The following is a 72,089-nucleotide window of genomic DNA, read 5'->3' as shown; positions in this document are numbered from 1 at the left end:
ATAAAAACCAGATGTTCTACAAACGAAATCATCAGCTGGGAAGGTAAGTAACCAAAAATACTGAAATGAGCTAAGAACTCGCCTAGCAATAAATCATAGGCTTAGGGCCCACAGCAGCAAAAGAAACCCGTCGAGATTGGGAAACACCAAACATATTATCAAACGATCGCATCACATGATCGCTTCAGTTGAGATCATGGCTTCCTTCGAGATAGACGTCTGGTGACAGCATTCCGATTTTCAAGACAACGAGTTTGTAAATATTCATTGTATTTTAGGAAAACAAGAGAAGATTAGGATTAAATTTAGCAACTTTCCTGGAGGCCTTGCAATTTGTCGCATGGCACACATTTCTTTCCCAGGCAAATCTTCCGAGAGAAGAGAGTGTTTAATCATCGAAACAAACGAACTGCAAGACGAGAGGGAAACTTTAAGAAATCCAAGATTTGTGTATGTGGAGAGCAGTTGTATGGCAGAGGTAAGCATATTTCATTCGTTTTGTTTTCAATGTCTGGTATATCAATTGAAGTATGATGTAATTTTTACGCTATTTCATTGAAAATCGCATAATATAGATAAATAATGCCATAAATTTCGTTAACTTCAGTGTACGTGTGGACGCCGCGATGGTGCAGAATTCTGCAACCATGTCAGCATCGGCTCATGGACTTGTGGTCGGCTCGATATCAAAAATGTTCCGATAAATTAGAACAAAGAATATAATTAGTTAGAAAAGGCTTGCAAATCCCCATTTAAGAATTTTGTATTGTTGAATTTGTATTTTCACCGTGTATCAATATAATATGATGATAAATAAAATTAAAATAGTAATTAAAAGACTAGCTATTCACTCGCATGTTGTCATGCATTTGTAGTGCATGAGTGGCAAGGTAAATTGGTGACCATGGCGACAAATACATTGCATTCAGTCAACCATAAGCTTAAAACGTTTTTCCAATATACATGTATTGATTGATCGAGGAAGACGACAAAAGTGACAACGATGAACAATGATGAAAAGTGACAATGATGAAGTACGTCTAGTCCCAGAGACGATAAGACTTGTAGGGTCAAATTTTGAGCCACGATATCAGGATGCTTTAGAAAAAATAGGAGACAAAATGTCGCACCATGAGACAATTAACATTCAGGTTAAGAATGAACCAGAAAATCCGATGGACACGAATGCCCTCAAAGTAGAGGCAGAACTTTCTCCAGCCAAAGGCTGAAATTCCTAAGGTGACTAGCGCACTGAAATATGGTGAGCTTAAGCGGCCCAAATTTGAGCGAGTAATAGGAAGTTAAAACGGGCAAACTTTTGTGTACATTTTCAATGGCACTCGCAATTCCACTCTCCACCCTGCAGTGCGTAATGGGATACTATCGTTTGCTGCTGTGAGTAGGGCCTATATGGCTCCCATAAGGCTTCCTTTTTTAAGGTCACTTCAATTTAATTTTTATCTCTTTAAATATAATTATATATTTTTTAAAGGTGTCTAGGAAGATATACTTTCTATAGCCTTCCTAATATAAAGAAAGTTTTGTGATCATTAGAATAGGCCTACTTCCCAAAACAACATTAACAAGACCTATTTTTAAGTCAACATTGTATACAATGTATGTCAATATTTACTATTTTCCCCTACTTCAAAAAACCCAAACAATATTTTTACTTAACCAAATTTTTTTTGGTAATGTTTGAACAGATACAGTTTTCCAATTAAAAAAGTTTCATTTAATCATGCTTAGTACTATCATTACAGAGATAAATCATTTTGAAGTAGTTTTTTTTAATTCAAGAAGGTGTAACATTTTAAAATTAGTTAATCATCATTATTTTTTAATGCTTTCAGCGCCGGTGGCACTTTCTCTTTTCTGTGAGACAGCTGAGGTGTTTAGGTGCCAATGGGTAACCAAGCCAACAGTGAAACTGCCTCCACCACTTACAGAACTATACAGCGAAGACAACACAAGGCTGTCAGATGAAGAACTTTCAACGAAAACTACACAAGTTGCCAATGATTTAAAAATCAGTACAGCACAAGTTGACTTTGTGGAGGAGCAAACCTGCGCCCAATCGTAGCGCATCGTTTGGTATGAGCAACGACCAGGTCACATCACTGCATCGTTTGCTCAAACAGTGTCTAGGACAAACCAGGATAATCCAGTACCATCTGTAATCAAAGAAGTCACCACAATGTCTACATTTCCTGTTAACACACCATCACTCACGTATAGGGACAACCAGGATGCAGTGTTTTGTTACCAACAAGAAGTGCCAAAGGAACATGTCAATGGACAGCTTCATAAAACTGGCATGTGAATCAAGACTGATAAACCATGGTTGTCTGCAACGGCCGATGGCATTGCAACTTGTGAGTGTCATGGAACTTTTGTGGTTGAAATCAAATGCCCCTATTCAGTCAGCGAATAGGGGCATTTGATGGACATTGGGATTAAGTCAATTCCATGGAAGTTACATGTACATGTAGTAAACCAACCCATGTATATATTTTGTGTTTTTTAACAGAAGCTCACTCGAGAGGTAGAAAAAGCTGGGCAGCTGGAAACTAGTATCAGTATGAATCCAGATATGGATACACTAGCCATAGTGCAGTTTCTTACATGGAGAACATGTGTCATTCTGTGATAGAACTTTATTTAAAATGACATACCTCATGTTTGCAGGTACCATATGTCTGCTGAAGGTAGGTATCCATTTGTTATCTAGCAACTTGCATTGTAAGACTGAGCTTGCATTAAACTTTTGCAGTAGACATGGGAGAGTTAATTCACATTGATAACTGCTAAAATTTTCTGTGTTTGATTCTGGTAGTACATGTATGTCCATGTTTACTTTGAGATAAATTACTTGAGAACAAGGACATGAAGCATTGCATACACATGCATTTAATTTTAAGACAGCCGGCTGCGTATGCAAAATCTTGAAACATTGGATTATAACATGGGAAGGTCACACAACCCTGATATACCCAACAAGAATCATGATGCAAAAAAATATATAACAGAATATGAGCACGGCTCAGTAAGTTCACATGTCTCTTCTGTGAAACATGAAATAGTTCTAGCTATTGGGTCTAGTAATTCAAGAATGAATGTCTTCTTGAACATCAACAAGTGCGGTGACGAGTCATTATGTCAATGAAGATATGCCAAGTGTTGATTCCAATGACAGTAGTGAGAAGCTACAGCAACAATGTAGGGAGACACTCCATGAGATCAGAGAGATGACATTCCTGAATGCATGACACTGTGGTACTAGAAGAGTTAAAGGGCACACTAGCAACATGCCTCAGAAAGTTATTGTCAACAAGTACCACAAGAGGATGAATTACCACTAATTCCATCACCCCAGAAGAAAAAACACAGCTAGAAAGCCATACATTGGCCCTGTCAAAGACCCACTTGACAAATTAAGATGGAAGAATTTGACCAATTTATGGCAGATAGGTCAAGAAACATGGCACAAAGATAAAGCCAAGGAGAGTGTATCTGCAAGAGCTACGGTTGTCTAAATTCAGCACCGCTCTGGAAAAGGAAGGTGGCTTCATAGTGAAGTGAAAGTAAAAAACAGCAGCATTCAGGGTCTAATAGATGCAGTAAACAAGAGACATGGGAAAACAGGTGAACTCTATGTGAAGCTGCAAAGAAGATACATACAAGCAGAAGTTACCACTGATTTGACCAACAGAAATAAGTTTGGAATTCTATGTCCAACAAATACAAGGGCTAATCCAAAAGCACCAAACAAAAAAAGAGACAAGCCATGCATCTACATCTCAGATGTCTTCTTCATCGAATAGGCCAGATACAAGAAAAACCACAGATGTAGATACAAATGACAAGGAAAGCGCTGAAACAAACGCACCAAACAATTGCTTATCAGAAATACCCCAAATTGGCAGCGGTGGTAGCATTTCTCAAGCATACACCATTAATGATACCATTATGCAATGCTGTAAATGAAGATGAGATGGACAATATTGTGAACTGTTTAATCCAGCTCATGACCAACCATGAAGGACCAAGTAATGTATGACATGTTTTGACTACAACTGATATAATCAAGATTTAGGCAGTCAAATCACGTTGACCTGTGCGTGATAACCTCCAGCTGCCGGTGATTGTACAGTAAAGAGCAGGAGTACAATGTATGAGCTGTAATTGGGACCATGATTCTTCAGATGAACAAGTTACTGCACATAGTGTTCCTAATAATTAGCCTAAATATTTGTTGTTCTCCTATTTCAGAAATCTGATTGATTTGGGAGGTGGCTTTATGCAGACGGGGGCTTTGAAAAATGCCTGGCTCTCTAGAAAAGAAGCAGAAGCAATACACTTGTACAATAAAAATATGTGTACAGCGATGAAGTTATGAAATTTCATCGTATAGAGCATCGCGGTATTACCACCTACTATAGAGCATTACGGTATTACCACCTACGAAGGGAGCAGTGACAAACCGAGTTATGAAATTTAATCGTATAGAGCAACATCAAATACCTGAGCTGGAAACGTGATGAGTGCCGAAGTGTGAGACACGGTTGTGCGGGAGCTCCTGAAATTTGGATAATTTTGGTGCTTTAAGCTAATTTTCAAGATTGTTCTGCCAATATGAGTCCTCCTAAGAAGACAGATAAGAGACCTGCCTCTCCAACAAAGCCTCAGGGAAATGCTAGACACGTTAAAGCAGCAAAAACTTTAAGCTTTCCTGATGAAGTTAACATGCAGAGCCAGAATACTTCCGGTCACGTAGTCAAGATGGCGGCGCCCATGGCGATGCATCTCTCAACTAAACACTGCAACGCCAACACGATTCTACCATGTCCGCAGGTCCACCACAGTGGTTTCAAGAATTTGAAACCCGTCAGGAGGTGAGATTCGCTAATGTTTTGAAAGAGTGTAGAGAAGTGTTCGAGGGATTCAAGTTAGAAATGGATAATATGCAAGATGAAATCACAATGTTGAAACAAAAACTTGAACTCGCAGATGTGAAATTGGACGACCTAGAAAATAGGAGCAGACGAAACAATATTGTAATCTTTAACCTGCCTGAAGGGACAGAACAAGGTCCCGATTGTTGTAGCCTCATCGGTAATATGTTGAAGGACTGTAACATTGTTGACCAGGTCAGTATCCAACGTGCTCACCGCACTGGTAAGCTTAAACAGCCAGGTTCCAGACCTAATAAGCCACGTCCCATCCATGTTGGGTTTACCTTTTTCCAAGAAAAAGAAAAATGCCGTAAAGCCCTTGCAGATCTCTTCAAAAGTAAGACAATTGGACCATCTGAAGCTAAGCTTTTTGTGGCCAATGACTACTCACAGAAGGTGCAACAGCTCCGTAGGGCCAAACTACAAGAACTTCGTCAGCCTGAGAAATGAAGGAAGAACGCGTTCCTTGTATACCCAGCTACCATCAAGATTCGAGAAGCTAATGGCGTTGTCAGAGATCCATAAACGGATTCATCTTGTGTGGACTGGCACGACTGGTGTATAACTGCATTTTGTGCACTTAATTGCTAACTTTCATTGGACATTCATGTATAAATTTGACTCTCATGCTTTTGCAAATGTTTCATTAAAAATAATACATGTGAATGCTTTGACATGATTTTTTGCTGAGCCGGTGAGGTGAAACTAGTCACATTTTGGTTTTTAGGCTCAGTTTTCACACTCCGGGAGTTGTTCTGAACATCTTTTTTGTGCACTTTATTGGAGAAGGAAAACAACATGGCTGTGAAAATTGACTGTTAATCCTGTATGACTTTTTTGCCTGTGATCAAATATTTCAGGCTGTGTGCACATTATTGAACTGATTTGAACACAAAACTGTATTCCAATGTTTTATCTGCTTGTACAAAAAAAACTTGTACAGTTCTTTGTTTAATTATGGACACTGATATTTGCTTCATATAAATGTATCCCTTTTTTAGTCACTGATTTATCCTTGTTTACAAATGTTTGGAATGGGCGGAGAGATCCACGGGGCTTTGGGGATGTGATTGGCTTCATTTCTTGCTTGGCTGTTTCGTGTGTCAGGGGCTTTGGTGGGTGTTTGTGTTTTGGTGCCTTATTTTTGCTGGTGGCCCCTTGCACCAATTGTGAAGCTAATTACGTTTGAAGCTCTCCGTCGATCTTTTGGTTTGTTCCCATTTGTGTGAGTGGTATTTTTTTTTGGGGGGTTACTCTAAATATTTTTTTAAAACTATTTTTGTGCCTACCAAATAATATTTTTGGTATAATTTATTGATCTATTTATTTATTTTTTGGCATGTTTAATTGTGTTCAGTGTGCTCTCTTGATATTTCAATCTTAAAGATTGTGCTGAGGGAGGGGTCTAAGGTTGGATTGAATTTGCTCTGGAATTTTGTGTGTTTTTTTAATTTTTACGTCTGGTTCCTCAATCTTGATTTGGACTTTTCCGTCACCCCAATCTTTAAAAGCCATTTAAGAGAGCGCATGACCTTCCACGCTTTTGCTTTTTTTTAAATTAAAAAAAAAAAAAAAAGGTTATTTTTAATTTTGTTTCATTTTTAATTAAAAAAATTTTTCTCAAATTTTTGGGGGCTCCCGTTAGGCTTTATCCTTGGGCATACCGACTGGTTAGAACTGTATTTCATCTTGAAGTTCTTACCATTTTTTTTGTGGGATGTCACGGATGGGTGTTAGTTGTTTTTTTTTTGTTGATGTTTGTGTTGTGTATGTGTTGTCCATCTTCTGTGTGTGTGGTGTCCATCTATACTGTTCTTTCCCATCTCTACAAATGTGAATGTGAGTCATGTACATGTAGACTATGGCAATATAATTGTAATTTTTGGGAGTTATGTAATAATTCTTTTATTTGTCTTAAAGAGTCTATCTTAGTGCTGGTGTGGAATAATAAGCTTCTTAATTTCCATTTAATGATTCAGGTCCCTGTTTATAATGAAAATATGCTTGAATGTTTTTGCAATTCAGATTTGTGTAAAATTGTGATTAATGGCTCTTAAATTTTCCACTTTTAATTGCAGAGGGTTACAGGATGGGTTTAAGCGTAAAGCTGTTTTTAGTTATTTTCATAAAAAAGGTGATGATATTATTTTTCTTCAGGCAACACACTCGTCTGCTTCTAATGAAAAATTCTGGAGTTCACAATGGGGCGGTCATTGTTGGTTTTCAAATTTTGCTTCCAGTAGCAGAGGGGTTGGAATTTTGATCAAGTCTAATCACAAAATTTCTGTCAATACTATTGAGAGGGACCCTGGAGGTAGATTTCTTATTCTTGATATTATAATTGATGGTTTTAATATGATTTTAGTGAACATTTATGGGCCTAATAATGATGATCCTGAGTTTTATTTTGAGGTTTTTTCTAAACTAGACAATCTTGACTCGTCTCGGTTGGTGATTGCTGGTGATTTGAATGTTGCTTTAGGCCCGCTTGACTACCGTGGCTCATGCCCAACTCATAGTAATAAAAATGCTTCCAAAGCATTGAGTGCCCTTATGGATGAATTCAATTTGATTGATGTTTCACGGAATGAGCATTCAACATTGCGTGGTTTTACAAGGCATCAAAAAAATCCTCCTGTTCTTTCTAGGCTAGATTACATTTTAGTTTCCTCTAATTTAGCTGATAATGTGAAACACTCTGAAATTGTCTGTGGAATTAAATCTGATCACTCTATTGTGAAATGTAAAATTTCTATTAATGTTCCCCCGAGAGGCAAAAGCTATTGGAAATTGAATTGTCATTATCTCAGGCATGATGCAGATTTTGTGTCTTTTATTAAAAACAAAATTACTGAATTCAAGGATATCCATAGGGATACTTCTTGTAACCCCCATATCGTGTGGGATGCTTTTAAGTGTACAGTTACTGGCCATTGCATTCAGTATTGTAGCAGAAAGAAGAGAGAAAAAACAAAAACAAACAGGAGATTCAAACTAAAATTGACCAAATTAATAATGAAATCTCTAATGTTGGTCCTGATGCTCCACAGCAGCTTTCTGATTTACTTGAACAATTGGATTCATTGAAAGTGGATTTAAACAAAATTGTGGATCAGGAAACGGCTGGTTTGATAATTAGATCAAGGATTAAGTGGGCAGAGCATGGTGAAAAAAGTTCCAGATATTTTTGTAATCTTGAGAAACGTTCTAGCGACAAGAAAAATATTAATATTTTGAAAAGGATACCGCTCCATCATTTCAGATCAGAAAGATATTCTCAATGAATTACACTCTTTTATGAAACCTTGTACACTTCCAAATCTTCTCCTAGCAATAAGGATAATATAATTTCATATTTAGATAAACTTGATATTCCCCAATTTATGGATGAAAGTAAAAATAAGCTGAATAGGCCTATTTCCAAAGCTGAAATTTTAACTTCATTAAAGGCGTTGAATATGAATCGTAGCCCAGGCTATGATGGTCTGCCAGCTGAGTTTTACATTGTTTTTTCAATGACATTTCCGACATGCTTTTAAATTGTTATCACTACTCTTTTGAGCAAGGTTTCATGTCTAGTTCACAATAATGGTGTGATTACCTTACTTCCAAAAAAAGATAAGGATCCTCTCTTTGTGAAAAATCATCGCCCTATTTCGCTTCTTAATACAGATTATAAAATCATTGCTAAACTTATGGCTAACCGTCTTAAGTTTTTTTTGCATGAAATTATCCATGATGATCAAACTGGTTTTATGAAAGGGAGGAATATAGGCAATAATGTTAGAACTATTATTGATTTGATTGATTATTGTGACTCAAATGACATTCCTGGCTCTATAGTGTTGCTAGATATTGAAAAAGCATTCGACTCTGTTGAGCATGATTATTTGTTTCAGGTCTTGGAGGCCTTTAATTCTGGCTCAGATTTCATTCAGTGGGTAAAAACATTTTATTGTAATAGGAGAAGTTATGTCAGTAATAATGGGTTTCTCTCCGAAGGTATTTCTATGGAACGTGGCATTTTTCAAGGCTGTCCGATTTCGCCTCTGTTGTTTCTTTTTGCGCTATCGAAGTGCTGGCAATTTCAATCAGGAACAATGAGAATATCAATGGCATTAAGATTGGTGATGTTGAGAAAAATTGAGTCTTTTGGCTGATGACACAACTTGTTTTTTTTTTTTTGTTTTTGAGTCATTTAGAAATTTGTTTGATTCTCTTAGGACTTTTGCTGGGTTATCTGGATGCAAGATAAATATGTCTAAATCTGAGGCTATTCATATTGGTAGGTTGAAGGGTAGTGAATTTAAGCCCTCAGCAATGAGGGTCTTGTATGGAAAGAGAATACCTTTAAAACACTTGGTGTTAATTTTTCATTACATGTGAATGCTTTGTATGAGTTAAATTTTATTCCTAAATTGACTCAAATTCAGCAAATTTTGAATTGTTGGCGTTCAAGAAGTTTGTCTTTAATTGGTAAAATTACTGTGATAAAGAGCCTTTTGCTGCCACAGCTTTTATACTTATTTTCGGTTCTGTGTATTACAATTCCTAAGACATTTTTAAGAGATTGAACACTTTGTTTTTTAAATTTATTTGGAATGGTGGGAATGACAGGGTTAAAAGAAATTATTTATTCAATGACTACAGTGATGGAGGGTTGCGTATGATTGACGTTGAGGCTTTTTCACAAGCTCAGAAATTAGTCTGGTCAAAACATTTATTAGACCCCAATTATGATAGCTTTTGGAAATTTTTAGAGACACAGGTTCTTAAGGTATTTCATAATGATACTTCAGTTTTATGGAAAGCTGATGCACCAAATTGTGTTCTTGCTTTGCTGAAAAATTCACAGTTAGCTGAATCCCTCAGGGTTTGGTATTTGTTCAGAGATAAGGTGAAAGAGAACCTTGGGTACAGTGACTATCATCTTCAGGATTCCATTTGGTGGAACCGAAAGGAAAATCTTAAAACTAAGAAGTTCTTTTTTTTTATCAGGATTGGTTTGAACATGGTATTTGCACTCTGGATGACCTTAATAGAGGTCATAACTTAGTGAAAACATTTGAAGATCTTGTTATGGAATTTGATATCTCTATTAAGGACAGAAGGAAATACAACTCTCTTATGAATGGTATTTTAATTGATTGGTTCTACAGTCCCAAAACGGTTCAGGTGAATATTTTTGATAACATAGTTGCTACTTTGTTTGAAAATGGCAAAATTACCAAGTATTCTTACAATATTTTGAAAGCAAAGTACAGTCCTGTAAACACCGAACTATTTTGGATTGATGCCTTGAATCTTGAAGACGATATTGAATGGAATAAAATTCATGATAACAACTTTACTTGCAGTATTGAAACTCAGATGAGAGCATTTTACTTTAAAGTTTTTCATAGAGCTGTTTGTACCAATAAATTTCTTCATAAGATTGGTAGAACTGATTCTCCATTTTGTTGTTTTTGTAAAAAAAAATGATGAGACCCTGGTACATTTGTTTTGTGAATGTGAAAAAATTACTTGTTTGTGGGATAGCTTGAGTGCCTTGATTGAAAGTAAAACCGGTGAGTGTTTTGGATTCTCAAATTTTCAGAAAATGTTTTGTTTGGATGTTGAAGAATCTGAGCACAAAAATGCCATCAACTTTCTTGTTTTATGTTTGAAATATTATATTCATAGATGCAAATTTCAAGATGTCAAACCTAGTTTTCAAGCTTACAAGAACATGGTGAAAGTTAAATTTGGCACAGAATATAAAATTGCAGAAAGCAAGGAAAACTGGGTAACCATTTTAAGAAATTTTCCTTTGATCTTGGTTTTTAATGGGTTGCAATTTTCTTTTATCGTGGTGTGTTTATATATATTTTTACCCTTTTTTTTTTTTCTTTTTTTTTTCTTGCCATGGTGGACCATGTTATTTGCACTGTGAGATGGGAAAGTTTTCAGTGTTTTGTTTTGTCACTTGTCCTGCATGTTTGTGTGTTTGGGGATGGGTGGGTGCGTTGATTGTTGAGGGGGTGTTTGGGTGGGATTTGTGTTTTGTCTAGAAAATCCCTGGTCTAGTTTATTAATGCACTCGTAACCAACATTATTTGTTTGATCTTATTATGCATGTTGTATGGTGCTGATTCTGCCCACCCATGGCAGGGGGACCCAACAGTTGCCTTTGTGTTTTCATGCTTTTTTGCTGGGCTACCACTTCTTTTTCTGCTTGCCTTTTCCATCATTCTTGGTAGCGTAGCATTTGCTCTTTTTTATTATTTTTTTAACAGAGGTATTGGTTGGGTCCTGTTGTCGTGGTGGGGCAGTAGTATTTAAATCTCATTGTCATAATCTGATTGTATCTTTGCATATATCTTGGTTACCGTAATTAAGATGGGGTCTGGTGGACCATGTCTGTATGTTCTTTTTTCCCTTCCACCAGGCCCAAGTACAGGTGAATAAAAATGGAAAAACAAAAAAAAAAAAATACCTGAGCTGCAGGAGGGATCTCTATGGCTGTATTGAAACGTTTTGTATGGTTCGAGATGAAGCTGGAGACTCCCATCCATTGGCTCCAGTCAAGTGTCTGAGGAGTTTCCCAGAAGCAGACCTAATGGAGGGCATACCAACTCAATGTCTTCAAGACCTGGATCTTGATCATAAATCAGATTTACTTGAGCACATAGTTCCAGTCCAAATCAGGTATGGGTCTTCCTCTCAAAGTGATCTACCAAACATGCCAAATTCATCACCGCTCTGGAAAAGGAAGGTGGCTTCATAGTAAAGGCAAAAGTAAAACAGCAGCATTCAGGGTGTAATAGATGCAGTAAACAAGAAGCAGGGGAATACAGGAGGTGAACTCTATGTATGTGAAGCTGCAAAGAAGATACATACAACTTACAAGCAGAAGTTACCACTGATTTGACCAAGAGAAATAAGTTTGGAATTCTATATCCACCAAATACAAAGGCTAATCCAAATGCACAAAACAACTGGTATCAGAAATACTCAAAATTGGCAGCGGTGGTAGCATTTCTCAAGCATACACCATTAATGATACCATTATGCAATGCTGTAATGGAATGGAAGATGAGATGGACAACATTGTGAACTGTTTAATCCAGCTCATGACCAACCATGAAGGACCAAGTAATATATGCATCAATTCTCTGCATCGTATGGGTCTGGCAGACAGCCCTGAGTGTACCTTTTGTTCTAATAATACTGAATCTATTTTTCATATTTTTGTTAAATGTAATGCAATCCAAGAGTTGCTCCTCCTTACGAGGGACATTTGCCAAACCATAAACTGCGGGTTGTTCCCCTCAGACCAATTTATTAAACTTGTTCTTTTCGGCTTTTCGTCAGCCAAATCCAAAACCAGGCAAACTAAGCTCATCAAGTTTGTTCTTTCTAATTATAGGACCACGATTTGGACAGCCAGGAAATGGTGCCAAACCAATCAGTCGGTTAAAATTAGACAAATGTTTAGAGCATTAATTAATAGGTGCTTGGAGCTTGAATTTATGACTCACGTCTGGAATAGTCCTTCAAGAATGACCCGCGGCTATGTGGGGGGGGGTCGAAGCCGAACACGAGGCCGAAGGCCGTAGTCACAATACTATATAGTATAGTTTTAAATTTCTCAAGCCGAGAGTCATTCTTGAAGGACTAGTCTGGAACAATAACACTGAGGCCTTTTTTGACAATTTTGGAGCGGGTGAGGCCCTGGTCAAGCCCACCACCACAGGTTATATGCTTACATTCTTCTGATTTTTGCCTCAGTGAGGTTAATGTTGTTGTTTATTTCCTTTTTATGTGATCTTTATTTACATGGTACCTTTATATGTCGTAAACATAGTTTTTATAAGCTGTAAACATAGTTTTCTAATAATGACTTTGTAAATATTGTATATGTGTTGCAAATAGGGCACTCCGGTAGTGAATGTCCTTTAATAAAAGAAAAAAAAAAAAAAGTCAGTGAGCCAAGCTTGTATCATGTGTAGTTTTCACTGGAGCAAGACGTGTTTAAGCAACGCTCTCTTGCACACAGTTCTATAGGCTCACAGTGTTAATACTTAGTGAAGCTTTTATTATATTGTGCTATAGTAACCTCCATACTAATGCATTGAAATTTGAACACTTCTTTGGATAACTATCAGTTAAACTTTCAAAACAGGAATAATTTTTCTGCTGATATCCCAATCATTTTGGTGATATATATGACAAAATGTCTGAAACACTTTCAGCATGAAGCATATACTTAGATCTGAGTGTTAACCCAAGTCACTCAATCAATGGTGCTACCATCGCACGTGTGCTATCTACAACAGGCTATGGGCAGAAAGTTCAAGCCATCATCCCTTGGTTTTCAAATAGTGACTGTGGACATTATCTCAGCACAACAACTCTTATCAAGTGGTGTTGATATTATGGTTATCACTATAACTTTAAGGATGACTTAGGACAAGATTAAGGTCACAGTCAGGGGCCTACCATTGGATTTCCCGGTGACCAAAACTTTTGATTTCTTGAAATCATATGGAGCAGTGAAATCCCCTGTCATTCCTGAAAAATGGCAGGGGACAAACTTCTTAACAGGAGGACATTTCACCTATATGACTGTCAGCAACCTGATACCAGGACGCACCACTATCAGTGGAATTAAAGTACTGATTAACTACAGGAATCAGCCTAAGGTATGTTTTAAATGCAACAAGACAGGGCACTTTGCGAGAGAATGCGACACCCATTCTTTTAAAGCAGATCTGCCCAAGATAACTCCCGAGAAAACTTCCCAGGAGATATCTAAACATAGATATCTCATGACCAACCATGAAGGACCAAGTAATGTATGACATGTTGTGACTACAACTGATATAATCAAGATTTAGGCAGTCAAATTATGCTGACCCGTGCGTGACAACCTCCAGCCGGCGGTGATTGTACAGTAAAGAGCAGGAGTACAATGTACGAGCTGTAATCGGGACCATGAGTCTTCAGATGAAGAAGTTACTGCACATAATGTTTCCAATAATTAGCCTAAATATTTGTTGTTCTCCTATTTCCTGATTGATTCGGAGGTGGCTTTTTGCAGACGGGGGCTTTGAAAAATGCCCGGCTCTCTAGAAAAGAAGCAGAAGCAATACACTTGTACAATAATAATATGTGTACAGAAGTATGTGATGGAAGTTATGAAATTTCATCGTATAGAGCACCGCGGTATTACCACCTACGAAGGGAGACGTGACAAACCGAAGGTGTACTGCGATAAGTACATCAAATACCTGAGTTGTGGGAGGGATCTCTATGGCTGTATTGAAACGTTTTGTATGGTTCGAGATGAAGCTGGAGGCTCTAGTCAAGTGTCTGAGGAGTTTCCCAGAAGCAGACCTAATGGAGGGCATACCAACTCAATGTCTTCAAGACCTGGATCTTGATCACAAATCATATTTACTTGAGCACATAGTTCCAGTTCAAATCAGGTATGGGTCTTCTTCTCAAAGTGATCTACCAAACATGCCAAATTCAGCACCGCTCTGGAAAAGGAAGGTGGCTTCATAGTGAAGGTGAAAGTAAAAAAACAGCAGCATTCAGGGTGTAATACTGTAATAGATGCAGTAAACAAGAAGCAGGGGAATACAGGAGGTGAACTCTATGTGAAGCTGCAAAGATACATACAGTACAAGCAGAAGTTACCACTGATTTGACCAACAGAAATAAGTTTGGAATTCTATATCCACCAAATACAAAGGCTAATCCAAATGCACAAAACAACTGGTATCTGAAATACCCAAAATTAGCAGCGGTGGTAGCATTTCTCAAGCATACACCATTAATGATACCATTATGCAATGCTGTAAAGGAAGATGAGATGGACAATATTGTGAACTGTATAATCCAGCTTATGACCAACCATGAAGGACCAAATAATGTATGACATGTTGTGACTACAACTGATATAATCAAAATTATTAACATCATCTGTCGAATGAGGATCTCATCTACTACACTTGTTCACTTTCTTTCTAGCAATGTATGACATGTTGTCACTACATCTTCTCTGCTACAACGTATCCGCTAGAATGTGTGGAATTGACATGACAAGTAATATGTATTCTAAAACAATTCAAACTGTCTCTTCAAATTGCCTTATCTGCATTAACAACTCAAAAAGACCTAGGACATCAAATATGGATTAATGAACATAATGCTAGATTGAAAGAATTGCAATTCACAAGTGGACATATATATAACATCGCAGGCAAACATCACGCGAAAGACAATTTACATCTCAATCGATCTGGTACCACGCAACTTGCTCAAAGCTTTATTCAATACATCAAGCAAATCGGCATTCCCAATGCGAACTTGAATTTTCACATCACAAAGGATCGGACTATAAAATAAATAAGATCTGCAAAGATGACAATGTTATTGACATTGAGATGGACAATACTAATATTTGGTTAAACAACTTATCTAAGGACTCTAAAAATACTTGTAGTGCGGACGTGTTTTCGCACTTCTCCACATCAACATGTAAAATCAATTGGAAAATATAATACGAAGTGATTAGACCTGCTCACTGTTTACTTGACTATTTACTTGGATCTTATTTTATATTGGAGGTAACTACACTAAACTTTTCATTTACGGAAATTTACGGACCTCTGCTACTATGGCTTCTGAGGATGTTTCTGTCGCTGTTAGCGACAGCGTGGTGAACGACGCATCACAGCAGGTTGTGGACAAACTCGTAAGCATGGTCCAAAATGACCAATTGTTTAAGAAATTACTTAAGCAATCCATTGAGGAAGTAGTAGCAAATAAGCTTGCAAGTGTAACCAAAAAGCAATTAGAACTGGAAGAAGAATCAGAAAAACTAAGAGGAGAAATCCACGAATTAAATGTAAATTAAAAGTAATGTATGACAAGTTGTGACTACAACTGATATAATCAAAATAATTAACATCATCTGTCGAATGAGGATCTCATCTACTACATTGTTCACTTTCCTACATTCTTAATAAGGTAACGAAAGGAGATATACCCAAAATAAAATGCTGTCAATGATATTGGTCGAGCACTAAAATATTGTTTTTTTAAAGCAATGTGATTTCCAGAACTTATCTTCATTGGAAATTTCACTGGGCTGGGACCCTTGCCCCAAGTTTCTCATCGGATTCATACCAATCACTGGAGAAGTCATAATTTGACTTCAAATTCATGGAAAACCGCAAATCCACTGAGACATCTCATCCCTGAACATTTAACAGTTTGCAAGTTCAATTCAAATAATGGGTGATAACATGTATATGTAAATGAATATTTCAGATGGCAAAATTCATGAAAACACAGTTGGCCTCATTATCAAGATAACAGCTAGGCCTGTTGTCGACTGTCGTATGTGTCGTATTATCGTCAATATGACCGTAAATCCGACATGTCAAAATAAATTGTCCTTTTTCGACATTTTACGACACATATCAAAAAGAAAAAGAAATGAAATTTCAATGCCATTTTGTCCAAATAAGCTTACCGTGCGATCATGTTTTTATCGAAAAGTCAAAAATTACCTCCTGAAGTTGACCCGAACCCGGAAGTAGAACAAACCAGGAAGCATGTTTACACCGGAAGTCGGCAATCATAACTCATATCGGCGTGATTTTAAGCTTATCTGTCGACTTTTTTCAGAATTTTTACATCTCATTACGAGCTTTGACACATGTCGATTGTCATATTTTTTCCCCGACAAAGTGTTGAATTAGAAATCATGTGTCGATAACAGGCCTAATAACAGCTGTAACGTTTCCCCCTCAAAATCATCACCATTATTTTGCACAAAATTAGGTGACTTTTGACTTTGAAACACCAGATATTTCCCACTATCCCAACATGCTTACCATGACAATACATAACATTCTTGCATTATTTGTAGCAAAACATTTCCACATTCCCACAAACTAAGAAAATAACCGGCTTGCCTATTTCAATTGACACTGATTTCGTAAGACTTCCTCTCAACTAGGTCAAACAGTTTCAGCCCAGCATGATGATGTGCACATCATGTAGGCAGTTTCCTGCTGTGAAAATTCTGCAGTCTCCAATGAAAAAAACATTTAAATATAAATGACACAAATCATATCGGGAGTTGCATCTGTATTCATACCTTAAAAGGGCATTTCGTGATCCACAACCTCATCCCCCACTTTTTTCAAAAAAGTTGAGATTTTTATACCACTGGAAACCTCTGGCTACATAATGTTAATGTACAAAAAATTTCTTGCAGATTAATTCGTTTGGCAAAATTATCATCAAATTGGAATTTTGTTCTGGTATACCAGAATGAAATTACAACAGTGGCCTATGGAGCAGTGTAATACACATAAACATGCATAACTCGCAAACACAAAATCGGAATCAACTCAAATTTTGGGAATAAGCTTTTTTCGTGGATATCTACTGAAAAATGTCATAAAAAGAGGATGCTAGGATCACGAAATCCTCCTTTAAATTATCCAATTAGGCTTATTCCACCATATTATTCCACATTATTCTGTTGGAATAAAGTACAATGGACTATTCCAGTTGAAATCCCTAATTGAAGACATGACTTTAATCTTCCACACCTGAATGTGTGACTCCATTTGAATATCTACACCCCATGTGTGGGAGGTTATGGCCATGTCTTGCACAGGTACAAATTTCAATTGGGAATAGCCCAAAACAATGTATACAGTTATGTAAGTGTTCCCAAGTCGGAGCTGCAGTAACTGTCACAGATGATGCTCAATGACAAGGTACCTGCTCAACATATCAAATCCCGAGTCCAAGAGTTCTGGAACTGGGATATTAATTAAAAATTTGTTTTTCGAAATTGGATTCTAAAGCAGTTCGGTTACCTGACAAACCATCTAAAAACTGCTGACTCAAGCAGCAACCATTTGATGATTTATTAAGACCAACTTTAAATATTGCTTCGGCAGATATTGCAGATCCAACCTTTTTTTTGTAATCGCATATTGTACAGTCATAAGGGGGTACTACACCCTAGCCCAAATTTGTGCCTATTTTTGCATTTTTCTTAAAAATTATAGCGCATTGGGGACAAATAAGATATGTGTATTATATGGGCAAGGACTACAACTACTGCACTGGAAATTTTATTCCAGCACAGACAACAGTTGTGGAGTTACAGTCAAAAATGAGGGAAAACCAATATTTGATCAATAAATCAATAACTACTTACTTTGAATTGCTGAATTTTTAGTACAGTAGTTGTAGTCCTTGCCCCTATAATATACATATCTTACTTGTCACCAATGTGCTATATATTTTGAGAAAAATGCAAAAATAGGCAAAACATTGGCCAGGGGTGTAGTACCCCCTTAATACCCTGTTGTTCTTCATCTAGCTATTATCATAGATGTCCTTCACTATAACAAAATACATTGTCAACCACAAAAACAAATACACATAATTTTCCTCTATTCCTCATTGAAACCAGTACATATTCATGGAATTTTGTAAATACATAAATAAATTAGGATAACCTGCATGACGTAACAGTATGTACAAGTGTTGTCCATTCAATTTCTGGATGAGTTCCATACCACTGCAAGGTTCAAATTTGGGCAAGAATTCTTGATTCCATTCTTGCAAAGATTTTCCCACATTTGATTTATAACAATCAAAGTGAATTCTCATAAATAATTTACATCTACATGGTAGATACTTGAACAATTCCTGAAAAATTTATTTGCACTTTTCAACAAAATTCTAACCCTGCACTGATATTTCAAAGTGATACCTTTAACCAACATATCCTCCTCTGATGAATCGTCAATCCTCATCTTCTTCATCTGAGACCGAATCCTCGTCTTGCCCAAACGTTTCCTCCGTCAAAGCGCCACGTAATTTTGATTTCATTACTGCTTCCACCGCAACGGACGTCATGAACGGCAGTCCCATACGAGGCGGAGGAAGTCCAAATGGTCGGTGGGAAGGACGTGGGATTGGCTTCTCAGGATCCTCTGACACCGATTTCTCATCACCGTTTTTGGAAGTCCTGGAATCACTCTCACTAGTTCTACTTTCATCAAGATCTTCATTGCATAGTCTATCATCAATACTACTGTCAGAATTTTTGCTAGTAATTTCTGCCTCATCTGGTGATGCTTGTTTATTTTCAATATTTTCTAGCGATTCTTTAGTTCTCTCATCAACACCTTCAGTGTTAGGTGTCTCAGCAGGGCTAGACTGACTTTCACCAGCCTGGCCTGTACGAGAAAGCTGTCTCCGTTCTCTTTCTTTTGACCTTTGACCTAGCACTGTATGTAGTTCTTGAAGTAAATGTTTAGTTTCTTCAGCCTCTTGTCTTCTCCTGGCCTATACAATCAAAATACAAAAGAAATGATGAAAGAAACATGAAGTATACAAAAAACATGTCAAGAACATCAACAATGTGGAAATTGCAGACAGTTTGATAATTGCTCCCATAATGTTTATACCGAACTAGATGCAGTCCTTGGAATCGATTATTAAATATTGGAATTTTTATTGTGTGAATTTTCAATCTTATAAAAATGTCACCCATGGGCTTTCAAAATGAAAATGGTTTCACTCTATCTATACACAGAAGGAGGCAGCAAAATGTAACAGAAAACGACTGAAAAAGTTGTGATTTTTCAAGTGTTTTGAATACAGGTACATAATATAGACGAATCCAATTTCACGCATTCCTACTCCTCAATGGCTGCCAAAGTTGGGTCCCTGTCGGGTCTGTAACGAGATGTTATAGTATATGGATTAGCCTCCTGATTACTCTAATATGTTATGCATTAGAGCGGACATATTACATGGTGTCATCAGATCGAACTCATTCGCCAAGATCAGAGTTATAATCGCTAATTAGGGTGTGTATGAGCTCTCGCGATTTTCAGCGACTCCGAATTCGGCACACTCGACGCTCAGTCATACACTCGATAAATTATAAATGCTAGTTGATCGAAACGACTATCAAGATCGTTGATCTGTTTGCATAGGCTAGTGTATGCGTCCAAGGGTAGTGTAGTTTAGGAACTATAAGCTTTGTAACTTGTATTAAAGTGTTCAAAGATCGTTCAAAAGTTTGGATCAGGCAAAAATGTGTGGAAAAATAAGATGTGTTTGCTAGTGTCACTTGCATATATAATGTTATATTAAAATGCAGCTTAATGTCAGAAAGGTTTCTTAGGCTGCTTTAATGGTGTACCTTCATTAAGACATTGATTTAGCTTAAATAAAGTGAATTTGTTTGCAAACTATCGAGCTTAAATATTAAATTAAGCGTGCACCAACTGCAGTATTGGTAAAACACTATTCATGCTTTAAAAATATGTAACATGAGTTGAAACTGTAGTACTGTAGGTAGCCATTCTCATGCTTGATGTAATGTAACAAGCATGTTTTAAGACTTCTTTTTTTTTTTTTTTTCGTGCAAACGTTTTCGTATTCAATGTTTACGTCCATTGAGAGCGTATAGAAAACAGTTGCACAAATATTTGATTTGATATTGCTGTGTTGTATATAATGTAAAACTGCGTACCATTGTGAGTACCATATCATATGTATCAGTGTATGTTATGTATCATTATACGTATGAATTTAAACCATAAAAGCTGTGCACTTTTGTAATATTTGAAAACATATATGCCAGCAGTTCGTGTAAATTTGAACAGGTAAAGCGCCCTAATATTGGAAGTTTATGCAATTTGGTGATTTTCAAGGCCTTAAATTTTAGTGTGTTGTATTTAATATTAGCAAGGTAACCAAATTTGTGGAACATGCCACCACCAGAAAATCAAGAGCAAGCTCAAGCTGCTCGTATTTCGTTACCATTGCCAAAAAATCTCAACATACAGGGTGATTTGAAAAATAACTGAAAAAAATTTCACCAACTTTGGACAAGCTATGAAATCTTGACTGGGTTAAAGAATAAACAGCAAGAGTACAGGGTTGCTACCTTTATCACAGCCATAGGGCTGGAAGCCCTTGATATTCATAATAACCTCCCATACCAGAATGAGGGGATAGAAAAGACTTGGATAAAATACTAAAACTGTGGCAGGACTACTGTGTGGGAAAGACTAATCCAATATATGAGAGATACAAATTTAATAGCTCCATTCAAGGAGATGATTCCTTTGATGCATATCTTGTCAAATTACGAGCCCTAGCAGCGACATGTGAATATGGTGAGTTACTAAACGAGCTCATTAGGGACCGTATAGTATGCGGTATCAAAGACAACACCCTACTTAAAGCGCCTATTACAAGAGGCCGACCTCACGTTAGACAAAACCCGTCACAATGTGTCAGGCTGCAGAGGCCACAAGTGACCAGATGAAAGTCATGAAAGGGCATCAACAAGAGCCACAAGCAGAGGTACGTGCTACTATGCACAATAAGCATAGGCAACTCGCTGCACCACGTGCATCCGAAATTGACAACTGCAAATGGTGTGGGCGTAAACACGAATTGCAAAGAGCAAAGTGCCCTGCTTATGGCAAGACTTGTACTAGTTGTGGTAGGTTGAATCACTTCAAAGAAAAGTGCACCAACACTGAAAGACACAACTATAAAGGTAAAAAAACCCGTGGAGGTCATACCACAGGGAAAAGAAGCATACTGCGCATGCTTTAGATAGTGCTTCAGATCAGAGTAGTGACAGTGACTCTGAATATGATTATGTTGAGGCCCTCAGTATAGATGAAGTTGATGTACATTTCGTCTCTCAGGATAGCTCAGACAAAATAATGGCGCTTTTAAGGTCAAAGGGGCACAGAAATCCAAGCCCAAGTGGATTGCGGGGCTACGTGTAATGTAATCCCAAAGAAATTCATCCCCAGGAGAGTAAAAATCAAAAAGTGCAAAACAAAACTCTCCATGTATAATAAGACGGTGGTACCCGTATTGGGAAAATGTCGGTTGCCCATAACAAATGTAAAGAATGGACGCAAATATTTGCTTAGATTCTTAGTGGTCAAAGAATCTAGATTCATACCATTGATTGGTAAACGACACGCGGAGCAAATGAAGCTCATCACTGTCCATTATGAGAACATTGCAACAGTTGGAATCTCTGGTACAAATCTAGATTCAAAACAAAATGTAAAAACAGCCTATGCAGACGTCTTCACCACCTGCAGTATTGGTAAAATGCCAGGTAAAATACATCTGGAAACAGATAGTGAGGTAACACCTGTAGAAACACCACCACGCAGGGTCCCTATTGCCGTAAAACCCAAGCTCAAAGCCGAGCTAGACCGACTGACTGAACTACAGGTAATACAGAAAGTCACAGACCCAACGGGATGGGTCTCCGCACTAGTTTGCGTGGAGAAGCCAAACGGAAAAATTCGCTTGTGCATAGACCCCAAACCACTTAACACAGCGTTAAAGCGCCCTCACTACCCTATGCCAACCATAGAGGAAATATTACCAGAACTAAACGATGTCAAAATCTTCACAAAAGCGGATCTGAAGGAAGGGTTTCTACAATGTGAGCTAGACGACGAGTCGTCAGTATTAACCACATTTCAGACTCCATGGGGTAGATATAAATGGAACCGCCTACCCTTTGGTGTCAGCCCAGCTCCAGAGGTATTCCAACAAACTTTAGACCAAAATCTTGAAGGCCTACAGGGTCTGTACAAGATCGCTGATGACATTCTAATCACAGGAAAAGGGAGACACTAGAACAAGCTCAGAGAGATCATGACGCCAACCTTGAGTGTTTCCTAAATCGCTGTCGCGAACGCCACATAACTCTGAACTATGACAAACTTGAACTTAGATGCCAAGAGGTCAGCTTCATGGGTCATATCCTGACAAGCAACGGACTTAAGCCAGACCCCAAAAAGCTGACTGCCATAAATGAGATGCCAAAGCCACAAGATGTGCCCGGGTACAACGGTTCATAGGCATGGTGAAATATCTTGCCAAATTTGTACCGGACTTATCAAACATTAGCGCTCCCATTAGAGAACTTACCCACAAAGACACCCCTTGAACTGGACTTCAGAGCATGACGCTGCCTTGAGCAGATCAAACGACTTGTGACAGAAGCACCGGTTCTTAGTTACTTCGACCCGACAGTCGCTACAGAAGCACAAGGTGATGCTTCTGAAAAAGGACTAGGCTTCGTTCTTCTGCAAAATGGACACCCAGTTTCTTATGCCAGTCGCAAGGCTCACTGATGCTGAAACCAGATACTCACAAAAAGAAAAAGAGCTGCTAGCACAGGTATTCGGACTGGAAAGAAATAACCAATATACATATGGACGCCACATCATACTCTGGACTGACCACAAGCCCCTTGTATCCATAACAAAGAAACCATTGACCGCTGCACCCAAACGCCTACAGAATCTTCTGCTGAGAATGAACAAGTATGACTTTGAAACCGCTACATGCCAGGAAAAGAGCTCATACTCGCAGACACCCTCTCGCGTGCATATTTGGAGAACACTGACCGTTCACAAACAGAGACTAATATTGAGAGTATTCATACTGCTGACTATCTACATTTGACAGAGAGCACACGCAAGGAACTGCAAGATGCCACCGCACAGGATACAGAACTCTCGCATGTAATCAGATACATCCAGCACGGTTGGCCTGAGAAACCTCATGAATGCACTCCTGAAGCAAGACCGTATTTCAATATTCGTGATGAGCTGTCAATTCACGACGAGATCATTGTCAAAGGATTACGCTGCTTCATTCCTACATCCATGAGACCCAAGATTCGCAACAAGCTCCACGCTGCACATACAGGGATTCAGAGCACAATCAGATACGCAAGAGAGACTGTATACTGGCCAGGGATGACTAGTGAACTCAAACACATAGTCAGCAAATGCGAGACATGTAACACTTACCCCCAAAATCAGCAGAAAGAACCTATGATAAGACATAAAATCCCAGAGTATCCATGGGAAGAAATTGCTTGTGATATATTCACCCTCAATGGACAAGACTATCTCTGCACCGTAGATTACTTCTCCGACTACTTTGAGATAGACAGATTGACAGGCAAGAAAGACGCAACAGCCATCATAAGACTCTTAAAGAAACATTTCGCAAGCCATGGTATTCGGTAGCGATTCTTTAGTGACAATGGTCCTCCATTTAATTCCCAACAGTTTGCTGAGTTTGCTTCAGAATACGGTTTTTCACATTCTACCAGCTCACCGACATATGCCCAAAGTAATGGTAAAGCAGAAAAAGCGGTGAAGATCGCTAAGCAGCTACTCAAGCAAGCGAAGAAGGACAATGGAGATATCTACTTAAGTCTACTAATTTGGAGGAATACTCCATCTGAAGGGCTAGAAAGCTCGCCCGCACCAGAGACTTTTGGTCGCCGTACTAAAACAAACCTACCCACACGCAAAGAACTTTTGCAACCCAAAATAGTGGAGAATGTAGTAGACAAGAAAGCTAAGCAGAAAGCCAAGCAAGAACACTACTACAATAGAGGTAGCAAAGAATTAGCACCTCTTAAAGCAGGTGATACAGTGAGAATCAGACCCACTACTGGAAATACTGAGTGGGAGAAAGCCAAAGTACAATCCCAAGTGAATATCAGGTCATACGAGGTCATCACAGAAGACAGTCACAGATACCGCAGAAACCGCAAGCATCTGAAAAAACGCAAGAATCATTCTGTAAAGCCCCAGAACCTGACTTCCCATTCAGCAACGCGCATGATTCGCTAGACAACGCAGCAGAGTAACCCAGCTGAAACGCAAGCTAAACCTACAGTGAAAATGAAACAACCATCAGAACCACTGAGGCGTAGTAGCAGAACGCATAGAGCACCTAAGCATCTAGAGGAGTATGTGTGCAACTAAAAAGGAGAGACAAGGACATTATAGACAATTAAAAGCACACTTGTTAGTTTGTTAAACTTTGTTTATTGTTAACTGTTGAACAGTTTATTGTTGCTAAAAAACAATTGGTCAAAAATGACACAGGTCTAGAATTCACACTGGTTCATAATATCAAGTGCCATAATACCTTTTGTGTATTACACTCTTCCAGTATTATAATATTATGGTTTTGATACGGAGAACACAGGAGGATTCTCTTCTTTTCATTATGAAAGGAAAGGTGTAACGAGATGTTATAGTATATGGATTTATGTAATACCGCCCAGCCATATACACCGCGATGTTACTTAGCTAATAAAGTATCGCCCATCCGGGCTTCTCCAACATGGCCGATTTAGATAAAACCACGTTGACTTTATAGCCTGATTATTCTTATATATTATGCGACTCATAGCCTCCTGATTACTCTAATATGTTATGCATTAGAGCGGACATATTACAGGGTCCATCTCACCTAAAATGTGAAATGATGCGGCCTTGGGAGGGTATTTTAAACTGCATTCTATCACCTGTGTTACATGTAGACAAAAGAATAATGACAGTGTACAACACAAAAGAATCTAAGCGGCTTTAATCCACCCAATTGGGCAGTCACTACACCAGTTTGGTGCATGCGGGGACCTGTCATGGCTGACCAAATCCTGACCATGACTTGGCTCGTTGGATTCGTCTATACCAATCTCTCAATATCAGCCTATCAGGTGGCAATTTACTGTAACGCGTCAAGTTTTTGAGTGAGGAGAACATTAATAGAAAATAATACATCACTGTTATCACCGATCAAAAATTTTGTGCAACTTAGCGTTTCTTGTACACCTTTTTAAATACATTTGAATATGCCTTAAACCTTTAAGACACTTGATTGAGCAGGAATTATTTTCAAATGGCACTGAGCTGCATAGCATACATGATGCCAAATTTGTGCGTGCAATTATAGCAAAATAACTGTAACTGACTACAGTACAACCTCGTCTAGAAGCATATAGAATGTTTTAGAGTAAGTAAATAAATTACCGATACAAGCATACTATACAAACAAGTATTACTGTAAGACCAATCTATTGTATTGGCATATTTACGCATGTATCGTATCAATTAAGCGTTCATCAAAAACAGTCTATATGCTTGTAGACAATGTTTTAAGGAATGTTTTTAAATTTCTAACACTGAGCATGCTGTTATCAGTGGAAGCGCGTCATCTCCATATCTGTTTGTGATTCCTATTCAACACTGTACATAAAAGGAAATATTGAAAAGTAAATGTACTGAAATCTACATACCTTTTCTTCCAAAAGCCAATCGGAATCCAAATCTTGATCTGCTGCGCAGTGATCCTCATCAGCCATATCGGCCTCATAAACCTGGATATGAGTAAGAAGAGTATCACTGAAGTATATAGCTTTTAAGTCTTCCAAGACACTTACAGTGTTTTCCAAACATACAAATTTGGAGAAGAGGTTAGAGAGCATTGGACCTCTACCATTGCCCAAAACAGGGGACAAAATCAAGGGAAGTATTATTGATATTGTCCATGCAGCAGCACAGAACCCATGCATAGTGTGGAATCAATGAGCCCCTCTATTGAGAAAGAAATGATTTAAGTCTGAGGGAAACAAATTATAACATTGAAATTTTACATACAATATCTATACAAAATTGAATTTCCCTCATTTTAAAAGCTCTCTCTCTCTCTCTCTCTGCTCTCCCTCAGTCCCATCCCCTTTTTCTTTCTCAATCGAAGTTTGTACTCCTCTCTCTCAATCTTTCTCCCTCAGTCCTTCAACTTCATAATGAAACTAGCCCTCACTCTTCCCAATTCCCCTATTTTCTCTCCTCTATCACTTTCTCCCTCAATGCTGACACCTCCTTCATAATGAAACTTGCTTTCTCTCCATCTTCCTCATCAATACCTCCCAATTTTCCATCTTCCTCTCCCCTTTAAGGGGGTACTACACCCCTGGCCAACTTTGTGCCTATTTTTTGCATTTTTTCCAAAATTATAGCGCATTGGTGAGATATGTATATTATAGGGGCAAGGACTACAACTACTGCACTGAAAGGCAAGTAGTTATTGATTTATTGATCAAATATTGGTTTTCCCTCATTTTTGACTATAACTCAACTGTTGTCTGTGCTGAAATAAAATTTCCAGTGCAGTAGTTGTAGTTCTTGCCCTATAATATACATATCTTACTTGTCACCAATGCTCTATAATTTGAGAAAAATGCAAAAATAGGCACAAAATTGGGCAGGGGTGTAGTACCGCCTTAACACCTTCCTTCATTTGTTCTATTCCACATCTCCTTCACTCACTCCTTACCCCTTTCAAACAAAACTTACCACATCTTCAAAGTCCATATCTTCTGGTGCTACTGGCATAACTAGTGTAGCCATTGGTAACTCTGCATCAGGATCAGCTTCCACCTGTTGCTCTGTTTTCACGTCTCCTGAAATAATAATTGTGTTTGTGGATTAAAACGTATTTCAGTACATTCCTACCCCTCAAATAAAATGAATAAGAGGCTGTCAAAGCATATATCATCAAATATAATATCAAACGTTTGATTTGTGCTGTTTTTACAGCTGAACTTGCTGAAGAATAGCACTAAATGTAAAGGGATAAAGCAAAACAAACTAATGTTTGATTGTGTACGCATGATTCGTTTGTACTAATAAGGTGATTTTCAACAATGGAAAAAAGGGGGCTTCAATTTTGAGAAATGGATGTTTTCACAAGGCACTGTAAAGACCTAACAGTCACTGGCTAATATCTTGATATAGAGAAAAATGACATATATTTCACAACAGAAAGACCTTTACATATCACTTAAGCTATGTGAAAAGAAATCCCTATACATCAGAGCTCTCATACTGAACTCTGTATCAACCTGTCCAAGTGATCCATATTAGTCATTATTATATGGCTCACAAGTGGCCCACTAACATTTCAATTTTTAAATATCTTTGCATAGGGCAAGATCTGACTTATGGCTGTAACTCACAATCTGGTAAGCAAGAACCATGTTCACCAAGATTGTTCATTGTCAACATATTTTTAGCCCTGTTCAGGGTTGCCAAAATATTTCAGCCCGAATCGCGGGTCAAATAATCGAAAAGTCGCCCAATTTTTCTCTTTACCATTGGTTTCTATGGGGCAGGAAACTATCGGAAGTCGCGGGAGCTAAAGTTGAAAAATCGCCTTTTTTTTTTCACCATTGGTTTCTATGGGACAGGAAATTGTTAAAAGTCGTGGGAAAAATCTTCAAAAGTCGCCCAATTGGGCTACCAAATCGCGGGTTTGGCAACCCTGGCCCTGTTGCATACATTTAATTTACCTGTAGTCTGTTTCTTCAATTGCTTCCCTTGTAGCTTTGCAAGTGCCATAGATGCCTGCTGTAAACAACTGTGACTGGATTGGAGCTTTTCATTGGCTCCTTCTAACAGTGTTTCTAGAATCTTGCAGGTTTTCTCCATCTGATCTTGGTTACTGATGACATCCTCTGATAAACTTGTTATGTGCTCCTCAGATGTTATTGCCCTAAAATATGAGTAGAACATGATAATATAACAAGTAGATGAAAAAATTACGCATCACATAATGTTCTTGCTAAATTTTGGGACTGCATAGAGTGATGTACCCTTTATCAAAAGTAACCTGACTTAAACCCTAAATGACATTTGACCATAGATTAATAAACCAGATTGAAACGTCCTGTGCCCTCTGAGAATGTTACAGTGTTTGAACCTAACAACCTCGCAGTCATCTGAGCATACACAAAGCACTTAACTTGTCAGCCTTTTCGCACGCTGTGCTAGCGTCCTTCCTTCGCGCCACTTTCAGTTAGCTACCCACCTGTATTTATCGTTGACCCCATGGGCTAAGGTCTACCTTCGATTAATACGCTTTTGACAATTAATTATAAACATTAACCCAGCTAACCAAAGGATTCATTAACTTCTGTACATTTTGAACATATTTTTCAATATTCTCAAAAGAACCTTTAACCTCAAATCTGTTGACAGAACTTGACACCACACCAAATGGTCACTGTGTCCAAGCTGCATCAAAATCCATCAAAGCTTGTTGCAGACTTGGCCAAATGTTATCATTTTGTGCTTTAAATCAAACTGTTTCTCCAACATTCAAACTTTGCACTTACCCATTGAGAGCAAAGTCCAGATGCAATCTCAAACTGTGCACGGCGGTCACAAGATGCTTGCCCGGAGACCACTTGACCTGCAATGGTTTGTACTGACCGCCGTCTCTCCTCCTTGATGTAGGTCTTTCCTTATGCCATTCGTAGCTGTGATCAAGCTTGGTCAACATCTTCTGGCTTGTGCCTGTTATATTTGACAGGATGGTGTGCCACCTGTGAAGGCTGCCGGCATCTGTTGAAAGCAACCAACTTATCATGAGTATGGTGGCTGCTCAGTGCACAGAGTTCTCTAGTATTGAGGAATCTTTACCTTTTTAGCTCACAGTAGCAATAAGTAAAACAAAGATCATGTATCAGGAATTCAAATATGTTATGGTCTTTGAGGAATTGGTCAAACAATTTTTTTTGGGGGGGGGGAGGAGGGGGGATACTTTCGGGCTTGGCCATCCTCCATTGATGTCATCAGGGTTGTACATGTAGCTAGGAAACTTTTAGTGCTGGGTGGCATTTGTTGGAAATTTAGCATATTTGGCAATTTTTGGCCAAATGGACCAAATTCTTGACTAATTCAGTAAAATGATGCAATTTTTGCCTCTGAGTGGTGGGCTCCAGTGCTAAAATTGCAGCTGAGTGGTGGCTCCCACCACCGCCCACTGTAGCTACAACCCTGAATGTCATCATAAGGATATGTACCTACCTAATTTCTCACTGGCTTGTATAGCATCAGGGCACAAGCACAGCATAAGTCTCCGAAGAAATTCAGATTTCAACTCAACATACAGATCGTACATCACCTAAATGAAACAAAATTATTTCATCAAATATGTAAATTTGTCATAATCATTGTGGTTTATTTAATCATTGTGGTTTGTTCATAGTGGTGAAAACCAGATGTGTTGTAATTATCATATAACCTTTGAAGTACCTTATACAAGGCACTAAGCATGGACAAAGACTATGACCAAAACGACTTTGCACTGGAAAAGCTTTCATAAGGCCATAGTGGTCAGCAACTTCCTGTAAAGTGTGCTGAGGCTTGTAGATCAACGTCTAGACATTGTGCCTGTGCGCAGCGCACTATAGTGGTCAGCGACAACCTGTAAAGTGTGCAGAGGCTTGTTGATCAACGTTTTTTAACGTCACCCTCATCAAGATTAGTTTTGTTCTTTGGGCTCACCATTATTAAAAATGTCATAGTTGCGCATTTATGACCACTGTTTTAATGTAAGGTCGCAAATTACAAGGTGCATTGCATCACAAAGAGTCCAGTGTGTGTGCAGTGTGAGAAAGCAACCAAGACTTAACTGTCACATTAATAGTAAAATGTGCCTGAAATGACTTGCAAAATAAACCAACATGCCTTACCTTCAAAACAGCCAGAGGTCTGGTGGTAGGTGCACCCAAAACATCCCAATCATCTGAATATGAATCCTAAAGTTAAACATATCATTAGAATACTGATTAGGTCATGTAGACATTACAATAACAGGTTTCTAGTAGAATTGAATGACTTCGCCTTTTTAGTAGGTGACTAGTCCACATGTAAATTTTGACTAACCTGGTACTGCTTGTTCTAGTAGGATGTAACAGTTTCATTATTTAACTTTTCTGACATCATTGAACATGAAAAAGTTAAGGCTGCCAACAGATGATTTTATTATACTGAATACCCCATAGTTCCTAATAAATCCCTGCCCTATTAAAACATTATTTTTGCAATCAAATGTGACCAAAATACAGAAGAAACTTCTATGCCGTATCATGTGAATAGGTTCAAAACCGACAAATTGCTGGCCATTACGATCGCAAAATTGCATGGTCAAAACCTATTCTTACTTACACTTCCATCCAGTTCATTGCCAAATTATAGCAGAATTAAGTAACATCCTTGTATAAAATTGCATTTATAGATGCTATTTGCACCACCATCACGAATTTGAGCCCAGAAACGAGTTATACTTCATTATTGTCGGTGATTTTTAAGCTGTTTTAATTAAATATGTTTCCAATAAACATCCATCTTTCTTAACAATTCCACGCCCTAAATGCGATTACTACAAATAACACAGTATTCAATACGTTTTTCATTCCTGAAGGTTCAGTGTGATATAAATTGATTTTACACAAGTAAATTTCTGCCTTGTTGAACGTTAGTTCAAGTAATGTGTGAACACAAGCCAATAGACCTTTCATACCTGTGACTTAAGAGATGGTGATGGAATAATTTTGTCCAAATCCATCTTGGCCAGATAGGTTGTTGCTCCATCTACTTCAGGTTGAAGTCTGGTATGCTGCAGTAACCTCATTGTTGCCTCTCTCAACCCGAAGATCTGTTCTTTGCATGTCTGGAAGCACACTTCTCGAAGCAGAGGACACTGTTGCTCAGCGAGGAGATTGTCCAGGCCATCTAGCTGTGCTGCTGGAGTGAATGGTGTAGCTCTGAAAATTATAATCAATATATAATATGAAAATGATTTAAAAGTGGACAGATAGCTCTTTGTTCCATCTACTTCTGTTTAAGTTTTGTTTGTTGCAGTAATCTCATTGCTGCTTCTTTAAACACCAAGACGTTGTTTGCATGTGAAACTTGCATATTAAACCTAACATGGCTAAAGATCACAAAATACCACAAGGATAACCACTGTGCATGCATGAATCCCATGATGCAATCACCTTAAGTGCTATATGCTCACAGAATCACTGACCGGGCCAGCGAAACCCCAGTGGCATTGCTCGGTGATTGTGTGCTTGGCACACAAGGGGTCTGAGGTTCGAATCCCAGGGTACCAATTCACTTCTTTGTTCATCTTCTCTCTTCTTTTTTGCTTCTTCTTTAACTTCTGATAGCAGAAAGCAGCGTTCAGTGTCAGGGTTATCAATATTATAAATGACACAAGACATAAGAAGCTAACAATACAAACTACTTACAATGTAAAACCTCTGCTGATGACTTCAATCTCTTGCACATATCTGATGCACTTCCTCAGCAAGCTCCCATACTTGTCATGAAGCGTCACCAATGAATCTAATAGCTTCATATTGTCCTTGTGCTGTCTGTGTAAGAGGTTGTTTACCCACCATGCACTGCCATAGAGGGTAGAATTCACCAGACATAGGACTAATAGTACCAGCCATGTGATGATTTGAAATGAGGTGATGTCACTCTCCAATGATGCAGCCCTGTATCCACCGACACAGAGGCCCACTAGCGTTGCAAACAGACCAAATGTACTGCAATCAGAAGATGAAACAAGATAGGAGGACACGCAATTTAGTGTACGGACTGGATAAAAATCCCAGTTCAGGGTTTTGCAGCTGCAATTGTGATTTTTGGATACAATTGCATTTTTTGTTGTTGAAAAAAGCAAAATTTTCAAAAAATTGTTTGGAAATTTTTTTTTTTTTGAAATCAAGGTACTGTTTTTGGCTTCCAAAATAATTGTGTTTTCCTCTGGTGTGTGATTGAATGCATAGTTCACTGCAACCGGCACTTTGATTCAAACTATACAGGGGCAATTCCAAGCAAAAGTGGACATGACTCAAAAAAATGAAATTGCCAATATATATTTCTTTTAACTTTTATATTATTCCAAACAGATGTAAGGTTCAAGTTATAAACTTTTTTCGGCATTTTTCTAACATTTTGGTTTTTTTTTTTTTTTTTCTTTGGAGAGTGTATTTTAAGTGAAAAACTCCTGTTCAACTTAGATATTTTCCAAGTGGGCCTATTTTATTAAACATGGGCACTTTTCTTTTAAATTTGATACATTTTATATCTCTGAAATATGGTCTTCAAGAAACATCCAACACATTTTAAATAATCCCCACTAATTTTTTTTTTTCTTTCATTTGCGTTTTCATAGCACTAAATATGGCGTAAAGCACGAGTTACCGAAAAGATGCATTTTTTATGTATTTTCAAAATGTTGACAATGTAATTGATGCCACTTATTATTTTCCTTCTACTAGTAGTGCCTTGAGTAAAAATAAGAAATTAATATACAAAACACTATCCATCACATAATAATGACCCGTTAAAAACTGTAGCACGAGTTACCAGTAGCACGAGTTACCGATGTAGCACGAGTTACCATAGCCCACTTCCCCCTGTACCAGCAAAGGTAATGCAAAATCTACCACTTGGCAGCAATAGAGGATCTCCCAACTACATGAATATGCATTTATATGTGACCATGGTATTGGTAACTATTTTTTTTTCTTTCATTGCGTATTCATAGCACTAAATATGGCGTAGCACGAGTTACCGAAAGATGCATTTTTTTATATATTTTCAAAATGTTGGCAATTTAATTGATGCCACTTATTATTTTCCTTCTACTAGTAGTGCCTTGAGTAAAAATAAGAAATTAATATACAAAACACTATCCATCACATAATAATGACCCATTTAAAACTGTAGCACGAGTTACCAGTAGCACGAGTTACCGATGTAGTACGAGTTACCATAGCCCACTTCCCCCTGTACCAGCAAAGGTAATGCAAAATCTACCACTTGGCAGCAATAGAGGATCTCCCAACTACATGAATATGCATTTATATGTGACCATGATATTGGTAACAGCTTTCTAGCAGCAGTGTAGCCAGTGGGGGGGGGGGGGGAAGCCTGCCCCATGACAAACTAGAATTATGCAGTTGGTAATTAAGGTGCCCATACACACACACACACAAAAGTGTGTAAATAACAAAGGTTTGTAAATAAAAAATAATATGCAATATGCAAATAAGCTCATTAATATTCATAAATATGCAAATAACATGACACAAAATTATACAGCACATCAGGCCACCATATCCAACCAAACCAAGTTTGAAGTTGATTGGTTATTGTGTTTATACAAATGTAATGCTGCAAAGTGGATTAATGAAAATGTAGGCAAAATTTGTAAAGCTCATTAATATTCATAAATATGCAAATAACATAACACAAAACTACACAGCACATCAAACCACCGTTATTCTATCACCATACCGGTACCAAGTTTGTAGTTATTGTGTTGGAGCTGTACAGTGGATTAATGAATTTGCTTCCACCCGGACAGCCAAACAAAGAAAGAAAGAAACAAACAACCAGGCAACCACACATGTGTGGGGGCCAAAAATTAAAGAGAAAAGTGACCTCCTGTCGCAGGAAAATTAAAGTAAAAATATGGAAGGCAAAGATAGAGATAAGATTCAAGGAGCCAGTTTCGACCCGATCATGTGCCAAAATAGTGTAAATTTATTTATACCAAATTTTTGCACACACCAATAAAGTCCTTTTTTTTTGTAAAAGCTCAAAGACTTTACATTGTACAGTCTCTCTAAAAAAACATGCTATTTAGCATATATCCCACTATCAATACCTGGTCAAAATGATGCAACCAAAATTTTTAGCCCTCCACCCCCTAGGATCTAGCCTAAGAACCAATCAATTAATATTGGCCTCATGGAAGAACAGAGGATACCTTAAAACATCCACTGAATGAGTAACCGAGGCAAAAGAAGAAATAAAACAAACAACATTGTTGATACTGAGATTTGTATAGTTCTGAGATTTGTATTGGAAATTGGTTTGTTGTTGAGTGTAATGAGGCTCATTTTCCAGCTTAGTGAAGTGATTGAAATCGGGCAAACTAGAGTATTTGCACCAAGCAGGAAATGGTCTCAACCAAAAGATGACCAAACATTCTAGAACTCAGAAAGCAATTTTTAAAAAACTTACAGAGCAAATAACCATGAACATTACAAGTTTTGTGAGGGAATTTAGAGTCAAATAACATGGAAGTAAAAGTTTTATCAATTGTTGACTGTTCAATTTAACTGTTTAAATTTAAGCCCTAGAATAAAATATCCAAACAGGATCAAGCAAGGCGTATGTAAGGCTGGGATGTTTGTATGTAATGTGTGTGGTACATTGTATGCTGGTACATACACTGAATAGTGTTATTTGTACATAGATGGGTTATTTGGGGGTTATTTGTACATAGATTGAGTTATTTGATCATTACACCAGTTGTTGAGGAATTGTTATAAAAAAAAATGACATTTAGATGAACGATACCATTTTATATATGGCCGGACAAACTGTAGCACAAGTTACCGTAGCACGAGTTACCATGTTTTTTGCCAGTCAATGTAAAACTATGAGGGGCACAACTTTTTAAGGTATACCAAAACAAACCTTATTATAGCAATTACTTATCATATAATCAATAAGGCTTTAGTGTTTTTTGTTTTAGCACACCATCAAAATAAAAATGAGTGATTTTTAAGCATGTCCTCTGCTCAGTAGCACGAAGTTACCGATTTTACAGCTGTCCCATACATACAAAAGTTGATATCCTGAATTAGCAATACTATGAGGATCTAGCCTTGAATGTTGGGTATTAAAATACAAAAAATATAGATTCCAATCAAATCAATTTAAAAGCTGGAGCACAAAGTATGTAAAAGGACGCCATAAAGTGTAGCACGAGTTACCGTGGAATTGCCCACAGATGCATAAGATTAAAAACACATAGATTGGAATATTCCATGCCTGTGCTCTCTAAGCGGACTAGAATTCAGCTGATGCCGGTACAGCGTTCAGACCTGGCACCATAGCTCATCTTACGCCCAAAGTTTCTTTTGTGTATGCTTGCGCTATTTGTGGTTTTTTTTAGTTCGCTCACGCAAACCTGACTTGGCGTCGACCCCATAGGCAACATGCCCACATTGCATGGTATGTACAGATGAAAGGATTGACAGCAAATTCAGGCTCCAGCAATTATTAGTTTGATAACAAAGGCATCTCTGACATGCTCTGATGAGATCAAGAAAGTTTGGATTCTGTCAAGTTTGTGCATCTCTCACTGGAAAATAGCATACACCAAGATAAGAATGTCTCACCATGCACCAAATTTTGATTCCTAAATACACTCCAACCTCTCTTATCCAGACCTCTTTTATATGGATCTCTCTGTTATCCGGCTGTGAAATTTTCACAGGAAAACATGTTTTTGATGATTTAACACCTAAATTCCATGCTCTGAATGCTTAGAATGACATATCTATGTTGCATAAAGCACTCTAGTGCTATATAGCCCATGTTAAAACAATCTTTTGTTGTCACAATTTCAGTCCTTGGAACTTTCTATGCAGAATTACATGTAATTCACTTATCAGGATTTTTCACTTATCCGGACAATGCTTGGTCCCATCATGGCCGGATAAAAGAGGTTGGACTGTAGTGTGTGATCTGTAAGTACTACATTGTGCTGAACCACATCTTTAAATTTGTAAGCTCCTGTGTTAATGTCAATCTGATGATCCAATACTGTGGATTTCATACTGTAAAAAAACTCTAAAAATTTTCGCGCCAATATTGAACTGCTCACACTAGTTTTTCCAACTTTTTGTAGGCTTCCATCTATACACAAAATTAATATTTGTGGTAGTTGCTTGTAAAGCAAAAAAAACTAAATGTGGCATGAAAAATTCCACTTTAATAAAAATAAAAATTTCCCATTTTCAGTTGTTTAGATTGGCTAATAGGAGAGACACTAAACATTCTTTTACCTCAAAACTTGTGGAAACGTTTGTCCATTCCCAATTGGTCCATCTGGATATGCGAGTTCCCTGTGAGCACTACCATCTGGTACCTTCTCATTACTGTACATCAGTAATATCTGAATATCTTCTGTGAACATGGACTGGCTGTTCAAGATCACTGACATGTACTGTGGGAGATATGTTTCTGCCTTCATGGGAAAAAATAAAGACAAGTAAGTTAAATTAAGACTACTACTGCTATATATATAATATATGATATAAATATCGCTAGGGATCAACTCAAAGTGGGGTGCAAATCTGCACATAGAAAATTTTGTAAGGTTAAACAACAGATCAGTTTGACATTGAACTCTGGCTTCTTATTGGATTTTGTGGCTAGGGACCAAGTTTATCAACTTATTGGTGTTGTTGAACTTTCAGCAAAATACATGGGAGGCCAGGGCAAGACTTGATTAAATAATGACCTTTGTGTAACCTGAGCCAGAAATTCAAGAGTCTGCCTAAATATCCCAGCCTTAGTCAAAAAATATAAATATTTTTAATCAGACAGATTTAAGAGATATACTAAAGTTTGTTTGGCTTATAATAGGCAAAAAGTTTTTGTAGCAATTTGTTACTGTGTGCATCAATAAAGTCCCAACGTACGCTCGTGTTAATTAACATAAGTGTGCGCCAGTAATGCATTATGCAATGCACAACTAGCATAAATGCTACGCCCAACTGCATGCCATTCTATATCAATACAAGATGTTATGAGTCAAATTTCTTTCACCTATCGCTGAACAAACTTTAAAGAACAGAGATTAAAAGATTTGTTTATGAATACATACAAATTTTTTATTTTTATTTTAAGCTGTTAATTGTGTATGATAAATGCCTTGGAACTTTTTTTTTTCTTTCTTTTTTTTTTTTAATTTAATTTTTTTAAATTTTTAAAATATTTTAAAGAAAAAAAGGCTTGGGTCGGGGCTATTTTTAGGGTCGGTCTGGTTACGCCAATCAAACAATTTTTTTTAGGCCTTACCACAATCTGTGAATCCTGTTGTCTATAATCCTTCAGTCTGGTAAACCATCCTGATTCCAGTTCTCCATCTTCAGCCTGTAAGAATTTGAAATAGTGAAAATAGTAAAAATCCAAGCAGTGGTTATAATAATTGGCAATAATTGTACAATATCCCGATTATTCTCAATCTTACCTTCTAGGCAATATCTTGATCTAGACACAGCATTTGGCTTGCTTCAACAAAATTCATATAAAAATGGTATATCCAATTTGGTTTTTAAAACAATAATTATCAGTGCACTTTTTGCCAAACATGGATTGGATTGTCTATTACACATGGCTAGAGCACTTACAAATGTAGCTCCAAATTACAAATTAGTAGGCCAAAAAATAAATTTAAAAGTGTTTTGCCTTCACATTTTGGATATGATTAGGTAGTATTTTTTTATGTTTTATTTGCTCTTCCTCTTCATTTACTCCACCAATTTCCATTAAATTATTGTTCCCAGCTGGTTTGTGCTCTTTCATCACCAAAAATTTATGAGTTGAATTGGCCGTCAATCAACTACAGCTTTCAGTGGCCAATGGTCGATGCGTGATATAAATCCACACAATGCATGCGACTTTGCGTTGCAGCTTCTATGACATGAAAGTCAATGGCGCCTCAGTGACCGCCAACCTTAGTCTAGTCCTATTGTAACTATTGCACACATTGTACCTACATTACTGTGCACAGCGTCATCATCCCTATATCTTCATGTCAAAAATTGCCGTGATAATACGGCGAATCCTCTCGTTTTTCAACAGCTACGCATGGCGATTTTGTTCGAGATAGGCCGAGTGACTCAGGCTAAGCATACCATTTACACGATATGAGATACCACAGAGCCTGCCACAGAGTTTCTATTCTACGTTTTTACGATTTGCGCATGATCAGTACCCCATATGATATTGCCATTACAAGAAAATTTGATTTGTTGTCAGGTAAAACCCAGGTTTTGTTTCCAATACACTAACTGGAAATGCAATACACTAATTAGCGGGGATTGCTGTTTGCTGTGGATATATTTTACTGCATTTTATCCATAACAATTTTGAAATCGTTCATCAAAATTGTGATATATTCAACTGTTTGAGAATTACAATTATATATAAAGGAACACAATGTACATATCGACACACTATGCCACTTTAATCTTTATCTGCGTCAATAATAGAATATTGATTTCAATCGAATTGAATACATCTCTCCATTTTGTGTTTGTACTTCACCACTGAGCGATCGATTTCTAGCCAATCAGATAGGACTCCTTTTCTTGCGTTCGGTGAAATACCAATCGCCCGTCACTCACCAACGGAGTATTAAGTTTATATTTATAATACAGGGTGTCGACACTGTGCGGTGTTCAAGTTTGTACAGTATATTGTTAAGAGTCACTCCTACATGTACACAAGTCACATTCCGCAGTCCCATTGTTTCATAACCAATTGAAAACATTTTGGAAATTTACAAACAATCAGCGATTGTTATTTCAAGCTCGTCACCGGATGGTTTGTTTCTAGATGAAGGAGCATAAACCAGGATCAAGACTACTATTAAACCTACAATGAGAGCACAATATTTTTTAAACTATAAAGAACCTGATTACATAATTGATCAAATTTTGACATTTTCACTTTTTCTTCACATTTTCTAACTTTTCCTGATTTTGCAAAGATCCAGTTGTTCGGGTAAGGCCAACACAATTTTTTTTTCTTGACCTGACAGTGCAATTCACAACATCTTCCCCCTACATGTAGAATGCAGTGCAATTTATAGTGTGCTGAAGTAGATGATAATTTTAGACAATTTTTTAATACTTTGGCCATTCATGCCAAAAAAAAGGGTGCAAGTAGCCATGGTAACAGAACTCTGTAAAGGACTGCAAAAACGAAACATCAAATGAAAAACATGCACAGGACCACAAAAACATCACCTTGACTGATGTCACATCAGAATCTTCAAGTTGCTCATGGGTAGAGGTTGTTTGACAGGTAAGAAAGTTTTCATCTGGACAGGCCTCCTTCAGGTAGTCGTACAGAGGAGAATTCTATGTAAAAAAAGGGGGAAAAGAAAGAAGTTTAATATGATCATGATTTGGAAACTGCATTTTTTTAATACAATAAAATCCATAATCATGCATTTAGATTGTAAAATCAATTTTTTGTGTAAACCTACAAATATCACCCTTTTGTGTGTATTCTTTCCTTTCCTTCCACCATATACGTGCTTGCCTCAACTGATTGAGTATCAAAGCACCTGGCTTTACGTGCAGTTTACCTACATTGTATGTACATGTACGATCCTGGAACCTAGGATTGATTGCAGACAAGAACCGGGGATGGTCCCCCTTCTCTTTGCGAATAGCCCTGACACTTAACGTGCACAGGGTTTTACTCTTCCTCAACACGGAACCAACAGCTTTACATGACTTCCGAACCACAACATGTCGCACACACACTATACCTATATCTGCACGTGCTAAGCAGTGTGTGGTGGTGAGAAGAAATTCCGCAATTTTATGCTGTGAGACTGTGAAGTAACTGATCACAATTGTAGGATTTCCGACCTTATAGGAACATTTTGGGAGAGGATAATAGGGAGAGGAAGATAATTCTCACCTAAGGCAAGCCCAAGGCTCAAACCCTCACCGATCGTATTCTCCAGTCCCGGCTGACAGCGCAGTTGACGCCTTAACCGCTCAGCCATCTCGCCCTCGAGATGCCACACTCATTCAGAAAAAGGTACGGTAGGTATGCTAGGTGAATTCAAATTTGCCATCAAACTGCATCATTTTACATGTCAAATTAAAGCCCTTGAGTAAAGAAAGCCAAAACTGAAAACATTTTTGTCATAGCACTTTCCGTAACAAAGTTACATCTTGTCAAAGATTGACTTTCATCAAAAAGATTCAGCTAGCAAAATTCCCCAAAACGGCTTTTCGGGGGTGTTTCTAGATCTTAGTCTCATGGCGATAGCAGCTTTTTTTTAATGGAACTGCTATCAAAATCCTCTAAAATTCCATGTGCAACTTGACTATCACCATAAAAAATCATATATTTGGGTCAAGTGAAGTATAGAAAACATATTTATGTAGGTTTCCTTCACCGACCTATTCTCGAATAAAAAATTGAAATTTCTATGTAAATATGCTTTGTGTTTGGGCCCCGGTCTCAGCGAATTTCGCTGACTAGCAAATGTGTTAACTAAGAGGTTTTCCTGTGATACCTAAAAAAGGTATTACAGGCTGTACCTCATGCCACACTTATATCTGGTTCCATACAGCAATACGCAGTATTGCTGTCTGGTAAGCAGGTAATGCAATTGAGACGTCGTGAATTGAGGCGTCGGAGCCGGTCAAACACAGAGGACTAGCCTACATCCCGTATCCTACTATCGCTCAAACAAGCAAATCTCTTCACGAATTCACTCACCTTGCGATCCTACATCATCAGTTGAAACAAACATCTAAGTTTCCAAAAACAACTTTGTCATTCCTCAAAACTACAAGTAACTTCATTAATAAAAATTGAAATCATACTATTACCCGTTATTGAAAATTTTGTTCGATTTATGTGAACCAAAAGAACGCACGAGTCGAGTTCAGTTTACCAAAATGGTAGCTCCTGCCTCCTGGTCACCTCAAATATGATGTCAGTATCAAGCTGCTTATTAAACGGTGGATCGGATTGGTCAGAGATATGCATATGGTCATTTTCACGGTAAAGGGTGTAACTTTGGATTTTTAACATTTTGATCCGTAGTTTTCTAATAAAGCCACAGAATTTCATGATTTTTGGCCACATAAGTCATCTAGTTAGCAGCTACCTTGGGTAGCATAATCATCTTCGGGAGTTACTGCGTTCAGTTTTAGCAGGCTTAAATGTACCTAATATTGCCATTTTGAAAAACTGTAAAAAATAGTAACATTTTTGTAAAACCCTGTGTTTTCTTCAGTTAGTTCATGGATAATTTTTCTTATCCTGAAAGTACGGTCATATGTTCAGTAAACACTGCCACATTAGATTTAATTGTGAACAGCCCTGTATTTTTGAGAACCGGACTTCGATATTTGTCGTTTCGGAGGCTTCATTTTCCGTTAACAATTGTTAACAAACTTAATGGGTATAGCTTTGGTTCATAATTCTTGGTTATTTCTTCACTTCTTCTTGATTCATAACAGTAGATATCTTAACTTGAAATGGGTAACAAAAATTAGTTGATTTGCAAGCTTTTAAAAATTTTATAAAATCTTGACTTCAAAGAGCCGATTTTCCGTTAACTTTTTTGAATCCTCCCAAACAAACTGTTCAGCAAGCTTGGGCAAATATAAATAAGAGAGCTCATCCAATCTATTTATCAAAATGTAGCAAAGTAGATCCTCAAGTCACTTGTTTTTAAATCATGGAGATATATATCACCGTTTGAAAATGGGACCCAATACAAACTTTCCGTTAACAATTGAAGCCTCCGAAACAAATGAAGCCTCGAAACAACAGTAAGCTTAATTATCATCTATGCATATCTAAATTGATATGTTCCATATTGATATCTGCATTGTAATTGTTGCATGATATCTGCAGAATGTCATAAATTTAAAAAAAAATTGATATTATGGTTAATGCTTGAAAAATATACTGATATCCAAGAAAGCCCGTTTCGGAGGCTTCACATGCAAATAACACCATACTTCACAAATGGGTGAAAAAATTACCATGTTATAAATCTACAATATCTGCCGCATAGAATCATTGATTCAATACACACAAGAAAATAACAGCTTAGATGATCCCAACAGTGTTGTTTTCAAAAAAAACACTTCTGCAATGTTTAACCATTGTTAACATGAAGCCTCCGAAACAAAAAAAAATGACTTGCTGTGATAATTTAATTTTTGTCACAACTGAAATTCAATACTTAGAAGCAAAGCATGAAAATTGGTAATTGTGATATTTTTACCTATTTTTTCATGTCAACTTCTAGTAGTTAGCCAAATATTTTACTTTTATGATCACCTGTGTTGTTAACTGAAGCCTCCGAAACACAAATCGCTTGAATTGCCAATTCTAAAAATAACTCCAATTTCTGTGAAACTTGGCTGGGAGGTTCCTTTCATCAAGTAGTATTTGTACATGAAGTTAGACATTTAAATTATTTTAGGAACCCAATTAAAACTTAAAAAATATGTTTAAGGTTGGGAAATTTCCATTGCAAATGACCCTTGATGTTAAAAATTTTCAAAATTGCAAAATTTTACAAACATAGCAAAACATGGTATAAAATTTAACTTATATCTGTTGACTTACTTTGGAATGGGATTTCACATGTATTCCAGCTTTCATGTCATAATTTTCTGAGCTTATGTAAAATACATTTTTTTTAGATTTTAACCAAAATGTTATGGAAATGTCAAATTTTTTATCAGAAATCAAAAGGTTTAAGCCTTGAAACACTATTTTACTGGAATTTAAGTTGCTTCTATGCATGATTACAGTAAACAGAAACATATTTAAGTGGTTTGAAATTTTGACCCTAAAAATCAAAAGTTACACCCTTTACTGTGAAAATGACCATATATGAAAACAGCGATGCGGATGCGGATATAGTATCATCACCGGAACTGAGAATTGCGACATTTTCGATGTTTGTACCGGGGAATTTCAGACACAGAGACTCTGCGGAGATTTCGACAAATTCGTCCAAAGGTAACCAAAGGGTACATGGATCGAATCCATGGGTTCCTACAGTCACCCATGGAAAACAGTGTACTGAATAGCTGTACACCATGTCCATATTGGCCAAGGGATGGTTTGTTTACATGGCAATAATTCCTTCAGAATAGGCAATACAGATTCCAAACATATAAAACTTACCTAATATCAGTTTTAGTTGCCCGTAATAACTCCAAATTGACATGACAATTAATTCTATTTGCTCAATTTCATACCAAAATCAAGGAAAACATGGTTTTGTTATTGCAAAATAACATGAAAATGAGAAAGGTTATATCTGGTCATTTGCAGTAGGCCACTTCAGGTAATCAATATTGGTCCTTGAATTGCGTACCTGAGTGACTTTTTGCTCATTGTAATCTTGAGTGATAGTGTTGTAAACTTGATTGCATAACATTAAAGTTGCCAACTGACATCCTTTGTATTTGAGTTGTCTGATGATGGTATTAGAACTGTCATGGATGTAAACATTACACAAAATGTCAACAAAACATGCTACTGCAGAACTCTATGCCTGTATGTGTGTGTCTGAGGGCCGATCTGAGGGCTGATGACACACATTCGATGGGTGTAACCAAAGGGTTGGGGATCGCATTTTTAACTATCACTAAATGTTTCGGAATTGATGTCGGCTAAAAAGTAGACAGTTTCGGGGACTGTAATTGGTGTAGATGTCACATTTTGAACAGTGAGCGATAAGTGACCAATTTGATGCTCAGCACAAGTGACTATCTTTACTCAGGGTAATGCCACACTCATTCAGAAAAAATAGGTATGCTAGGTGAATTCAAATTTGCCATCAAACTGCATCATTTTATATATCAAATTAAAGCCCTTGACTGAGTAAACAAAGCCAAAACTGAAAACCATTTTTTCATAGCACTTTCCGTAGCAAAGTTACATCTTGTCAAAGATTGACTTTCATCAAGAAGTTTCAGCTAGCAAAATTCCCCAAAACGACATTTCGGGGGTGTTTCTAGATCTTAGTCTCATTATGATAGCAGCTTTTTTTAATGGAACTGCTATCCAAATCCCTCTAAAATTCCATGTGCGAGTGACTTATCACCATAAAAAATCATATATTTGGGTCAAGTGAATTATAGAAAATATATTTATGTACGTTTCCTTCTTCGCCAGTTGTTTTAAATTTATGTAAATATGCATTGACATTGTCGGTGAATTTGACTGACTAGCAAATGTGACAAAGCGTTCAAACCTGACTCAGTAGCCTATTGTTATTATAATGTCATCCTTTCATATTATAATAAAGTAGTCTTCGTAAGATAATCCCTTCAAGAGGTGAGCTCTTACAGAAAGTTTTAAAGGACTGCCGACTCTACGATTTACCGTTATATTGATCGTATCGATAGAGGACACAGCATGCAGTGCAAACAGCTCTGATGGACAGCTGACTCATCGCACGGGCCGGGCGTCGAGTCAGGCAGGAGCGAAATTGTTTATTTGTTTATTTACTTGACATCGGACCGGGCGTCGAGTCAAGCAGGAGCTAAATAAAATTGCTCGTAAAATTGTTTATTTTATTTATTTATTTTATCTTGACATGTTTTAATACATGTATGTATTTATGTACCCAGCAAACACAAAACATTTTCGACATCATTCGCAAAAGGTTATAAAAGGTTGTCAGAATATGATGTTTAAATGTCGGGTTATAAAGGGTATATTAAGGGTATAAAATGTTTTCATAATTTTATTTATTTATTGATTGATTGATTGATTGATTGATTGATTGATTGATTGATTGATTGATTGATTGATTGATTTATACATTTCTTTATTTCTTTATTAGTTTTTTTATTTATTTATTTGTTTTTAATTGGGGCTTGTATTGTTTCTTTATGATTATTTTTGGTATTCAATTACAATTATTATTTTTTCTTATTATCAATAGTTACTTAGGCCATTTATTTGCTTATTAACTTTTATTTATTTATATATTTCAAGCTATTAACTGAATCTAAATCTAACTGAATTCATTTATAAATTCATTTAATATTTTATTCATAAATATTTATTTATTTACTCCTTGCAGCTGCAATGATAATACCTATACTTGTACTTGAAACTTCTAGTCTTACTAACATGGGTCTGCTCAATATGGGTATTGATTTATGGACAAGTTAATTGGCCACAATCTATTGACAAACAATTGGTGGCTAGTACATGTATAGTATCATGAAGGAAAAAATAATCCCACTTATAAATTATAATAACAATAGGCTACGAGTCAGGTTTGAACGTTTTGTCAAATGTGTTAACTAAGGTTTGCCTGGGTTACCTAGAAAAAAGTATACTGGTACCTAAAGTATAATTATTCAGCCTTTGTGTTTGGACTGGTAAATAAATATATATACCTCTGTGTGACATCAGCTGACATAGCTACAAATCAAATAAATGAATAATTGACAATCACGACACAATGGGATTGACAGGCCTTGAAATTGGTCAAATTCTTAAGGTTTAAGCTTACCTCCAGTAACACATCTTCATCATCTGACGTTTCCATGGCAAATTATTGTAGTCTTCAAGATTCTTTGGAAATGAAAAATAGACGTCAGCAGTCTGGGTAGCGTGGAAAATACCGGATTTTTGGAGTGCTACCAAACCCTGAAACTTTCAATTTTGCAAAATCTACGACTTTTATACACAGCTCGTCACCGAAGCTATGACGTCATGGACCTGGGACGAGCCGCCTGGTTCAAATTATTTGAGAAGTTGAATCCGGGAAAAAAAGTTTTTTATTTCCCCAAGTTTTAGATAGCCACAAAAACTCTTGGAAGTGACTCATGTGTGCTCATCGATCACTGGATCGATAAAACCTAACAAATAACAGCTATAATAACATAAAAACACACTATAGGCCTATAACCCAAAATAAGGCCACTATAAAATTAATTTTTTGGTTCTCGTCCAGAGGATTTTTTAGGAATTGATGAGGGAGGGATGTGTTATTTTTTTCAATGTAAAATTAGCATTGTTACTAGTTTTCGGTCTTTTCCAACAGTGCTCGAGGAAACGAGCACTCACGGCACTTCAACTCCAGATCATATACACCACTGGGCACTGTCAGCATCAAAGGATTGTTAGGCCTACAAGCATTCCTTCTCAAGTCCCAGAACTATAAAAGACTGGAACTCATTACCTGAAGCACTTGGCGCAATAACAGACCCCAACCAATTTAAAAACGCAATTGAACAATACCAAAGCAAAGCAACCAACCAGAACAACTAAATCACCAGGCTGCATGCGCAACACCCTGACCGCTTGATTCCGCAAAGGGATGTTGGCCAGTAGGCCCCCTATCTAACAAGAAGAAGAAGAAGCCTTTCTTTTCTTTTTTTTAATATGAGATTCTGAGGGACAAACCCCCTTGAGTAGGCCTACCCCAAAAAGACTTGGAAGTGGTCATTGTTCTCTAATAAACTTATTTATGTGCATAAGATTTCATAAATCATTCCAAAGTCTAAACAAATTGAAAAATCTATAAAAAATAAAAAAAATCTGACAAATCCCAGAAATTTGAGGAGGGAGGGGACGAGAACCAAAACATTAATTTTATACGGCCTAACGAGAAATAACACAAAATTTCACAAAACATTCTAAAATAGGGCCTAGGCCTAATGTCTTCAAAAAAAGGTGGGAAATGCACAATTTCAGCAGTTTAAAAAACGTAAAATGTATTTTAAAAAAATAACATGGGTTTTTAAGGTTGCCATGCAATTGCGTTCGACACAGTGACACGGGGCCTTTCATCCATACTGATATCAGCAGTAGATAGATTCTTTATCCATTCTGCATGATATCATATCAGTAGATATCAGAATGTTAACATTCTTAAAAAGTTTGGAATTGCTTGAAATTTGAAGTGACTGTCAAAAATGCCAAAACTTTTACGTGTAGGCACTAGGTCACATACAGCATACCCGGGATAGCATAGGCCTAAGCATATATCCTATAAAAAATAAATAGCTCAACATCTGTCTCCCTTCAGAAGAAAATAGCTGAAAGTGTAGCGTCAACATTTATAATAAATAACAAACAAACAAACAAACAATAAATAAATAAATAAATAAATAAATAAATAAATAAATAAATAAATAAATAAATAAATAAATAAATAAATAAATAAATAAATAAATAAACAAACAAACAAACAAACAAACAAATAAATAAATAAATAAATAAATAAATAAATAAATAAATAAATAAATAAATAAATAAATAAATAAATAAATAATAAATAAATAAATAAATAAATAAATAAATAAATAAATAAATAAATAAATAAATAAATAAATAAATAAATAAATAAATAAATGCCTCAATTAGCCTTGACATAATTTGTTTTATTTCTCCCTGTTTGCAACTTGGAACCATCCACAATCCATTAATTAATATTACGTAACGTTTTCGTATAAGCTCGTATAGCCTATACCCTTTATTGAAAGAAACCATAAGACATTGAAATGACAACCTTGATCGCCGTCTGCGTCATTGAAGAAGTTGCGAGACTTATCCTAACCGTAATAAATCACGTGATAAAAATTTCCCGCGGTCTGATTTTCGAGAATCGAGATCTCGATTTAAAAATCGCTCATCGATGTTCTGAAAAGCAACGACAAGGACTGGTGGTGATGGAAGGCTTGAAGTGTGATACTTTATATCATATTTGAGAAAGACTACGCAATAATTCATCTAGGCCTATTACTGCTACATGTTATGAATCTAAAGAACATTTTAGAATAGGTAAGGTTTGTTTTTTCTTTGCTCTTTATATTTTACTGACCACAAGGAAAGAACAGAAAGAAGCTGAAAGAGCTAGGCCTACAGGTTATTTTTACTTTTTCACCGATCATAAAACAACACCGATATTTCAGTCAATCACGTAGAGATCATTTTATTGTCTTGTTCTTGTGGTTATTTTGTTCCGGTTTTACAAGAATTTCTTCGATTTCAGACAGCTTACTTGAGCACCAAAAGAAGATGTGTTTTACTCTGTTATGGGCCAGTGCGACCAAGTGCGCAAAATAGTGCAATTTTGCTCTATTTGGACCAAAAGCTAAAATGGCAGATACACAGGATAATTATTGCTTAAATAATGATTGGGGTCGAACCCCCATACAAAAATTATGGGGGCATGTCCCCGCCCGTCCCCCTCCGCCTCTTGGACAGAATCAGTAACTAGGCTATAGCCTATTTTTTCAAAGTGAAATGCCAATAGGCCTACCTATTTCAATGCATTTATGCAAGATCTAATGAGGTTTCACTGGAGCTATAAATAAATAATAAATTAATACCAGAGCTGATACCAAACTATCAAATTTTGTTTCATTTCAGTTTGTTCAGAGTTTTCATCACTGACGACATCGAGAATTGGACAGATCGGAACACTGATTATCTCATAACAGCACGCAGTTACAGAACACGAGAAGGTAAGCCTGATCATCATCGATCACCATCACTGAGCTATCATCATCATGTTCATAGGGGTTCATAGTCATAATAATAATATCCACAAATTGTGGTAGGCCTATTTGTGGTAGTTTGAATTGAAACCAAAGTTACGATCTATTTTCTAGCCATTTCTGACAAATATTTTGTTTTTGAAAGACGATGACATCAGTGAATGTCAGGAGGATGAGATGAGGATAAAGATGTTGATGACAATGATCATGATGACGATCATGAAAAATTATTTTAAGTTTGAGCTAGTTTGCATGTCCCTCATGGTACACCGTAAAGATGATGACGATCGTTTTGTATGGTTACACCCATCAAGTGCGTTATTCATTGAGGACACGGCTAGAAACCCGGGCTAGAAACATTTTCTCATCGAGTGTTCTCGAGAGTGTTCTAAACAATGTCAAAGATCCTGTGTCATATACTACATGGATCGAATCCATGGGTTCCTACAAGCTCCTACAGTCACCCATGGAAAACAGGGTACTGAAAACCAGTACACCATGTTCATATGGGCCATGAGTTATAGTTTGTTTACATTGCAGTAATTCCCTCAGAATAGTCAATACAGATTCCAAACAGATAAAACTTACCTCATATCAGTTTTAGTTGCCCTTAATAACTCCAAATTGACATGACACTGAAATTTATTTGCTCAATTTCATACCAAAATCAAGTAAAACATGGTTTTGTTATTGCAAAATAACATAGAAATCACACAGGGTTATATCTGGTTACTGCAGTAGGCCACTTGAGTTAATCAATATTGGTACTTGAATGGCGTGACTCAGTGACTTTCTGCTCATTGTAAGACAGATAGTGTTGTAAACTTGATTGCATAACATTACAATTGCCAACTGATATCCTTTGTATTTGAGTTGTCATTTGATGGTATTAGAACTGTCATAATGGGTGTAAACATTAAAAATGTCAACAAAACATGCTGCTGCAGAACTCTATACCTGTGTGTGTGTGTCTGAGGGCCGATGACCGGGCCGCGATTTTTTTTTCCACGACAAGGATGCGTAATAGGACTCTCATACACAGTTATATATTATACGCTCTACATAGTTGAGTGACCACCACTGTATGCATAGTATTTGTACAAGAGACTCGCCATGCTCACAGTCACAGTGATACCAGTGGAGACTATTCCACGTGCTACCACGTATCAACACCACTGTGACACCAGTATGTATCGCACATGCTGCTATTTGTTTCACGTACTCACACACAGGCCGAAGCATTTGTGTTGTGTATGTACTTTGAAAATTAAATGAGGTTTTATCCTGATCTTAAAATGTTGCCGTTAAATATTTCAGAATACCAGGGCCTAGGTCTATACAATCTTGATAAGTGTTACACATTCAAATGTCATGGTATTCTTGCAGTTTATGCTTTCAGTGAGATACGTAGACCTACTATTTACATGTGAGCTATAGGACTTGTGTAACTTGTTGTTGTGATTGTTGGGGTGTACCTACATGTTTGGTAATGTCTATAAATAAACTTAACTCAACTCAACAGGTTGAAGACCCAGTTGAAGAAAGAAGGGAAATAACGAAGCTAAAATGACTCAAAGCTCTCTCTTTCTTCAAAATGATATGGATAGATGTAAATATAATTGAGTTTATACATGCATGGTCACAAAGTTCTATCACTATCAAGGTTGCTGCATGATCGCAGTATACATGGTATACACAAGTCTGCACTGCACTGCGCACGCATAGATGGAAGTTGGGATGATTTTTCTTGCAACTTTTCCCAAAAATATTAAAAATACTTCCAGATTTTAGTTTACCTTTTGATTTCACATTATATAGGATCAATGTTAGCTCTCTTTAGCAATGCAAACGTGCTCTCAATATGTTAAATATTAATTTGTTAAATTTTAAATCGCATAAGAGTGTTATGTGACTATTTATATAAATAAATAGACATTCTTACACATGCGGTCAGCGTGGGTTCCCATTCACTTGCATGCTATTACCATTACCACTGGTATCGCTGCGAGCATGGTGAGTCTCTTGTACAAATAATATGCGTACAGTAGTGGTCACTCAACTATGTAGAGGCAGTAGAGCGTATGATATATAACTGTGTATGAGAGTCCTATTACGCATCCTTGTTGTGGAAAAAAAAATCGCGACCGGGCCGATGACACACATTCGATGGGTGTAGTCATATACTGGGGTACCTAAAAAGGTGTTTTTGTTATACATTTTGATGTGCAGCTTGGATTTCAAAACACTGTCTCTTGAGTATTCCTTCACTTAGAAGATTCAATTAGGTCTTAAATTGAGGCTAATTTATTCTATATTACTCATGTTTTTATCCTGTTTTAAAATATTTTTAAATTATTTTCTTATGACGTTTGGCATGAAATGTGCCAAGGGTGGTTGAGGATTAGGGGGAGGAGGATTAGGGGGAGGGATTCATATCGTAAATGTGATTTAAAACCCCCATTAAAAATTTGAATCTAGTAAAAAATGTCTAAATGAACTCCCAGACATCTAAACCAAGTAAATAAATACAGAAGTTCATTTAAAAGACCAATACTTGCTCAGAATGATTGTAAATGTGAAAAAAAGAGGTGGGTTTACATCCTCCATACTTTGTGATTGTTTTTGTCCGCACTCTCTCATTTTTTAACCGATTTCCATATAAAAGGTGTCAAAATGCTCAGGAGGATGAACCACTTTGAATGCGATGTGTAGGTAAAATGTTTGAACCATTTCATTTTTTTACTATGTAACACAAAGGTACCCCAGGTTGTGACACAGGACCCAAAACATAATTATTTCAGAAAGAAAGAGGATCGTGCTTTTCATATTCAAATTGGAGAATTTCGCAGCTTTATAATGTTATTTCACAGTACAACCATCCCTGGTACAACGGACCTATTTGGGTGATTCAATCAATTAGGGGGGGCAATTTCTGAGGCAGGCCCGTAGCCAGGATTTTATGTGGGGGATGCTGATTTTGAAAAAGTGAACTTTTTTCCGGGGGCAATTTTGTGAAAAGTGGACTTTCTTCCCCAGATTTTGACCTTTTTTGACCAAAAAACCTTAAAAAACCTGATTTTTTGGCTCGCTACGCTCGCAAATTCTTAAATTTTGGGACTTTTTGTATATTTTTGCAAATTGGGGGGGGGGGGGAGGGACGTCGCACCCACCTGGCCAGGGGCCTGCTGATATGCCCCAAATCAAGTTCATAAATCATATTTTATGTGCATAACCATTAGTTCATTGAAAAAGATGCCATGTATGTTTGGAATTATCTTATCCTTGATTTATGTGACAATAACTTATTTAATCAAACGTTTATTTTTAAAACTTGTTGGTCACATGTAGCCTACTGCGTCACTCTATTTTAATGTAGGGCCTACCGTTATTCAAGGTAACTATGACAGGGAGGTAAATAACATGTTAACTGGGTGGGCAAATGCCCACCCAGTAAATTATTTTGCCCACCCAGTAAATTCAACTTGCCCACTGCCCAAAAGTGCCCACCCAGTAAATTATTTTACCCACAAAAAATTGGGCACCATATAATAATGGTGGAAGCTCTATAGTCCGACGGTTCTTTATTCCGACGGTTCTTTAGTCCGAAGGTTCTTTAATCCGACGGCTCTTTATTACGAAGGTTCTTTATTCCGACGGTTCTTTATTACGAAGGTTCTATAGTTCGAATTTAAAAAAAGGTTCCCTAATCCGAATATTAAAAGAGGTTCTTTAGTCCGAATATGAAAATAGGCTCTATAGTCCGAATTTAAAAAAGGTTCTCTAGTCCGAAATTGCAAAACGGTTCTATAGTCCGAAACGGATACCGTGTTCTTTAGTCCGAATTGGTAAACGGGTTCTATAGTCCGAATTTTATTTTTATCATTTGTTTCAGTGTCAAATCATCAATTGTTAAATACAAATCCGCTGCTGTTTAACATGGTTGGTTTCTCTGGATATTTTCCGTAGCGTAAATTTACGTTCACTTTTATTCTGGTGATATTTTCTTCATTTTTATCCGTTTTTCATTCCATTATAATATACTCTACGATGTATTCGGGCATAGTCGAGTTCAAATTTTCATAGCGCCATCGCGCCATGTAAATGCTGCGGCTTTTTCATTTAAACAAATTTTAGTCATTTAAACAAATTAGTTTACAGAATAGTTAAAGTAAAGTTTTATCTTGCGATTTGGGGGGGGGGGGGTGTAAAATGTTTCAATGTACGGGTAGTCTTGTGATTAAATCATCATCATTTTCGACCCGTTCTCTACTCTGAAAACCCGTTTCTGGCCATTTTTCAATCCGAGGGCCTACTTTATTCAAAAAAATTCATGCCTCTCTTTTTTTCCACAGAAAGGCTAAAATATCTCTAATTTTTTTTTTTACTGGAATCCATCTACATTACATCGTGATTTGGTGGTGTACGCCCTTTTAGCAGTAGAGTCATCTCGTTTACCATTAACTCTGCTTTAGTCTTATCTAGCTAGAGGTTATGTTAATGTTTTTAAAATTCGGACTATAGAACCTTTTTACTGATTCGGACTAAAGAACACGGTATCCGTTTCGGACTATAGAACCGTTTTGCAATTTCGGATTAGAGAACCCTTTTTTGAATTCGGATTATAGAGCCTATTTCTATATTCGGACTATAAAACCCTTTTTAAAATTCGGACTATAGAGCCTATTTCTATTTTCGGACTATAGAACCCTTTTTTAAATTCGGACTATAGAGACTATTTTCATATTCGGACTAGAGAACCGTTTTTAAAATTCGGACTATAGAACCTTCGAAATAAAGAACCGTCGGAATAAAGAACCTCTTTTCAATTTTTTTTCGGACTAGAGAACCTCTTTTTAAATTCGGACTAGCGAATGCTATGAACACGTGTTCGGACTAGCGAACCTTCGGACTAAAGGACTTTCGGATTATAGAACCTTCGGATTATAGAGCAGTCCCCATAATGGTTATCATAAAACTAGTACTAACGTGCATCTCTTGAAATCAACTTGTATTTTGAAAGTGATGTATCTTTTCTTTATATCTGCCAATTTATTCATATTTACAACTTCCGAGTACTAGAAATTATTATCACACAGTACAAAATGGTATAGGAAGCCAAAAAATAATATTATTTTGAGCAAATTCCACACAAAACCTGAAAGTATTCTTATGAGCCCACACATTTGGATAAAGGCATGTTTTTCAATCAATCTAAACTTTAAATGTGAAAGAATACTTGTTATTTTACATTATCATTACTTTTTACACCTTTTGACTGTGATTCTACATGGGTCTTTATTATCTTGTGCAGCATTTGGGCCTATGTTATTCAATTTAATTAACAGAATACACATTTTAATTATAGTTCGGAAATAGGTTTAATATAATTGCCAAATTATTTTGTTATGTAATTTTTTTGTTCATTACATTTTACACCTATATACATTGGTCTTTATTATTTTATGCAACTTTGGGGCCTATGTTATAAGAATGATAAGAATTGGCAAAATAAACATTTTAATTATAATTGGGAAATAGGTCCATATAATTTAGGGTTATCCATATATTGCCAATTCTAGTCAATTCATTTACCGGCTTGGGTAGAAAACTTTGTGAAAAACGCCTGTAATAATGTGTATATTTGGATAAAAAGTCCCAAAAATGGGCTGAAGGTAATTAAAAGTGCGGACATTTTGACTTAATAAAAGAAGGAATTCAGGCATGGGAAGGAATAGTGGCATCTCTGATACCGGAAATTACTGGGAAATACTTGTAAACATTGAAATTAGGCCTACTACATGTAGTAAATACCTAATCCAATACTGGTTTGGCAATATTAATTTGTGAGTGGACACTACGACTGAGCCGGTAAACTCGGCAAATTGTATTCTGAGTTACAGTGTAAAATGTGCGTGAAGGTCATATTCATAGCTATCTCAATTCAGTGCGACAAGTATATCATCAAACACTGTTTAAATCAATCAATAATACTATTGGTGAAGAGGATAATATTAAGCTTCTACCTATTTCTATAGAATAGTTCTTGTCTTTGTTTGCTTTGGCTAAATCCTATTCAAGTGGTAGATAACAAAGCATTGTATTTTGTCTAGGTATGTATAATCAACAATTAACAATGAGAGGACATTCCTGAACCTCGTTGACTTTGGGATTATTTGAAATGACCGCCAATTATGACTGTTTGATATTTATTACCATGCAGAAATGTGGATAAAGAGACACATATAGAACCGATATTAAAAGAACAATTTTGCTGAAGGTACAGAGTTCAACAAACCATAACCCCGCTTCTGGATATCGTTTGAAGTCAAATGATATACCATTTTAAAGGTTATGATATATATTTTCTAAACACGAAATAAAACAAAATTGACCGGGGCCGACTTTACGGCTGATTGACCGGGGCCGACTTTACGGCTGATTCGTGGTGTCCAGTCACATTTTAGAAAGTATTTTTCATGTTTTTAACATATTTTCATAATAAATATCAAATAATTTCAATACACTTTAGAAAATGCCACTCGTCCAAAAGAGGTATAATTAAATTTATATTTCATTAATCTGTGAGTGATGTGTGTTTGTGACAGGAAGTTATACCATTTACAGAGTAAACGTCAAAACATTATTTCACTGTAATACCAAACAAAAACATCACCCTTCCTATCTAACTTTACTGCTTATTCTCTACCTAGGAGTAATGGTGAGTGATAATTAGTGTAAGATTTTTAAATGTTCAAAGTGAAATATAATACAATATACAATTTTTCTTGAAAGTTGCAACATGAATATGCTAATATCTAAAATGCATTTTAGGGGAGGGTAAAGTCCACTTTTTACATGAAAGCAAACTTCCACGCCAAACCAGGTCTACATTTCTGAAAATCCAAACGCCCAGATGGCATTAATTATTGCTGCCCATCCAGTAAATTATTTTCCCTAATTTGAGGGCAAAAATAAATTAAATTGCCCACCCAGTAAATGATCCTTATTTACCTCCCTGGATACGATAGCTTAGTTGGTATAGGACCCCATTTCTATCGATTCCAACAACACAGATGTGGGGAAAAATTTTGAATTTAATGTCATCATGTAATATATATTTATAGTGATTCATTGCTTACAGATAAAAAAAAATAAAAGCCACTTTTGTCCGACATGTTTGGAAAGGTTTGAAACAGAGCCAACTTTGCATGTCAGTTTTTTTACAATTGTATAGTCACAAAATTCCAATACTTGGATTGAAACAAGGCTAAGCATTCAAAATCTTGAAGATAGGCTAAGAATTAGCTACAAATTTTAATATTTCGTGTTATTTTTGATAAAAATTATGAAAATAGATTTAAAAATGTGGTTTCCAAAATTTATAATGCATAACTTAAAATTAATCTTTGAGCATGCTGAGCTTGATTGTCACAGCATACGAAAAACGCCATAATAAGACACCGTATTTTTGGCCCCTATATTCAACAATTGACAATATCATAATTTAACTTTCATTGCGCATTAAAAAATTAAATTGTCAATTTCAGACTATTTTACCCGGCTATTTTAGCCCAACTGAAGGTGAATTTTGGTAATTTATGCGCGCAAAAAATTGCAAATCTACTATTTTGGCACAAAACACAATGTTATTTTTCTGGTCGATTAGGATTTATTAATATGGAGGGGGGGGGCGTACCTCCTGCGCCCCTTCCATCGCATATACCGGGCCTATATACAGCAATTATAAATCAATAGGCCTATATATTTGTTATAAGTCAAAAACACTTTCCAAATATTCTAAATTTTGTGGGTAACTAAAATATTCAAAGGGTAACGCATAAATTTCTCTTGGTACTTCTTCACCCAGGCCAGGGTAGCTCCTTTAATGTCAAAACACATTTCCAAGGAAGTTCTGCATTTACAAAGATAGGATAAGATGGGGTAAGTGGGACAGTGGGGTAAGTAGGACACTTACTACAGGGTGTCCCAGAAAAAATTACCGAGCAAATGCATTTGTACGTTAGTCGAGAAGTGGACATCAGTATCCAAAAATCTAAACATCGGCGTGTAGCTCATTTTATTTTGCATCTTATACGTCAATTTTACTGGAATCGATTGACTGATTGCGAAGAAATGGGCGATTACATGACGCATGCGTCAATTCACTTCATTCCAAGTTTGAAAGAAAGACCATTCAACACAATGCGCACTATAGTGGTTAACTGTCAATGGGCTTCATGTATTGTTCTGTGAAATCCTTTTCGTTCCTTTTAAACAATATGTTTCTTGCAAAACATTTAATTAGGTTTTGTTCAAATGAAAACCTACACGATATTAAAAATGAAAGCTTGCATGTAAAATGATGCTCTGTACTTGTAAATATCTTTTTTCGTTAATGTTGATATAAATGTAGCATAAAGATTTATTGCATAAAAGAATAATACCACCTGGCTTAAAATATTTCTCACACCCGTTCAAGTTTTTGGAATATTTCGTAGAAATTGTAATGCAAACTTAAACATTTATGCTACATGGTATCAAAAATCACACTTAAACTGAAAAGCACTTTGTGATCATTGCCATTCTTGGCTCAAATGTTCTTTGGAAAGTTAAATATGACATATCTGTACAACCTAAAGAATTAAAGTTGGAGAGCCTCCAATTGCAGAAATCAAAGCTTTCTCGGACAAACTGTTATTTATCTTCAGTGAAAGCCTGAATAACATAACATCGTTGGATTATAAAATAGATAAAGTGGACTAAATTTAATGAGATACGCAAACTTAAGGAAGCAGTTAGCGAGTATGAAAAAACCGCCTGTGATCAAACTTGGAATGAACTGCATTGATGCGCGCATTATGTAATCGTTAATTTCTTCGCAACCAGTCAACCGAATCAAATACAATTTTCGTACGTGATGCACAATAAAATAGGCTATGCGCCACATTTTTAATTTTTTGCTTCTGATGTCTACTTCTCGACTTACGTTCAATTTTATTCACTCGGAAATTTTTTCTGGGACACCCTGTATACTACATCTTCACTGTCAGCAGTCAAGTTAGCTCAATCGATAAGGTGTTCGACTATGGTGCGAGAGGTTGCGGATTCGAACCCTGGCGGTGGTTTAGTATGCTCTCGTGGAAAAATTGAGTAAAAACTGCTAATTGTCTCGTTGTAACCCGTACGAAACTCGGGGAGCTGATCCTGGTTGCGATGGTCATTTGTGGAATGCCTAGGGTGTGCGCTCTCGAAGAAATGAGATAATCAGCATCTCCATTCATTGACATCGTCTCCGTCACTCAGATAATGTCCTGTTTTGATCTTAAAACTGGTCAAATGGAATTGTAATGATTTATTGATATGTTGCATAATCTTGGATATACTCCTTTCCTCTGAAGGTAAGATACATTTTTACAATAGTTGATCTTCGGTGTAATTGTGACGGAGATGACGACCGTGATGGAGATGACATCAGCCGCAGAAAAAGCCTAAAAATATACGAAGTTGCTAATAAAGGTTGAGCCAAACACTTTTTCACTACATTGGAGACATATCTCATTCTTAATCTGTAAAAAAAATGAATAGAAAAATCATTTTGAAATGTCTATTTTCTAAACCTTCAAATAAGCATCTTACCGAAGAATGACCCGGGTACCAATCATTTTGATACAGCCTGTATACATGTTATAGGTATGATTACGAAAACGTTTTAGAATAACCACAAGAAACAAAATATTATAGCAATTATGTATTTAAAATGCCATTGTAAAAGTGTTCTGTCCTATCAAAATATTTTGTCAACCTTCAATAAATATTTATGTTACAACGTTTCTGAAACAGATATAGATTACCCTTCATACATTTCTCTTGACAAATTTTCATTTACTCGTCCCATTCCTTTAAAAGGAATTTAATTTGTATTGAATATTTATACGTTTTACACAACCCATCCGACAGTTAAACGTTTAATGTAAACGTTTTGTGTTCGCTGGGATTATTTTATAGACATACGGTATTTGTTGGCGGAATAACTCACGACGATAACTTAATATGAATTTTATGATATTTCTCTACAGTGTAAATGGAAAATCAAAGCTGTGATTTATGAGACCTGAATGACATCCAGCGAAAAAAAGGAGCAGAAAAGGCGGATGTAAGGCCTAAAAAACATTGTTTGATTGGCGTAACCCGACCTACCCTAAAATTTGGACCGACCCTAACTTGCAAAAAAAGAAGAAAAAAATTAAAAAAAGGAAGAAGAAAACAAGATCCAAATCCTTTATCAAACGAAATTTACAGCTTAAAAAGTAAAAAACAAAAACAAAATAAAAAAAGAATCCCGACCTACCTACCTTAAAAAATGTTACGCCAATCAAACAATTTTTTAGGCCTAAGTTACGGAGCCTGTTGTGAGAAGAGGACATTCAGACAATAATTACTGAAGACTTTAATTGTGACAAGAGTTAAGTTCCTGATCCACCGCGTTTTTTAAAATTTGAAAACGTTTTCTTAGAACTAAAAGGTTTCCACTGACTGATGTTGAAGAATCTAATGAAAGAAATACAAAATGGTTCAATCTTTGATTTGTTGAAACATAGGCCTATTTATCCAAATTCACAACATTCTGGGGAAATTTGCTGCATGCATATGGGAAATGTTCACAGAATTTCACCAATTGTATTTAATTTGTTGTCAGGCGTTTTGGTTCTTGAGTTATCGGTCAAAATGTAGGACGATTATAGTCTTCAAGTCCGTATTATATTTTTATTATCTCTAAATGTAATGAAGAGAAGTATGCATATTTAGAAAGGAAATGATGCAAGAAATCCAACTAGCATAACAGATTCCTGCAAATATAACGAAAAAAACCAACAACCCCCCCAACAAAACCAAAAAAAACCCAAAACAAAACCACCTTTTCAAAAAATATCAAAATTTGATTTTACTTTACTGACTTGAGGAAGGTATAATTAAGGACTATAATACGACTCAACTTTTGACCAAGACAGGTGATACTGAATATCCAATCCATATAGGGCTTGCTGTTCTCACGATGTAAACAAAGGAGTCAAATTCTTGTAATCAAAAGCAGAAAAATGGGCTTAAAAATGTTCGTCTCATATCATTTTAAATAACCTTTTAGAACCCAGATCTTGTCACCATCATTATATGACTCATTGGGCAACTTTAGATATTGCAAATTATTCTAAAACGCTCTTTGAAAAACGTTCAATGGTTCTACAAGGAACAGAAAACAGTTCTGGAAAGGTTAGAAAGTAGAAAGAACCATAGCCTTGAAAAGCGAAACTGATAAAATTGCATTATAGGTAGTTGTTTGTTTTTGGGCTATTCCAATTGAAATCCATTCACCCCATATGGAAATATACAGTAGGCCTAAGCCAAAAAATTAAGGTACCAGTTGTGTTCACCCCTGTATATCCTAAATAAAGAAAAATGTGTCAAAATTACAACAAACAGCTAATACCTGTACTCTTTAGCTCTGATGTAAGACCTCATTTGTTGAAATTGGTTGAGAATTAAAGAAACGGTGGTCAAAACCTAATAAAAAACGAAATCAAAAGTTGCACTTTGTGTTCTAATCAATGAAAGCACGACGTTAGTTTTAACGTGTTAATCAATGGAAGCACGGCGCTAGTTCCCTTGTTCGTGAACGCTTTGTGTGCAAATCAATAGGGCACGCAATGAAGCAAACTGCAACTTTTAAATTGGCATCTTTCTTGGGTTTTTGGATCGTCATATCTTTATTTCTTGAACAATTTCAGCAAATGAGGTCTTAAATTCGAGCTAAAGGATGCAGCTATTGGCTGCTGGTTCCATATCTGTCTTTGTTTAGGGGTGAACATAACTGGTACCTTAATTATTTGGCTTACTGTAGATTTAAAATGAAGCCAACCATCCAGGTTACCGAGTGAAAGATTAAGGAATTGTCTTTCCATAGGGGGTTTAGAAATCAACTGGTATAGCAAAAGCGGCAAACAATACTAAGCAAAAAACAATAACTATTATTGGTCTTCTAGCTCAAAAGGCCTAAATAAAAATAAAAATGGAATATTAAGGTTTTATTTCAAAAACGTTATGTTGGTTGAAAATATCTCGGCCGTTATCGATGCTATTTTCAACCAACATGTCAATGACTGTTTTATTGATTGAGTCTGGTGTGTTTATTTGTGTCCCGTGTCTTTTCTTTCCAATCGTGCACGTCATGACGTCAATTTGCAATAAGGTCACGTCATTAATTCACGTCAAGAATGTGGCGTCACTAATTTGCATCATGACGTCATTGAATTTGCATATTCATGAGGTGACGCCATAAATTTGCATATTCATGAGGTGACGTCATTAATTTGCATATTCATGAGATGACGTCATAAATTTGCATATTCACGAGATGACGTCATACATTTGCATATTCATGAGATGTCATAAATTTGCATATTCATGAGATGACGTCATAAATTTGCATATTCATGAGATGACATCAATAATTTGCATATTCATGAGGTGACGTCATTAATTTGCATATTCATGAGATGACGTCAAAATTTGCATATTCATGAGATGACGTCAAAATTTGAATATTCATAAAGTGACGTCATTAATTTGCATATTCATAAAGCGACGTCATTAATTTGCATCAGATGAGGTGACGTCATAAATTTGCATATTCAGGATGTGACGTCATTGATTTGCATATTCATGAGATGACGTCATAATTTGCATATTCATGAGGTGACGTCATAAATTTGCATATTCATGAGGTGACGTCATTAATTTGCATATTCATGAGGTGACGTCATTAATTTGCATATTCATGAGGTGACGTCATAAATTTACATATTCATGAGATGACGTCAAAATTTGCATATTCATGAGATGACGTCAAAATTTGCATATTCATTAGATGACGTCAACATTTGCATATTCATTAGGTGACGTCATAAATTTGCATATTCATTAGGTGACGTCATTAATTTGCATATTCATGAGGTGACGTCAAAATTAGCATATTCATGAGATGACGTTATCAAGTGACGTCAATATTAGCATATTCATAAAGTGACGTCATAATTTGCATATGCATGAGGTGACGTCATGATTTGCATATTTATGAGGTGACGTTATTGATTTGCATATTCATAAAGTGACGTCATTAATTTGCATATTCATGAAGTGACGTCATTAATTTGCATATTCATGAGGTGACGTCATAAATTTGCATATTTATGACTTGCCGTCATTGATTTGCATATTCATGAGGTGACGTCATTGATTTGCATATTCATGAGATGACGTCATAATTTGCATATTCATGAGGTGACGTCATGATTAGCATATTAATGAGATGACGTCATAATTTGCATATTCATCATGAAGTGACGTCATTGATTTGCATATTCATGAGGGTCATTGATTTGCATATTCATGAGGTGACGTCATTGATTGATCCTTCTCCAAGCGCAATTATCATATTCCAACTTCGGGTAAGTCAGAGATTGGTAGAGGCGTGATTTAATTAACATAACCGTGCTGCAAGATTTGAAGTTTCGTCTGATGAAACTTTTCCATTGAAAGTTAAAAAGTATCCATCCATTTTATTAAAATTTTGATAGTTTTGTCGAAGGGGGTATGTCGCACAACCCGTACCTACCCCCTTGTTTTGTTCCTTGACTTTTTGTGTGGATTCGGTCCCCCGTTCCACACAGACTTGCCCGCCTGAATGCCTGACAAAAATTCCAGCGAGAGTGAGTCATTTTTAAACAAGAATTTGTGTTTAAAAAGACAAAGTTCACGAATCAGGTGTATAGTACATTTCAATATTCATAATTATACTAACCTACTCTGCTCTGATTTGACAATAAATAAGTGATTTGAGGCATAGCTGATACTTGCATCTTGACTTCGAAAATAATTGTCAAAAAACCATTTAGGGGTTGAATCAGCCCATCAGATGCTATTTCCTGTTGGACGCCTCATTCCTTTTTAAAAGAAGTTTTATTCGGAAGCAAATCGCCTATTTTTGTGTTTCAGGAACACTGCATGTTGGTAATATGTCATGCTAGCTTTATCAGGGATATTTGTCTTATATCCCAGCTTTTATGAACACCAATTATTATTTTGTAATAGGAAATATATTTTACATTGGATATGTTTATACACACATTGCTTGGTTATTAAGAGTCAGCAAACATTCAATTAACTATAGAGAATGGACCTAATTTTGTGCACTGTAGTTATATTGAACTTTTTCTGAAGTTAATCGCCTATTGCAGATTGCTGAATAAGTTTCTATACAGATGATATGCCTAATCACTAATTAAACAAATTATAGCTAATTATACTCACCATAGTGACTTGCCTAGCTTTTATTAACCAATCAATTATGTGTATTGTCAGCATGTGATGTTTAATAAAAAAAAAGGTAAAAATTTCCTACACTGAACAGACTCACTGCTAGATTAAATGGGCTAAATAGCCCTTGTCATGAGGAGCAGGATTAGATAAAGGCATACAATCGAGGGTGTGGCGTTTGAGATATTAGGAATTATTTCCTATCCTCTAGGCTCTTAACCACAGGGTTGGTGGGTTACAATAGCTATTCAAGACACACGGTATGTAAGGGATAAACTGTGCATATGAGATGTGGGTGCGGTTCACTTGCGTGAACAAAAATATAACAATCTGCACTGATCAGCTGCGTCATGTTATTTGGCATGTGATGGGACAGGTGTGTACTGATGTCCTTTCTCGCGGTTCCTGGTGCTCCTCATCATATTCAATATCATTGGCGTCAATGAGAGCAGTGGTATGATACTTAAAAACAGGAACGAAGCAGTGTAGTTTCCATACTTGTCGTAAAGCCAACCTGTAAATAGAAGCAATACATTGTTAAGGGTTGCCAACCTTCAGGAATTGCTTCTAAGCATGGGTGTACCGGGACGGAAATATTGTTGTTAAATAAAGTTGTTAATGATTTTTTTTTTTTGCTCTGGCGCTCGAGATTATACAAATTTGGGGTGCAAAGGGGTCAGCATTTTGCCGCAAGATGTCTTTGACTAACATTAAATCAAAAATGGTTAAAACAGGCCCAAAAATCTAACATTTAATATAATGTTCCACAAAGGGCAAGATGAAAATAATTTTCCCGCCATTCGCTATCCTGTGTATCCTTAAAAAATACTATGCGATTTCTGTCTAATTTTAATTTTCTTATTCTGTACTGCAATGATTAAATAATACTGGTAATAAAATGTCAGGATTTTTTAAATCCATTTTGATACAAAGTAGGTAATGGTGCCTCCAACGGACGAGGTACAAAACACCAAGGATCAAAGGATGATACAAGAGGATACCTAGAATATATAAAAACAGAAAGATTCGAGCCAGGTATACCAACTTGGTGTGGGGAACAAAGACAAAGACAAGATAAAAACTAATGCAGTATGTAAACCAGAATGGTGTACACTGTTACTGCACTAGAAAAATCCAAAACCACAGGGATGGTAGAGAAAGTTAACAAAAATACAACCGACGTTTCGAGCAGATAAACTGCCCTTCCTCAGGGACAAACAACAAAAATATATATACAGCAAAGAATTGATTCTAAAGCATAAAATTAATCAAATCATAGCAAATAATTAAACCAAGGTAACAAGCAAAATATAAAAACTAAAAATATAGCATCCCTACATGAAAAGTGTTGGCTTGCTACTGATACGGCTAAATTTTGATACGGTAAAATGAAAGAAAATACACCACGGTCTATTGACACTCAATTGGAGATTTATTAGAGGAAGTAATTTTATGATAACAATAGTGTAATATATGAGATAAAAATACAAAATTCCTATTTACCTACAAACACAACGAATTTGACTGAGGTGTTAGTTGAGACATGTGTAGGCCTAAGCATTGCGTAAAAACACAGGTTGGAATGCACAAATTAACCAAATTTATGAAAAAGATAGTATATTAATTATGGCTTTAAATGTTATTGTTGATTTTGTCCGATATTTAAGTAAGGATTCGGAAGCATTTTTGCGCCATCCCTTCCCCAGGCCACTGATCTTAATACGATTACCTGTTAAAAATCCGCTGCACAGAGATCCCAAAGCATTAGCTACCAAAGTTCCAATTTAAAGCAGTCGTGTAAGCGTCTTCAGTGACGACACTAGACAATTCTTTACACATGCAGCATCCACAAATGGCATTCCCAAAATTTAGCACAAATGCGGACAAAGTTAATCCGAAGTAAGTGTGCAAATCAGAAAAAAGTGGGTCTGCAGCCAACGAGAAAAATGCAAGTATATTGGACAAAATAATAATGACTTTAGTTGATAAAACGTTGGTGAGTAGAGGAAAGATACAACTTCCTATAAGACTACCAATGCCGCCCAAGGTAGCAATAGCTGATGAGGCGTAAGGTGAAAACCCCAGATTTTCTGCGTGAGGTACTAGATAAATCAACCATCCTGTATAACAGTAGCCAGTTGCAGTAGATATACACGTAAGTGAAACAAAGTCGATATTACGAAATAGGTGCAGATCAAAAGCAGTAATAAACCTGGTAATGAAAGAATTATGTTGTCCTCTTGGATGTTTGCGAATGTGCTCATCTTTTAGTACCAGATCATTAGCGTCTTTGAGGTGATTATCAGAAAGTTGAAGTCGTTCTGATAGCTGTCTATCAACTTTGTAGTCACCAGTTACCAGATTGTTTGTCTTAGTGTCTTTGGTGTTATTATTGCGGCCGGGAAAATTTGATTGTTTATGGTCGGCAGGTAATGGCTGGCCTTTCTTAGTGTCCACATGCTCTTGTGGTTCCTGTGTTGGTCTTAGTATCGCTCCGCTCACAACAATATGCGCAGTTAGGCCACCAAGAATCAACATTGCTCCTCGCCATCCGTAGACATCAAGCAAGAACTGAGTGACAAGAGGCATTACGATAACTCCACACCCCAAGCCTGCATGAGTAATGCCATTCACAACGTCGAAGTACTTGTCAAAATAGCCAGGTAATGCAGCAAATGCAATTGCTTCTGCTCCAAGATAACAACCTTTGAAACACAATAAGAATGATATGAAAACGTTAACGGGTGTGAACATTTTTCAAAATTTTTTGTCAGTACTTTATTATACGCAGTACGTATACGCTAAATATACGGTCAGAAATCCAATGAAATTGTAGTACCAGAAATATGTGAGGAAGCCCCGCCAGAGCAGTTCTTCTGGGGGGAACCAAACCTGCTTGGTTATCAAATTAATCAGTGACAATGTTATCTCTGAATTTAACAGGTGCTAATTGATGCAATAATAAGGCAGGTTTGGTTCACCCCATTAGAACTGCTCTGGCGGGGCTTCCTCTTTAAGGAACACTCCGGCAATCACAACATTGCGCCTTATACTAGAAAAATAATTATCAAGCACGAATCACATTGTTTTATATGAAACAAACTCATATTGACCATAAAAACCAATAAAAACAGACGGTTCATACTGCAGTTACTGTCCGTTTTCCTATACACAATACACAGTGCTCTCACCATTGACGCGTGACCCCTACAAATGATGTACGTTGCAAGAATGGGCACTTGCCTAGTTAACATCACTGTGTGAAAAATAACCAGCCAATATGTTAGGTATTCTCCAAACTTCTAGCAAATATATTTCTCTAACATGACCTAAAATTACAGCTAGGTTAGATGTTCAGAAATAGTCGCACTTTTGTAAAATATGAGTGAGGGCAAGGCATAGCTAGCCAACTCCCCGTGTTAATTGAATGGAGATTTGACCGAAAATATTGGTATCGGACTGCTCACTTCTGAAGGATGCCACAAAAAAACGGTACAAGCTACATCTTAACTATTCTCTGGCAATCATCATGATGAGTGTCTTATATAGTATGCCGAAATTGGGTACTGTAGGTGATTGACAAAGGGTCGCACTTTTCTGATAAATAAGTGACAGTGAACATGAAATATCAGCGCCCATAAACCCAAGTTAGTAGCTAGTTAGTGGAGGCCGTCACGGGACTGATTATTGATTATTGAAGTGCCTTATGTAGTAGATAAAGGGTGAGAAACAGACCATTATCAGAAATAATGGGCGTGTTGTTCATGACTGGTGAGATGTTAGTTGGTTTGAGGTTGAGACCCCGATAGGGTCGAAACCTCAAACCAACTAACATTGAGCCAGTCATGAACAACACACCCATTATTTCTGGTAATGGTCTGTTTTGAACCGTTTATCTTACATATACGGCGAGCAAAATTAAATTGTTTGCATCAAAATATGTATATATAATTGTTTAAAAATAAGTTTAATGCCAAACTGTACTTTCTTGAATTAAAAACACTAACACCTCAGACGCCAGCATTATCAAATCAATAATAGTTATTGATCTCAATTTACATTTGTATTTGAAGTGGTTTGGTAGGTTATTAATCCGCTGGAGTGTATTCACCCCGTGACCGTTGTTATTCAAATGATTAATGAATAATGCAAAGAGTTGTCAACGTTTGTTCTAGGGTTTCAACACCATGAAATTTATATTTTAGAAAAATGTGAGTAACCAGATATTTGAAACACCTAGTAACGTGTGTCCAATGGTGCTCCCCATTATGGGTAGGTCACAGTAAGGCTTTGCACTCCCAGCCTCTTGACTTGTAATGAGTACCGCAGGTTAGTTGCGAAGCTCCCCTGGTCGGGTAGTATCCCGGGGTTCTTGCCTAGTAGCTAATTAGCATGGACCGTTGAGCGTGTTTGGGTTGGGCAAGGATAAAGACAGATTCCCTTCTAGAAACTAATGGCAAGTTTATATACATGTACTGAGTATACATTCAACGAAACGGTTACTTTTCATTTATGAGTATTACCTCGTTATGCTAATTAAATTTTAATTTGCATAAATTTAACTATCTTTATTAATTGAGCACCAATTATACGGACTGCAGTAGCCCTCTATAATTTTCTCTTGCCATGTAACATTTGCATTTAAATTGAGCTGTAAATGCATTTGTTTTCTAAGTCTACCTGAGACTAGTAACGAACTCAGATTCTACATGTATGTTGTGATCCTTTCCATAGTGTTTCTAGAATCTCCATGGTATTCCTTTTGTTCAGCTCGCAGCCCGAGACCGTTATCTTGAGCTATTGTGTTGATAATGGTCTCTGGGCAGCTAGCCACCTCCATTACTCTAGGTAATGGTGTGGGCAGCGAACCTTAAACAAAAGAAATACAATGGATAATCTGTGAATAGAAAAGGGCTAGACGTATATTAATAGATACGCACGATTTAGGGCAAGAAAAACAAACCGGGACACTTTTGGAGACATCATCATCATCATCATCATCATCATCATCATCATCATCGACATCATCATCATCATCACTTTCTACATTTTTTCTAAACAACATAGGGCCTACCGTTTTAATAAGATTTTTTTCTTGAAATGCATGTAACTATAATTATTGTTTAGAGCGTGATGAAATAAAACATCACGATTTTCATCACAAAACAAATATAATGCATAAGAAATCGTTTGTTTTAGAGCGTGATGATGAAATAAAACATCACGATTTTCATCCCGAAACAAAGTAATACATAAGAAATCAATTTTTCGTGAGTGATGAAATAAAACATCAAAATTGTCATCACGAAACAAAGTAATACATGAGAAATCGTTTGTTTTAAAGTGATGAAATAAAACATCACGATTTTCATCACAAAACAAAGTAATAGACCTACAAAAGAAATACATTTTTCGAGAGTGATTAAATAAAACATCACGATTTTCATCACGGAACAAAGTAATACGTAAGACATCGTTTGTTTGATTGCAATCAACCGCGACAGTTCGTCTCACACACATAACAATGCACTGCGATCAAATAGGTTGATGACAACATTTGATTGAATGGACTGCACTGCGCCATGATTACGTGCACCGGTTCAAATCCTTTGTTTTGAGCCAATCAATAATTTCACGTACAGCCTCTATGCAAATTAGAGTTTACACACGCTGCAGCTGGGGTAATCGACCGAAGCTGATTGCCGTTAGTGATCGAATGCATGAGCTTATTTGCTTTACTGAATCGGTTTACTGGATTAATTTCCTGTTAACTGGGTTTAATGCCACAAAGGTCGAATCGCCTTTGCCATGGACCATGACTGCATCATGTCTCAACACGCCGCGATATTCCAAATTCCTGCGCCGAAATTGCCTGTGGCAATGACGTTATGGTTATTTGTGCTCAATTGTCGTCTGCCTTCATTGTGTTATTGGGCTTCATTGCCACAGGCAATTTCGGTGCCGCGTGGTGATTTGAATTTGAATATCGCGTGGTGAGAGACGGCTGAGTTTTTACGGCTGATTCGTGCTTGATAATTGTTTTTAAGGCATAATGTTGTATTGCCGGAGTGTTCCTTTAAGGCTTTTAAAACTAGATGAAAACTGAAGGCAATATTATAAAATATGCTCATTGGAATAAATAGGCTATTCCATTTAAAATCCACACTACCTCTGTTGAAGATTTTGTAAATATCTTTCACAGGAAGAGTATGGATTTCAAATGGAATGAACACATATCAGCTCCATTTAAATCTCACCTCCCTCTGTGGAAGATTCAGGTTGAATCTTTCTCAGAGGGTGTATGAAATCGAATGAAGCTGCCTTATGTGTTCATTCCATTTGATATCCCCCCTGTGGAAGATATTTCCTAAATCTTCCACAGGGGTAGAGTGGATTTAAATGGAATAGACAATTAGCCAATCAGATTTGCCGATACACGCATTCAAGATCTAGGCGCTGGAAAGAGGTAAACATTTTCTTTCATTTTTCTGTCATTAGTTCTGGTCAAATTGAAAGGGATATTCTGCTATCTCATTCTATCATTTTATTAAACAGAAAATATTTATATATTGCTTTAAAATAAGATTTCTATCGCTCGTTGAATGAAGACCACGGATATACTGACTACTGTTGGGACAAAACTAAATAAAACGCAAAGAAAGACCAGACTCACCTGTCACCACTAATGCCATTGCAAGCATTGGTACAGAAGTTGCCATAGACCCAATGATTACACCCATGGATGCTAGTGAACCAAGCAAGATTATGATGACTCGATGTGAAAATAATTTACCCAATCCAGACGAAAGTATACCTATGTAAGTTAGAAATAAAGATTCAACAGACATGTGAACAATTATATGATTATGAGGTATCATAATTTGACAATTAAAGTAATCATTTCCCCTTTCTCTTGTTATAAGTCTTGATGATACTGCTGCTTAGGCGGATTACAACGGTTATTTCGTATGTCTTATTGTTTATTTGATATAATCCGAGAAGAAGAAAGTTTGTAATACTGATTTTTAAAAGTTAGGTTATTCAGGGACAGGAAAGTCTGCCTTCTTGGTTCTTTATGTGAGGTAATCCATGGACAGGGAAGTATACCTTGTTGATTCTTGATGTGAAGTAATCCAGAGACAGGAAAGTCTGCCTTGTTGATTCTTTATTTGAGGTAATCCATGGACAGGAAAGTCTGCCTTGTTGATTTGTTGATTCTTTATTTGAGATAATCCGAGGGCAGGAAAGTCTGCCTTGTTGATTCTTTGTGTTAAGGGCGTACTACACCCATATATTGGTTTGATTGGTCTAAAAAATATTTTTTCATTTATAGCGAGGCGATATATGCACGGATCATGTGAAATAAATTTTTTTTTTTAAATAAATAAAAAAGGTGTTTTTAAACCATTGTATAGTAAGTCATTTTAGCCCTATATATTTTTTGTTTACCGTATCCTGGTAACTCAGATGCGTGTTTCATAACAAACCATAATTTATTCTTTTCAACATGTTCAAGTAGGGTACATGAATAGAATACATTAAATCCTTTGTTATACTCTCTATAGAAAATCTAGTGGTGCTTGCAAAATATATAACACTGAATAAATTAAATAAACACTTACACAATAGATGCATAGTCATTAGTCAATTTGATATTGATGTTGTTATTGATGTGTTGTTAGGAGAAGAAAAGGCTATTAGGTCACCGTATGTCAGGTTATAGGTCAATTGGTTCAGGTCAAATTTAAGCATCAATTTTGAATACACATGTGACAAAATGTATCATAATGAGGAATAATTTTGATATTCTGTCTTTAACTGGATATATATCGAGAAGTGCAAGGTGGATATACTAATATACCTTGGGATGTAAATGGTGAGTACAATTTAGAATGCCTAGTTGAGATGGATTTCACAAATAAATATAAAATAGTTACCAAAATCACAAAAGATAAGCTTACGGAAAACTACCCAATATGGTGGTATAGGTGACAAGAAATACAATTTTTTCAACATTGCTGTAGTATGGTTGTGGTAACCTGTTACCTATGGCTTAATTAAGTTTCAGTGAAATAATGTCGCAAGTTAAAAATACAAAATATAGCTCAACATTAAAAATAGAAGCATTTTAACCAGCTCTTTTTTGATAGTTGTGGAGCACCAAGTTCATGAAGTCATAAAAGAAATCAGGAACCACTTATTCCCATTTTACATATCAACTTTATTTCCCTAACGTGTTAGCAACACATATCCAAAATTTTAACGAAATCCGTTGATATTAAGCTTTCCAAAATGAAGTGAATTTAAATCATCAGTGATGTACCACCTTTTGGCTTCTACTTTTAAAAGCATGTAAGCTACGTTGATACCGATGCCACCAATAAAACGAAAAGATTTGCCCCTTCATTTTGCATACCACTTTGTCCAATTTTTTTTTGTAATTTCTTCACAAAATGCAAAAAATGCAAAAAAAAATCAATGGGTGTAGTACCCCCTTAAGTAATCCAGGGACAGGAAAGTCTACCTTGTTGATTCTTGATGTGAAGTAATCCAGTGAGAAAGTCTGCCTTGTTGATTCTTTGTGTTAGGTAATCCAGGGACAGGAAAGTCTGCCTTGTTGATTCTTTGTGTGAGATAATCCAGGGACAGGAAAGTCTACCTTGTTGATTCTTGATGTGAGGTCATATTAATCATTTATATGTGATAATACAGAGAAAGAAAGGTGAATTATTTATATGAGACAATCCGGGGGGGGGGCAGGAACGTCTATCTCATTGACTTTTTATGTAAGGCAAAATGAGGACAGGAAATTCTACCGTGTTAGTTAAGTTATGTGAGGTAATACAGGGACAGGAAAGTCTACCTTGTTGATT

At 36.6% G+C, this 72,089-nt stretch overlaps 1 protein-coding gene across 1 annotated transcript; it reads right to left on the bottom strand.

The window, feature by feature from the left end:
- Window positions 1-18,434: 18,434 nt before the first annotated feature.
- On the bottom strand, window positions 18,435-46,010 carry LOC140147140 (vezatin-like). The gene is made up of 13 exons (XM_072168920.1): window positions 45,852-46,010; window positions 39,565-39,678; window positions 37,610-37,684; window positions 36,592-36,773; window positions 31,963-32,265; window positions 31,230-31,473; window positions 30,400-30,465; window positions 29,732-29,828; window positions 29,038-29,266; window positions 28,213-28,415; window positions 27,218-27,324; window positions 26,158-26,238; window positions 18,435-19,331 (listed from the first exon to the last, which is right to left on the bottom strand). Exons 1-13 carry the CDS (start codon window positions 45,885-45,887, stop codon window positions 18,786-18,788), a joined length of 2,283 nt encoding a protein of 760 aa, XP_072025021.1. The 5' UTR covers window positions 45,888-46,010; the 3' UTR covers window positions 18,435-18,785.
- Window positions 46,011-72,089: the final 26,079 nt, after the last annotated feature.

The sequence above is a fragment of the Amphiura filiformis genome, chromosome 3 (assembly GCF_039555335.1).
Source record: "Amphiura filiformis chromosome 3, Afil_fr2py, whole genome shotgun sequence".
Lineage (NCBI taxonomy): Eukaryota > Metazoa > Echinodermata > Ophiuroidea > Amphilepidida > Amphiuridae > Amphiura > Amphiura filiformis.
This window is presented reverse-complemented; position numbering and strand designations above follow the sequence as displayed.

What these genes read in the sequence shown, in the direction of transcription:
- LOC140147140 (XM_072168920.1), bottom strand. Translation starts at nt 45,887, where the DNA reads ATGGAAACGTCAGATGATGAAGATGTGTTACTGGAG. An exon ending in ATATGGACTTTGAAGATGTG is followed by an intron (nt 26,239 to 27,217) that starts GTAAGTTTTGTT and finishes ACTCATATCCAG; the next exon opens with GTTTATGAGGCCGATATGGC. An exon ending in ATTGGCTTTTGGAAGAAAAG is followed by an intron (nt 19,332 to 26,157) that starts GTATGTAGATTT and finishes TTGATTGTATAG; the next exon opens with GCCAGGAGAAGACAAGAGGC.